Genomic DNA, 70,535 nt, shown 5'->3' on the forward strand with positions numbered 1-70,535 from the left:
ATCTTAACATTGTCTGGAAGTTTCGGCAATCCTTTTGCAGGTGTCCTGACTGTCTTTTTCCATTGCTATCGAGAAAGAAGTGCATCTGACACGGCCCGTTCATCATCTCTTCGGGGGACACAAAAGGTCTCTGGAACCTTGGCCCGGTATTTTGCCTATTGTTTCGGGAGTCATCTCTATTATCGCCTCGCTGTTCGTTGCTCCTCTGGTAATCATCTCTGTTGTTTCCTCCAGTGTTTGCTCGAAAGCCAGCCGAAATTTGCCCAGGAGTATCATAACTCGAGTACTGTCGTGGAAATCGTCGCCTACTTTGATAATTTCGGCCGCGGTCCTCCTCTGGTGATCTATGCCGTTTGTTGTGAACGGCATCTTCTCCATCTGCCCATCTGTTTGCAATCTCCATTAATGCGGATACTGTCTTTGGATTGGTCCTGCCCAAGTCCTCGACAAAATCTCCTCGCCGGATTCCTGCGACAAACGCGTCTATTGCCCTCTCGTCAGATATATTCTCTGCCGAGTTTTTAATGATGTTCCATCTTTGGATATGCTTTCTCATTGGTTCGTCTGGCTTTTGTCGACATGACCTCAACTCCTCTAGCGATGCAGGTTTTTTGCAGGTGGAGCGAAAGTTCTTGACGAAAACATCCTCAAAGCCGTCCTCGGTTGTCGATAGATCCTGGAGGAAGTTTCTTTATCCAGGATCGCGCGGCTCCACTCAGGTGTATCTGAATACTTTGCGTAGATGTTGTTCTGGTCCCCCCTGTGAGCTTCACCGTTTCTAGGTAATCGACTAGCCAATCCTCTGGATCTTGCAGGCCGTCGAACTTCTTGAAACTATCGGGCAATTTGAATCCCGAAGGGACTCGAGTTTTTCGGACTCTCCTTGTGAAGCATGATAAACCGCACATGTCCTCGTCGTTTATTTCTGGAGAATGCCGATGTTCTCTTCTATTTTGCCGTCCTCTGTCCACCCTTGCTTGTGCTGCTGTGTCTCTTGCTCCACTTGTTCCTTCAGGAGCTGCTGCTGCTGTTGCCGCAGGTCGTGGACTATTTTGTCTTGCTGTTCCTTCGGGAGGTGTTGGTGCAAACGCCGTCCCCATGGCTCCAACTCCTGCCATTGCCATGTTGTACAGTGCTTCCCTTGGGTCTCCTGGAGGTGGCCTTGATGCGAGGATAAAGGCCTGTGTTGCCATATACCCAGCTTCTGGTGTCTTGGGGATGATGTTTCCTCTCGTGTCTATCGACATAAAAGACATGTCGAGGTTTTGAACCAAGTACTCTCTTTCTCCTTCGGGTATGTTTTGCAGCCTTGATCTTGCTCCGTTCCGAGCTTCTGCCGTGACTATCTCCCGAAGTTCCAGATTGTCGACTTAACTCCGCTCTTCGCCTGCTTGAAGCGGAGGCTGCCTCCTTTCTTCTATTTAAAGCAGCTGTCTGTTTTTCCAATTCCCTTGCAGCTCGTGCGAGCCTATATTGATATGCTTGCAACTCCGCTGGTGTGGCTATTGTAGCCATTGGTTCTGAGCCATCCATAGCTCTTGCGGCTCTATCCCATGCTGCCTGCGGGAGTTGAACTCTATCGCGAGGCTCAGGTCCGACGTATTTACTGCCTAGACCTTGTCGTAGATTAGAGGGATCGACGTATGGATTTCCCAGATCGTCAAAAGCCTCAGATGTTTCCTCTTGATCACGACTTGGCTCTCCGATGGCATAAATCTGATGGTATTTTGTATTCAGATCTGTGCTATGTTTGGTGACACCATCATAAAGATTGGCGAAGACCTTGCCCACTGTAGTGGATTTGTCGATGAAATCGAAGCTGTCGACGCTGCTCGAGTCATCGCTTATATAGGAGTCCGCGGATGACTCGAAGGACATGTTGCTGAAGATCTTGGCGAGCTTTTCGCTTGCCCTGGTGCTGATGAAGCGTGGCGATGAAGTTTCTTCTTCGGCTGACTCGATTGGCGATGTTGAGTTCGAAAAGTCGGAATCGACCGCCGACAATCCCGACGAAATCGGAATTTCGAGACGATACGCTCCCTCTTTCCCGACGCGAAAGTGGAATCTTCCGAACGTCATCTCCATAAGCTCCTCCAAATATGCATATGCATCCAAACGGGAGGGCGGGTGAGGAACAAAATCAACGAGACCAGTTTCGATCTGTTTACCTCGATCCATTGCGTTGCTTGCAGTTGACGAAGTCGACGATCTTGAACGTGCCATCGAGACCAGATCCTTGACGCCTCTAATTCCCACAGACGGCGCCAATTGACAAGGGATTAACTTGTCAATGCCTACGGATTGTAGACTAGGGTTTAGTTGGAAGTAGAGGGCAAGTAAATCTCGAAGGTTTCAGCGGAAAAGTACTCGACGATTATGAGAACTAGGGTTTGAGAGACAATGATTCGATGCTATCTTTGTCCCTCGACTCCCCCTTATATAGGAGGTGGAGTCGAGGGATTCGTATTGTACAAGTTACAGAGCCCGGGAAGGTTTACAACTCATCCCGCAAGATTACAAACATCATTTCTATTACAATTCTAACTTTCCTTAATATCAACTTGGGCTTCCGAACCTTCATATTCTTCGGGTCGTGGGCCTTCAGTAAACCCAGGGTACTATCTTCGGCAGGCCCATTGGGGATGCCTATGTCAGCGTCGCCTAGGTGTTCCTGCGACGCAATCAAGCCCGCGAGGAAGTCCATGGCCGGTCCTGGTGGCCGGCGAGGCGGTCAAGGCCGCGGCCCTGGGCGCCCCCGTGGCCGGGGCAGGGGCCGCCGTGGTGGAGCAGCTACGGCCCCACGCTCGCCGTCGCCTGCGCCCTCCTCGTCCTCGCGAGGAGGAGCGCCGCTCGAGTTCCTCCTCCGCATCGACGACGACCCACTCGCCATCAAGCGGCTATCGGACAAGTTCGCCGAGTTCGTCGACGGTGTCGAGCCGGCGCACTTGCGGCTACGGGAGGCCAGCCGCAACTCTCGCCGCCGGACCGTGGAGGTCCTGTTCGACGGGCAAGGCAAGATGTACCCGCACACGGGGTGGGACAAGTTCGCCCGTGACCTCGACCTCGAGCCCGGCTGCCGGCTCACCTTCCTCTACGAGGGGACGGCGAGATGATCGTCAAGGTGTTCGACGACACGGCCTCGCCGCGGCACTACCACAGCGACGACTCCGGCTCGACACCGATAGTTAGAACGTTGAGTGTTCTTTCTTTGCGGCGAATCCGGCTACGGGCCGGATGAAGCCAGTAGTCGAGGTTTCTGGATGTTCGCCTCATCGGTAGAACCAACAAGGGCACCATCTCCTCCCGCTGGATTTTCCAGTTTGCGTGATTGGATGCCCTTGAATGTTCTTTCTTGGCAGCGAACATACGAAAATCAACACAACTGACTTCTTTAAAAAAAATTATATTTGTGTCAACCATGGTTCAAACTATGTGTTAGTTTGTGTAAACCATGTTCCAAACTATGTGTTAGTTTGTGTAAAATCATGTTTCAAAATGTTATATTTAAAACTATGTTTAAATGGAGAAGAGGGAAAAAAGGAAAAAAAAAATGCGTCGCCCCTGGAGCAGACCCAAACGCAAACGGACCGCGAACAAAAACGGTCATTTTTTTGTCCGCAGCGCGACGCAAACGGATGCTCGCGGATATTAAAATGGGTCGCGCCGCTGGAGATGGCCTGAGCTCATCATCACAGAGAGAACCGTCGCAGCTTGCCGTGACCTCGCGGGCGGCTCCGGTGGACGGACGGTCGTTTTCGCGTGGCAGACGACGGACGGGAACGGCCAATCCGTGCTGCCTTCCGGCGGAGGACAAAGCTAGCCGCCGGCACACGCATGTGCTGCCCGAGCACGACAGTCGCATTTTGTAGTCCAGGCAGTGACGTTCCAGACCCGACAGAAACACTGCCATTTCCCGGTTGCCTCCAACGCCGGGGCGGGCGGCGGCTGAGTCCGACGGGAAGCTAGATTTGGACGGCCGACGCCGACGCATGTCGCGGCCACGTGGGACGCCGACGCCGCTCCGGCGGTGCCCAGGGTCGTCGCGATCTTGGACACCTCTTTGCCCTACCGTGCCACGACCGTCTTCACGTACGCCTACGTGATTTGTTTAGGCTTAACTTACCGGTCGCCGGAAGCAGCCGTGCTTACTCCAGCACCAGCGATTCCATGGTTAAACTAGTGGTGGCATGGCACGCCATGGTCCAACGCACCAGCTAGTCATAAACTGATGTAGGATAGGCGGGGACACATGACCAAGTTATCGGGTTTCTTTTACCGCGACAGTCGACACCTCACACACGCACATGTCACGGCTCAAATAATTTACTTCTACCTAGGGACAAGTCCACTGCAATGTGTGATTAAAAAAAAAAGTCCACTGCAATGTAACACAGGTATAGAGGTTCATTCCACTAATTTGCACTACTCTCTAACTAATTCCCTAAAACATAAGTATGGAGTAAACTTATACACCTCTCCATAAGGGCTTCTTTGATTTGGGGTGTCTTGTCTAGTTGAATCTTATGTGAGGATGAATTTTTTTATTATATCAAAGGATTTTTTTCATGAGATGTAATCTAATGTTTTGTTCCTATAGGATTCACACTACAAACAAATTTATAGGATTGATTTTCATATAGAATACTAGTATGTTTTTATGAATCAAACAACTAGTATAGGAAAAAAAATCATAGGATCTAAATCCTACATAATTTCTATACAAATCATATGAATCAAAACATCCCTAAACTTAATTCCTTATCCGACCGAGCATCCTTAACTCCTTATATCTCCTTTAATTCATATGACATGAAAAATCATAGGAATAGAAAAAAACATATGATAGAGATGTTATGTATAGTTAAATTTTATGGAAAGACGAGTTCTCTTTGATTTCAACAAAGGACTTTTTTCATGAGGTATGATCTAATGCTTTGTTTCTATAGGATTTACACTACACGATTTATACGGGAATATTTCCTATGAGATATGTTCCTATGAATAAAACAGCTTGTATAGGAAATCTTCCGTAGGATCCAAATCCTACACAACTCTTATACAAATCCTATGAATCAAATGATCCCTTACAATTTGAGGAGTTAAAAGGTGGTCGTTTCTAACCGGTTCTCATATTGAATTCCTTATAAAAAATTACCAGCAGTTCTTTTAATTAGCCTTTGTCACGTACATTCTAACCGAATTGATCAATAGACATACATATAGTTCACCAAATTGAACATTTCAAATTAAAACATGCATAGAATTCATTCAAGTGAGCCACCACATCGATCAAGCTAACCTAAAAAAAAACTACTGCATCGATCGAGTTCATCCAAAAAAAAGGAACACACAATAGCATCTCCGAAAACCATCACATCTACCGCTAGCATCAACTCCGAAGGAACTCAGCCACTTCTGTGCTCGTCACCAACAGGAAAATCATCATCAAAATTATTTGCGCATTGATACGTCTAAAACGTATCTATAATTTTTGACGCTCCATGCTTGTTTTACACCAATTTATATATGTTTTGTCATACTTCGTTGCACTTTTACACATTTTTCGGCACTAACCTATTAAGAAGATGCCATAGTGTCAGTTCCATGTTTTCTGCTGTTTTTGTATTTCAGAAAAGTTTGTACAGGAAATATTCTCGGAATTGGACGAAACAAAAGCCAAAGTCAATATTTTACCGTAACGAAGACGAAGTCCGAACGGGAGACGAATAGGAGCCACACGGGGGCCAAACCACCCCTTGGCGTGGCTAGACCTGGGCCCGCACCAAGGCATGGTGTGGCCCACCCAGGTGGCCACCTACATCGCCCCTCCGCCTATTTATTCACGATCTCGGGAAAAACCTGAATACCCGAGCCTCCATCCACGAAAAGTTTCATCACGGCCACCATCGCAGAACCCATCTCGGGGGGTTCTGAAACTCTTCCCGGCACCCTACCGGAGGGGGGAATCATCGCTGGAGGCATCTACATCACCATGCCCGCCTCTGAAGTGATGCGTGAGTAGTTCATCCTTGGACTATAGGTCCATAGAAGTAGCTAGATGTTTGTCTTCTCCAATTTGTGCCTCATATTTAGATCTTGTGAACTGCCCTACATGATCAAGATCATCCTTATGTAATCCTACATGTTATGTTTGCTGGGATCCGATGAATATTGTATATTATGTCGAGGTCGATTATATATTAATGTCATATGTTATTTGTGATCTTGCATACTCTTCGTTGCTAGTAGATACTCTAGCCAAGTAGATGCTTGTGACTCCAAGAGGGGGTACTTATGCTCGATAGTAGGTTCATGTCTCTAGTAATCTAGGAAGGTGACAGTAACTTCTAAGATTGTAGATGTGTTGTTGCTACTAGGGAGAAAACAACAGTGTTTATCCGAGGGTAATTCTATTGTTTACTGTACACACATTGCTTAATGAGATAATCTGTTGCTTGCAACTTAATACTGAAAGGGGTTCGGACGATAACCGGACGGTGTATTATTAGTCATAGACGCAGTTGGATTACGGTCTATTTATTATGTTGTAATGCCCAATCAAATCTCATAGTAATCATCTTGTCATATATGGTCGATATTATGTCAATTGCCCAGCTGTAATTTATTCACCCAACATGCTATTTATCTTTATGGAGAGACACCTCTAGTGAACTGTGGACCCCGGTCCTTTCTTTTACACTGATACAATCATCATGTTCTGTTTACTTACTGCAATTCATGTTCTCTTTAATTACTGCAAACATCTCTTTCCACTCGATACGTCTAATCCTTTGTGTTCAGCAAACCGGTGAGATTGACAACCTCACTGTAAGTTGTACAAAGTACTTTGGTTGTGTTGTGTGCAAGTTCTACGTTGTTGCTGACGCCGGTAGTGCGTCCTGCCACTAGTCAGCTAGCAACACCTTCAGAAGTCACGCATTTCTCCTACCTGTCGATTAAACCTTGGTTTCGTACTGAGGGAAAACTTGTTGATGTGCTCATCACACCTTCCTCTTGGGGTTTCCCAACCGCTTCCACAATAATGCTCAACAAGATTGTCTGGCGCCATCATCGGAGCACCATCACGCATCCATGTCCACCGCGAGGCACCATCACCACTCTGGCCGGTGGGAGGGTTTTCTTCTTTTGTTAGGTTGTTTTTAGCGTCTTCTTCGAGAAGGTGAGGCAACAACTACATCCTAAAGTCAGAATAAGGTTTTCCCCACCCTATCATCGCTCCGATGGTGCGTTTAGCATCGACGGAGGGCGCGTGGAGTCGTGTGCCCAACGGATCTCCTGAGATCCGATCGGTTTCCGTGTCCGTTGACGTGGTTTCATGTTAGTCTCTTCCTATCTACGGTTTTCATCTTTGGCGACGATTGTTGCTCTGGTGTGCTGGGCCTTTGGGGCCTTACCACGACGACTTCATGTTTGTCTACTACGATAAGCTTTGCCCGGCTCTAGTGATGGAAGGGCGAGGACGGCGCCGCCGCCTTCGACTCACATCAGTGTCTATAGTCATCGCTAGGTGGTCCAACGACCTACTTGTATTTCTTATTACTTTTATGTTTGTTTGTAATGCTATTGATGATTACTAATAGATTGGTGGAATTTTCGCAAAAAAGGGACACAACAATAACCACCACCACCATAATGGGCTAGGATCTCTTGACGAGTGCACTCATAATAGATCCTTGTTGTGGTACCCATCATGTTTGGATGCGTGGACATTAGGGCATGCTCTTTTGGCATTCTTCTTCTATTTTGCCAACTTTTCCTTCCCGAGTGCAAACCTACGCTCCTCCACCCTCCTATTCCTCTATTTGGCCACCAACTTGGACCTCCATTTCTCGTCCTCCAATGTTTTGATCTCATTCCACCTTGCTTGTCTTCCTTGTGTTCGGTCGTCAATGCTTTCTTGGTCTCACTCGTAGAAACTAGCTCATCCTATGGGGCGCCAACACCCCATCTCTTATTCCTCCCAGTTACAATATTTTGCCTTTTTGGGCTCTTGTGGCGCTCCTCATCACACTCATCGTCAGCATCAACGGAGATGCTAGTCAGTGTGTACTCTTCGGTGTGCTCTTGAATGCGCGACGGTAAATGCTAATACATGACCTCTTTGGATGTTGCATGTAGTGTCAAACTATCCGAACTGAAATGCAAGGGAGCAAAATGTTGTTCCTCGGGTGGTGAGCATGGATGCGTAGTGGTAGGCATCGAGATGCAACAGCAGCGCCAAGAGAAGGAGTTGGTGGCACGACTGCACGAGCTTTTGTGCCAATCCACGTTCCCATCTCCGAGCGGTGTGTCATGGTTGTCCTTGTGCTCTGAACTTGCTGCCGACTTGTCTTGCGAACACGGCAGCTCGCAGGTGAAGGCAACAATGTCGAGCAGTGGGGGGGGGGACAACGATGTGGGGATCGCAAAACAGTGCAGGAGCATGAACGACATGATTTTTATAAAGTCCTCGCCGATGGGGCTCGCCAGAGTTGCGAGGGCGCTGGGGGTTCCATTTTCCCAGGCGCCAACGGCCGGCGGAATGTGTTTTGGCGGCGGCGAACGGGATAAAAGGAAGGATAAGTTCTTAAGAGGCGACATCGTGGATGAGTAAAAATAAGAGAGTTGGGTATTGGAGTAACTTACACGAGTAAATATTTGCTTCTACAAAGATTTAAGGGATCGGTTAGGTGCGATTAACCCCTTTTTCATTTGCTCATCTAAGGTTTTTAGGGGATTGGTTAGGGATGTTCTTAGGCAGCATCATCGATTTTTTTTTAAATAAAGGCAATAACTTTGCCTATTTCATTGATTAAGAAGAAGTTCTTAAGGTTGCATATTATTCGAAATAGCCAAGAAGGCTATAAGGCTATGGCACAAAAGCATACTCTCGTGGCATAATAGCACTCAAACGTTTTGCCCCCACGACCATCCAAAGATAGGCGTTCCGCTTAAAGGACACAATAATAATACAGAGCATCGAAGCGTAATTCTTGAATACTCAAGCATTTCGATCATTTCAAATCTCCCAAGCCACGAGCAAAAGCAAAGTAGAGAGTCCTTTCTCTCACCCCCACCACTCCTTGACTGGTGCAAAATTACTCCAAAGGGAGGTTTCCATTTAAAGTAGGCCGAGCCACTCCTTGACGCCCTTCCAAACTCGGATATAATACCGACATTTGAACATGATGGGCGCCGCGGTCTCCGGATCTCGCTTGCAAAGTTGCAAAGGCCACATTTGGCCAATCTCGATGTGTAATATCCGCCGTCCAAACAGGATTTTGAAAGAACATTTCCCGCCCTTTTGGGTTTTGTGTGTTTGATGTCAACACTAGGTATATATTTATGTGTGTTGATGTAGACAGGTACAAGTGTTCGGAATATATTTTTGTTCAGCGAGATGGTCTGCATGTTCTGATGATCTGAAGGGTTTTTATTTCTGGCGGAAGTTCCGGTCCCAGCAGGCGGAACTTCCGCCCTGGTATGTTCTGCAGAAGCCCTATCAGCGCAGTATTGTTTGTTGTTTTTGTTCCCTGGCCGGAAGTTCCGGCGCGAGTGGCCGGAAGTTCCGGTCAGCGGAACTTCCGCCCAACTTCCGGGCAAGTTCCGGAAATGTGGAATTGTGGCTCAGTATAGTCCAGTAAGGTTTTCGGGCAATTCCGGAACTTGGCCGGAACTTGGCCGGAACTTCCGGTCACCGGAAGTTCCGCCCTAGTTCCGCCCAATCTTTTGTTGACCAGGTCATCTGACGAAGAATCTTCCTGGCGGAAGTTCCGGCTCTCCTGGCCGGTACTTCCGGTGCCGGCCGGAACTTCCGGCCATCCTGGCCGGAACTTCCGGTGTTAGTGGATTTCGCCACAACGGTCAGATCTGAGAGCTCCAATCATATAAATAGCTCTCTTCTCCAATGGGACAAGTTGCTCAATCATTGCAAGAAAAATCTGCCAAGCTTCACCACCATTAGAGCCACCTCAAGAACACAATATTTGCAAGATCTCCTTCCTCCCCCAACCAAAGCTCTTGATCTTTGGAGATTCGAAGGAGAAGACACCGATCTACATCCTCACCGAAGCGTTCTTCATTTCCCCTCATTTGTTTGAGGGATCTCATGCTAGTGTTCCTATTTGGTTCCCTAGTTGATTTGTTGTTGATGTGTTGTTGTTGATTGTTGTATTGTTACAGATTTGGGAGCCTCCAATTCGGTTGTGGATGTGTGCCCCAAGAACCTTGTAAAGGCCCGGTTTCCGCCTCGAGGAAATCCCTTAGTGGACGTGGGCTAGGCCTTTGTGGCGTTGCTCACCGGAGATCCGAGTGAAGCCTTCGTGGCTGTTGGTTTGGCTTTCGTAGCAACCACACTCCTCCAAACGTAGACGTACCTTCTTGCAAAGGAAGGGAACTACGGGAATCATCTCCGTGTCATCGCGTGCTCCACTCTCGGTTACCTCTATCCTATTCTATCTCTTATATTGCGTAGCTATATCTTGCCTAGTTGCTTATCTTGTCATATAGGTAAATTCACTTAGTTGCATATCTAGAGAATTTACCTTTGTGTCAAGCCTAAATTGAAAAAGAACTAAAAATTGGTTAGCACCTATTCACCCCCCCCTCTAGGTGCGGCATACGATCCTTTCAATTGGTATCAGAGCCTCGGCTCTTATTTCGGGCTTAACCGCCTAAGAGTATGCCGAACGAGGAGTCCTCGGAAGGGGCCGCCAAGACGGTCTCCATGGAAGACTTCAATTCGTTGAAGTCCTCCATGGAAGCCCAAATGGAAAGCATGAAAAAGATGATTGCCGAGCTTTTGGCTCCGGTCCCTCCCAAGGCCCCCTTTGTAGAGGTAAAGGACACGGGTGCGTTAGAAGAGGGTGATGCTTCGGAATTACCCTCCTCTACCAAACCCGTGGAAGGTGATAACTTAAACACTATTAAATCTCCTAGGACAACTAGTGGAGGTGAGAGCTACAATCGAGTAGCTCCACCTTTCCTATCTCCCGATATACCGGTTCCCCATCCCCATATGAACATTCGGGGCGATCCACCTAAGTTTTCCATTGAGAATTTCGATACTTGGCAATTTGAGTTTCGCTCTCATGTTTGCAGTGCCTCCAATGAACTTTGGAGAATCATCTTGGAAGGCTTCAAGCCATACAACCCCGACAAGTTGACTAGAAGAGAAGCGGTTGATAGTCAACTCAACAACACCGCCTTGCACATGATTCAAACTAGTGTGGCGACAAAGGAATTGCATCGTGTTCGGAACTACACCACCGCCAAGGAAGCTTGGGACGGTTTGTCCGCTAGTTGCATTGGAAGTGAGAGCACGAGGAGGAACAAGTATAATGCTCTTAAGAATAAAGCCGAAGGTTTCATGAGGCTACCGGATGAAGATCATGAAGACATGTATGGAAGACTTCTCACCGTTGCCGATGCCTTCCGGCTTATTGGTGCCACCACATCAATGACTCTTGGATCAAGGAGAAGTACATTGAATGCATGATGCCGTTTGTACCCATTGATGTCAAGACTCTTGTCGGGAGGGAATGCTATTCCTCTCTCACTTCTCAACAAGTGGTGCACGAGATGCAAGCTCTCAAGGTGCTCGAGGAAAACTCTCATGATTCTCGCAACCGAGCTCTTGGGATGACAAAAGGGTCCAACCTTGCCTTGGCGGTCAACTCCGTTGAAGAAGTGTTCCCTCAAGAATCTTATAGGGCATCTTGGAGTATGTCCTATCCGGAAGACTTGGAACACCACTACCATGACCACATGGCATTCCATGCCAACTCCATTTGGGTTGACTCATCCAAGGCCAAGGAAGACAACATCAAGAGAAACAACTCAAGGGGGTCCACAAACTCGGGCCCAAGGACAAGATCTTGTTACAATTGTAATGACAAGCGCCATTTCATTGCCGAGTGCCCCTATGAGAATAGGGAAACTCATGGTGGAAGACTCATTCCCAAGGACAAGAGCAAAGTTTCAAAGGACAAATATTCAAAAGCCCCCAAGAAGAAATTCTACAACAACAAGACCAAGAAGGGCAAGAGGCCCTCAAAAATTGTGCTAGTGACTAGGGAAGAATATTCTTCCGATGAAGTTGGAAGCTCTAGTAGTGAGGAAGATGAAGAAAGCTCAAAGGAATTGGCCGCCATCGTCAACACCAACATTCCCTCTTCATCTCTCTTTGGATCTCCCAATGAGAATCCTCATATCAAGAATGCACATTGCTTCATGGCAAGGTCCTCCTTGGACACATCTATTGCGCTATCAACTCTAGAAGAGTATACCTCCGGAGATGATGATGTTGATGATGAAGAAGATGCAACCTCTAATGGATTGGTCGCTCTTGCCTCCCTCCCCACTAACTCTTCATCACCAAGTGAATCCCCCAATGAGGTCATTCATGTGGAGGAAGAAAGTTGCCTCATGGCTAAATCCTCCGAGGTATCATCCCCTAACCCCTCTATGCCTATCGTTTCAAGTGATCTAGGGGTTGATCTTGCTAGTCTAAAAGTGAAACAAGAAATGCTAGAGTTTGATGATTTCATTCTTAACCTACAAGGTAATACTAAAAAGCATGTTTCAAACCTCATGGTTCGTATGGCTCAACTAAATGGTACTCTTGAGAAAAAATGCCAAATAGAGAGAGAAGATGCTCTTGAACTACATGCTCTTAGAAATGCTCTTGAGGAAAGCCAAGAAACCATAGCTTCTCTTGAAGAGAGATTAGAAAATCTTGGAGATCCTCAAGATAAAATTAACAAGCTCACTAAAGCTAGAGATCTTGCTAGAGCTAAGACTAAAGTGCTTACAAAGGAAAAGGCCAAATTTGGTGTTGATCATGAGAAACTTGTGAGAGATCTAGATGATCTAGACAAGGCACACAAAGCCTTGAAGAGTGAATACTCTCTCCTCTCCAAGTCTTATGAGCAACTTCAAATTAGGCTTGCTTCGTATGACATACCTAGTACCTCTACTCCTCTATGTGATCATGCAAATATTGTTGAGGAAAATGCTAGGTTGAAGGATGAACTTGCTAAGGCCTCCTCTCCCCAAAGTAAACTTTCTTTGGATGATCTTTTGAGTAAGCAAAGATCAAACAATGGGAAGGAGGGCCTTGGTTATAATGCCAAGGCAAAGAAGGCAAACAAGCAAAAGGCCAAGCCCGCACAAGAGAAGAAGAAAGCCGTCACTAATGGTGAAGCCTCCAAGGGCAAAACCATGAATGATGATGATGCGGGAATTGCTAACCCTCACTATATTTTATTTAAAGATTATTATGGTGATGTTTATGCTAAATATGTTGGCCCATATGATGGTTATGTTGCTTGGTCTATTTGGGTCCCAAAGACCCTTGTTGCTAACAAAAGAGGACCCATTGAGAAATGGGTACCTAAATCCAAGAATTGATCTCATGTAGGACTATGCCGTCGGAGGTTCAAAATGGGTACTTGATAGTGGATGTACAAGTCATATGACCGGCGGCAAGAACCTCGTCAAGGAGTTGAGGCCTAACATAAATGATATCACCTTCTCCTTTGGCGATAATTCTACATCCGAGGTATTGGGTTTTGGCAAGGTTGTGGTTGCACACAACATTACTCTTGTGGATGTCATGCTTGTCAAAACCCTTGGTTACAATTTGCTTTCCGTTTCCGCCCTTGGCAAGATGGGTTTCGCCGTCTTTATTGATAATGATATTGTGGTCCTCTTGTGGAGCAAGACTCTAAAAGTCGCTTTCGTTGGGTATCGCGAACACAACTTGTATGTGGTGGACTTTTCGGGGACCACCACGACAAGTGTGATGTGCCTATTCGGAAAGGCGGATGTGGGTTGGTTGTGGCATCGCCGCCTAGCCCATGTCAACATGAGAACTTTGCAAAGTCTTCACAAGGGGAACCATATTGTGGGACTAATGGAAAATGTGTCTTTTGCCAAAGATCGTGTTTGTAGGGCTTGTGTTAAAGGCAAAATGCATGACTCTCCGCATCCAAGCAAGACTATCATCTCTTCCAAGAGGATCTTGGAGCTCCTTCATGTGGATCTCTTTGGTCCCGTTACTCATGCAAGTCTTGGTGCGAAGAAACATTGCTTGGTGATTGTTGATGACTACTCAAGATACACTTGGATCTACTTTCTCAAGACGAAAGATGAGACTCAACAAATATTCATTGACTTTGCTACCGAGGTGCAACGCCAACACAACCTCCTCATTATGGCAATAAGAAGTGACAACGGCTCCGAGTTCAAGAACTATACACTCAATGATTTTCTTAGTGATGAGGGGATTCGACATCAATATTCCGCTGCTTACACCCCTCAACAAAATGGTGTTGCGGAGAGGAAGAACCGGACTCTTATGGATATGGAAAGATCTATGATGGCGGAGTATAAATCCCGCTATAACTTTTGGGCGGAAGCCATCTCCACCGCTTGCCACTCCTCTAACCGGCTCTATCTCCGCAAGGGCTTGAACAAGACTCCATATGAAATACTCACCGGGAACAAGCCTAATATCTCATACTTCAAGGTGTTCGGGTGTAAGTGTTTCTACAAAATCAAAGGAGTTCGTTTGTCTAAATTTGCTCCTAAAGCTTTGGAGGGTATATTTGTTGGTTACGGTGCCGAATCTCACACTTATAGAATCTTTGATGTATCCTCAGGGATTATCATTGAATCTTGTAGTGTGAAGTTCGAAGAAAATGATGGCTCCCAAGTGGGGCAAGTTGATGTTTGTGCTGCAGGTGATGAAATACCTCAAGATGCCATAGTAAGAATGGGTGTGGGATTTTTCCGCCCCATTGAGGGACACGGTGTGGCGTCTCGGGAAGAACTATGCTCTACCACGGTGGAGCCCTCATCTTCTCAACATCAACAAACCCTACCTAGTGAAGCAAATGATGCACCAACCCAAGAACAAGAACAAGACCCTCCCTCTTGTGTGCAAGATCAAGGACAAGATCAAGGTCAAGATCAACCAAGCATTCATAATGACTCCAATGAGGATCCAATCAACTCTTGCCCTTCTCCGAATATTGTTCAAGATCAAGCACACGAGAATGAGCAACCCCAAGCAATTGAGGAAGCTCAAGTTCAAGGTCAAGACGGGGACCCAAATGATCAAGTTGATCAAGTGACACCTCCAAGGCCAAGAAAGACCAAGGAGGAGATCGAGGCCCGTCGTCTAGCAAGAAGAGAAAGGAACCTCGAACTTCGTGGACACACTCATGACAAGGTTCTTGGTGATGTAAGGGCAAAGGTTTCCACAAGAAGGCAATTGGCTAACTTTAGCCATCATCATGCTTATATCTCCTTAGTGGAACCCAAGAAAGTATATGAAGCCCTTGAAGATTCGGATTGGTTGGAAGCTATGCATGAAGAACTCAACAACTTCAAGCGCAACAAAGTATGGACCTTAGTAAAGAAGCCAAAGGAGTGCCGCAATGTTATAGGCACTAAATGGATTTTCAAGAACAAGCAAGATGAGTTTGGAAATGTTGTGAGGAACAAGGCAAGATTGGTGGCTCAAGGGTTCTCTCAAGTTGAGGGAATTGACTTTGGAGAAACCTATGCTCCCGTGGCTCGCCTTGAGTCCATCCGTATCCTACTTGCTTATGCATCGCATCATAACTTTAATTTACAACAAATGGATGTGAAAAGTGCATTTCTTAATGGTCCTTTGCATGAAGAGGTTTATGTTAAGCAACCCCCGGGGTTCGAGGATCTCAACTTTCCTAACCATGTCTACAAGCTTGATAAAGCACTTTATGGTCTCAAACAAGCTCCTAGAGCTTGGTACGAGCACCTTAAGGAATTGTTGGTAGACCGTGGGTTTGATGTTGGTCTAATCGACCCCACTCTTTTTACTAAGAGGGTCAATGGGGAGCTTTTCGTTTGCCAATTATATGTTGATGATATTATATTTGGCTCGACTAACAAAGCTTTCAATGATGAATTATCAAAGCTTATGACCGATAGGTTTGAGATGTCTATGATGGGAGAGATGAAGTTCTTCCTTGGTTTTGAGATCAAGCAATTGAGGGAAGGAACCTTCATCAATCAAGCAAAATATCTCCAAGACATGCTCAAGAGGTTCAAGATGACCGAGATGAAGGGTGTGGCCACTCCTATGGTCACCAAATGTCATCTTGCACTAGATCCCAATGGTAAAGAGGTGGATCAAAAGGTATATCGCTCCATGATTGGATCCTTGCTTTACCTTTGTGCATCTAGACCGGACATAGTGTTGAGTGTTGGTGTGTGTGCAAGGTATCAAGCTTCTCCTAAGGAGAGCCACATGATGGCTCTCAAAAGAATCTTTCGATATTTGGTTGATACCCCAAGATATGGTATTTGGTACCCTAAAGGCTCAAGTTTTATTCTCAATGGCTATACCGATGCGGATTGGGCGGGTGACAAGGATGATAGGAAATCAACTTCGGGGCTTGCCAATTCCTTGGTAGGTCCTTGGTGTGTTGGTCTTCTAAGAAGCAAAATTGTATATCTCTCTCCACCGCCAGAAGCCGAATATGTTGCCGCCGCAAGTGGATGCACTCAATTGTTATGGATGAGGCAAACTTTAAAGGAATACGGTGTCATTTGTGACAAAGTGCCTCTATTATGTGACAATGAAAGTGCCATCAAGATTGCCTATAATCCGGTGCAACATTCAAGAACGAAGCATATTGAGATCCGGAACCATTTCATTAGGGATCATGTTGCCCGTGGTGATATTGAGCTCATATATGTTCCTACCAAAGATCAACTTGCCGATATATTCACGAAGCCTCTTGATGAAGCAAGGTTATCTTATTTGAGGAATGAGCTAAATATCATTGATTCAAGGAGTATAGCTTGACCATCTTGCAAACACACCTTTGTCTCAAAACTTTATTTGGTTTAGATGTGGGCATGGAAATAGGGGGAGTGCGGTTTAAATTATTGAGCTATCCCTCCCCCCATAATGCCAACATTAAGAAATCATTCTCTTTATATCATATGTTGATATGTGAGCTTCAATGATGAGTATTGGTTTGGACCCAAGATATATCTTCGCGGTGCCATACCATAACACTCATATATGGTGGCCTAGGCCACCACACTCTTCTTTGTGAAGAGTTGGAGTTATTTGGATCTTCATTGAGTTTTTTTAACATCTCCTTGTTTATGGGAAATCACTCACTTTTGGCCTTCATTTGCATTATTTGCAAAAATGAGTGCTCATGTACCATCTCACAGTTTGGCGCATCTGTCCTAAGACTATCTCATCTAAGCCATATCCTTTTCCCGCTCCGAGTGCACCATCTTCCTGTCAAAAACTGCTCCTGGCACAGCTAAATCCGTTTCACCGGAAGTTCCGGTCGTTCTGACCGGTACTTCCGGCTGGAATTCTCGCCGGCTCCTGCCGCCGTTGGCGATCAGTTGGAGTGGTTTCTGGGGGACCGGAAGTTCCGGCTCCAACGAGCGGAACTTCCGCCCTTACGAAACCACTACATAACTGGTCGGGAACGGGGAGGCAGTTCCTGCCCCCTCACTTTCCCCCACCCAAGATCTATTCTAGTTCTCTCTCTCCCTGTGGTGGCTGCTCCTCTCTCCGGCCGGATCTCCCTCCTCCGGCGTCCTCCGCCGGATCGGCTCCGTGGATTGGCATCCACTCCCTCTTCTCCTCCATGGCTCCCCCCGGTTTGTGCCCTCTCCCTCTTTATGTGTGGGTAGACCTCACTAGATGAACTATAGGGCATACTCTAGGCAAAGCTATGGTAGAACATCTCTAGATGCCTTTCCTTTACTAGAACTTGCTTAGGATGTTGTTGTGATGCGGATTATCGAGCCATTGCCTCAGATCTGGTGAGAAACTGCCGCTGTATTCGAACAGCCGGAAGTTCCGGCTCCACACGCCGGAACTTCCGCCCGAGCGGAACTTCCGCCGGTTCTCACCGGAACTTCCGGCCTGGCGAATTTCTCTGCTGTTACTCAAAATCTCGTGCGGAGCTCTGGTTTTGGCCTCCTTGCTTGTGTGCACTCATTTATCATCCCTATCTTGTTGATTCCATCCCAGGTTCATCCAAGAAGAGAGGCAAAGGTCATGTGGATGAGATTGAGGAAGAATTTGAGCAAACTAGACCATCCAAGCTCACCGCTCGTCAGCTATCGGGCCAAAGGCAAAAGACACCCGCAGTAAGAGGAAAGAACATCCATGTGTCCGTGAAGAACATGCAATATCTTGAGTACAAGGAGCTCCGTGACGTGAACCCTTACCTTACCCCTTGGAACAATAGGGTTACGGATAAGAGGTTCCACAACAAGACCCAAGAAGAGATTTTCTATGAGGTGTATGTGCCATTCAAGAAGGGGGTAGCCCCTCAACATGCCATTGACACCGGGAAGATGGCCGCTTCCACATACTTTCAAGAAGCCTATGCTATGTGTGGTGAGTTTGGGCTCTATCCCATTATGGAGCTCAACAAGGATTATGATGTCGGATTGATCCAACAATTCTATGCCACCGTACACTTTGATTCGGATGAAGCCAAAACATTCCGGTGGATATCTCATGAAAGGCTACTTGAGTCTAACTTGGCTAAGTTTGGAGGTGCCCTTGGATACCCTCGCTACCCGGGCATAGATGCAAATGGTTGGAGGTGCCATGATAGCTCCTTTGCTCAAACAAGGGAAGTCTTGGAGCCCCTCTACATCAAAGGTTGGGGTATTCCGGGCAAGAGTGCGGATCTTCTCCCTACTTGGGACATTATGCTTAGAGTCTACCGGAAACCATTGGACCAAAGGGTGGCAACCTTGATGAGCTACATCTCTATGAAGTGGATCTAATGGCAAACTCCTTTGCTAAGAGGGGCACCGGTGAGAGGCTTGATGTGATGGACTACATCTATCATGAGATGTGGTCATGTGTGATGGAGAAGAAGCTTCCCGCGTTTGCTCCATACATTATGAAGCTCATTGAGGACACTTGGGTTGATACTTATGAGAGCACCCTCATTCACTCTATTCCCCTCAGTATCACATCCCATGAAGTGAAGGTTTTGAGGACCAAGCGTCACAACTCCCCCATTGAAGATGTTACACCCATGGATGAGAAGCCACCAAGCTGGGCTTCTAAGCTTGCTCGCCGCATGAGACAGATTTTTTGCCTCACCTCTGCAGTCAACCACCGTTAGTATCAGCAGCATGCAGAAGCCAAGAAGTCTCGGGTTCGTCAGAAGAGCATCATGAGGGCTCTTGCGATGGACGTGTCTCCTCCCGGATCCGAGGAGAGCATCACTCCGGAGGCGGAGTGGGTCTCTCAGCATGGCATGCCTCTCCCTCCAGATGGCCTTGAGATCGAGTCTCCTCCGCACACTCCTCCCTACAACGGCGCTACATCGAACCTCCCTCCCGGCTAGGCTAATGCCGACCCTTGGGACGTGTAGTTTCTCCTTTCCCTTTTTGGTGCCTTGGTGCCAAAGGGGGAGAGCGAGAACCTTATTAGGTTGCTCTCCGTTGGGTATTTGCATGGGGGAGTCACAAGCTCGTGTTGGCTTTGATTTTTATTGCTTTTGATTCTATTTATCTTGTGGTGTCGAACTATGTCCTAGTTTATTTGGCTTGTAAACTCTATCTATGTTTGGAACCTTATCTATGTGTATGGTAAACTCCGTATGTGAGTCTTCTATGGTTATCTATGTGTGCATGATCTTTTTATCCATATGCCTATCACCATATTGTATTGTGCATGATCTTCTTGCTAACCCATGGAAGATAGGTGCAAGATATAGGGGGAGCTTCTTTTGTACCTATGCTCATATCTAGGGGGAGCTCCTCTACATCTTGCACATTATTGGTTTACATACTTCATTCCTTGCAAATACTTGTGTTGTCATCAAACACCAAAAAGGGGGAGATTGAAAGAACATTTCCCGCCCTTTTGGGTTTTGTGTGTTTGATGTCAACACTAGGTATATATTTATGTGTGTTGATGTAGACAGGTACAAGTGTTCGGAATATATTTTGGTTCAGCGAGATGGTCTGCCTGTTCTGATGATCTGAAGGGTTTTATTTCTGGCGGAAGTTCCGGTCCCAGCAGGCGGAACTTCCGCCCTGGTATGTTCTGCAGAAGCCCTGTCAGCGCAGTATTGTTTGCTGTTTTTGTTCCCTGGCCGGAAGTTCCGGCGCGAGTGGCCGGAAGTTCCGGTCAGCGGAACTTCCGCCCAACTTCCGGGCAAGTTCCGGAAATGTGGAATTGTGGCTCGGTATAGTCCGAGTAAGGTTTTCGGGCAATTCCGGAACTTGGCGGAACTTGGCCGGAACTTCCGGTCACCGGAAGTTCCGCCTAGTTCCGCCCAATCTTTTGTTGACCAGGTCATCCGACGAAGAATCTTCCGGCGGAAGTTCCGGCTCTCCTGGCCGGTACTTCGGTGCCGCCGGAACTTCGGCCATCCCGGCCGGAACTTCCGGTGTTAGTGGATTTCGCCACAACGGTCAGATCTGAGAGCTCCAATCATATAAATATCTCTCTTCTCCAATGGGACAAGTTGCTCAATCATTGCGAGAAAAATCTGCCAAGCTTCACCACCATTAGAGCCACCTCAAGAACACAAGATTTGCAAGATCTCCTTCCTCCCCCAACCAAAGCTCTTGATCTTTGGAGATTCGAAGGAGAAGACACCGATCTACATCCTCACCGAAGCGTTCTTCATTTCCCCTCATTTGTTTGAGGGATCTCATGCTAGTGTTCCTATTTGGTTCCCTAGTTGATTTGTTGTTGATGTGTTGTTGTTGATTGTTGTATTGTTACAGATTTGGGAGCCTCCAATTCAGTTGTGGATGTGTGCCCCAAGAACCTTGTAAAGGCCCAGTTTCCGCCTCGAGGAAATCCCTTAGTGGACGTGGGCTAGGCCTTTGTGGCGTTGCTCACCGGAGATCTGAGTGAAGCCTTTGTGGCTGTTGGTTTGGCTTTCGTAGCAACCACACTCCTCCAAACGTAGACATACCTTCTTGCAAAGGAAGGGAACTACGGGAATCATCTCCGTGTCATCGCGTGCTCCACTCTCGGTTACCTCTATCCTATTCTATCTCTTATATTGCGTAGTTATATCTTGCCTAGTTGCTTATCTTGTCATATAGGTAAATTCACTTAGTTGCATATCTAGAGAATTTACCTTTGTGTCAAGCCTAAATTGAAAAAGAACTAAAAATTGGTTAGCACCTATTCCCCCCCCCCCCCCCTTAGGTGCGGCATACGATCCTTTCACCTTTCAATCTTGAATGATCAACCAAGCGAAAAACTTGCATTTTGAAGGTGCCCAATTATCCTAAACCGCTGGCTTCATGAAGGAGTTGGTAGGTGCCTCAAATTGTATCAAATAGGCCAAGAAGGAGGAATATCTTCCATCACTTGTGTGCTTGCAACCAATTGTGTCTCCGGAGTGGTTCCATAGATAAATTGCTTGAATCTTGCTCCATAGTACAAATAACTCAGATATGTGGATGATCGAAATGCCTCCTCCCAATGTGCTTCAAAAAAAATGCCTCCTCCCAAGACAAGGTTCCTTATCCAAAATCATCATTTAGAGCCTTATGAACCGAGATGGATCATGAATCAGCCAGTAGAATCTACTAAACGCTATGGCAAAACACTTCCGGCCTACCCACTCCAACTCCCAAAATAGGAACTAACCTGCCCATCGGATCTAATCAAAATCTGCCGGCCCTATCGATGGGCAACACCGCTACCTAATCGGTGAAAGGGACATGCTCCATTTTTGCGCTCCGTTCCAGCCAGTAGATCGACGGAGTGCAGATTTGGTGGTTACAGGGACCCTCCTCCCTCCATGCGCTGAAAGCGAAGAGCTCCAATCAGATCATCGTGCGTGCGTGCGTGATCTTTTGGGAATCGAGGATCGATTCCTTAATTTTCTCTTCTTCCTGAGTCAAGAAAGATCGCTTTGGGGGGAGAGGAATGTGGACTTCGTGCCGTGCCTGCTCTCACCCATTGCAGTATCTGTTTAGTTTCGCTAGCACCAATGCTAAATCTAGCTAGCGCACTCGATCTCTGATACTGCCGTTCAACTATGGCAGCCACTAGATGAAGATGTAGATAGAGACACGCCAACAAATATGGATGGAACCAAAAAGTTGAAAGTGGAAAAGAAAGGTGGTGATGTTAGTTGCAGCTTATGATTTACACAAACCACAAAGCAATTTGACGGCCAGCGGAACCTATATTACAACTTATAAATAACATGAATTACGAATCGATTTAACGGTTCAGATTTTTTCAGTTGCGACCTCACATGCAATTTTAAGAAAAAACTGTTGTAACTGACACTAGCATGAATCACGGTGCAACTCTGTGACTAAGAGTTAACCGAGAATTAAGCTAATTCCCGATCGAGTGAGAATCAGCAAAACCGGAACTATAAATTAGTAACCACCATTTCAGCACAGCGTTTTCCTTTTCCAAAAAGACTATGGACATTTCCTCGGCGTTAGCAAACGCTGTATCTGGGGAAATATATCTCTTTTTGCGAATTGGGGAAATATATTTCCGAAACCACTTCTGTATAGATGGCCCCGTATTGGCATGAATGAGTCGAGGACGAGGTGGCCGCCTATTCATTGTGGCGTGCCAATCCAGTTGCGCCCACACATCACCAAGCGCGTAGCTTTAAGAGTTTAAATAGACACGTCACCATTTAACAACTCATTGCCCTAGACTTCTTCCTTCAGCTCATCACCTCCCAGGACCAAGAGAGCCTTAATCCCCTCCCAGTTCTAGTGTTCTTCCCCGTCAAATCAAATCCCGTATCTCCTAAGATATTCCTCCTAGAAGTGTATCTTTGCTGGGAGAAGCGCCGCATGTGACATCTTCACAAAGGTTGAGGTACGTAGCTCTAATTTTCGTCTGAATTTTTAGCTCGTCACCTGGCAGTTTTTCGTTTTTTTTTTTTGCAACGGAAATCTCGGCGAACCCTTCCATTGCTTCAAGACTGAACTAGAGGCATCAAGTGGCCAAGTTCCATGCATCAGGCGATGCAACACTGCTTTTCCAGCAGCAGCACTAGGCACATGACACTTTTAAGTACTCAGAAAACCCCACTTGACATTATTTCCCACCATATGTGTTATCTTTTCCACAAAGGATTGCCAACTTGGCCTTCCATCCAGCTCAAGTTGCACTCTCCTTTATGTTGCTCACAGAGAACAGGCGTGGGTAAAGGTGCATATGTTCTAGTTCAGATTAGTGTAGTCGCTGAGCAAAACCCAAAAGGTCACCGTAAAGTAGGAACAAAGGTAAGGATCTTTCCGCTGCTTTTGAACTTGTTGTATCAGCGTGTGCTTCTTCTCCGATCTTCAGGCTTTGCTTCACTGCCACTTCGCCTCTTGGTCGTCAATGTCTTCAAACGCTCATTACTGAACTTTGGTTTCACTCCACGAGTTCCTTACGATAAACTTCTTCCTTTGTCACAGTCTTCACAGCCAGGCCACAGCATCCAAGTACGGCACCGGCTTTCCGACAAATCCATTCTTGCAGACCCATCCATGGGTTGTGGGGCATCGAGGGATCCGGGCGTTGGACGCCAGGGGAGGCCAAAAGGCGTTGGTGAGGTGGTCGTCTTCCTCCCGGGGCTCCGGGTTCCGAGGACCGTAGACTTCTCGCAGTCTCTGGGTGATCACCTGGACAAGAGCACGGTGGAGAGGCTGTCAGCTCTAAGAGCAAGGATTGTGGAAATGGCAATGCAGGAATCAGCGACAGCCCTGAAGCCGAGGCGAAAGGCTGCGTCGACACGACACGGTGTGTAGGGGTGTATTCAGCTTGGCTGCTATGTGAAATATGAGAATGTTTTGTTTTGATCTCTAGCCTTTGGTTGGTTTCAGGAGGGTCTAGCACTGCCAATCTTCTCCAGGCTTTGGAAGAGTATCTGCCAGTTCTGCTAGGACTGGTGAAAGAAAGTGATCATCTTATCCTATACTGGTTTTTGTTGTTGCTATGATAGTGTTGATTTATCATGCCTGATGTTGCAGGCAGTGAGCTGAGAAACAGAGTGCGGTTTGTTTGGTCTAACCAAGAAGATGATGCTGAGGTAATTCTGTGGTCCATCCATGTTCAAAGATGAGGCTGGGGTAAAGATTCTCAAAGTTAAATCATGGTCTGATTGCAGGAGACATCCATGGCAGATGCTTGGTACGAGGTGTTGTCTGTGCTGCACCTGATGGCCATGGTGTGCTTCCTGCAGGCCAACTCTCTGCTTCTTCCTAGGTCATACAGTGACGGCTATGGGCCGAGAGTATCTGAAGGTTCGTGATTCAGTACTTACATCTTGGATTATGAATGTTGTTAATTTTCATGATCTATTGCATTGTGATAAGCACTAACAACACAATACACATATATCCGGTGCAGAGAGCAGGCGAGCCACTGTTGATGTTTTCTTGAAAGCAGCTGGGTTCTTGGATTGTGCAGTTAATCAAGTGCTTCTGCACATACCACCCGAGAAAAGGTTTCATACTTGGTGATATCAGTTTATAAATCTCAAAGAGCCCAACTCGCAATGACATCTACTGAGTTTTATTTTTTATGTTAATTTCAGAAGGGCACTCCCAGTAGATCTAGCAGAAGGAAATCTAAAAGCACTTAGCTTGCAAGGACTTGGCCAGGTACTCTTCAATATGTAACAAAACAAACTTTTTTTTTCCTTTTTTGTGAAAATAAGGCCCTCTTTACAAAATAGGTTACTTCATAACCTCCTCCAAAACTGAACTAGCTCAATTCAGTTCTTGGAAAGTTGAGTGACCTATCATCTTCAAATTCTACAGGGAGTTGATATGCAACTTGGATTGGCAATTGATAATCCAAAGGCTACTTTAGCAGTAAAACGGCGTTTAGCTTGCGAGCTGGTCAAATATTGGCAACAGGTACATCTTTTTTCTTTGAGACATATTTTGAAGGGTTTATGAGCATGTGGTCAAATATAATCCAAAGGCTACATCCTTTCAAATTTTTTTTCTTTAAACAGCTATTCCAAAAACTTATTGCACTTGAATCGACAAATTATTGTTCTACAGATTAAGGATAGCATACCAGAGCTTCCTTTGTCAGATGGATGGGCGAAGAAGCACACACTATTTGTAAAGTGGAAGTATGCTGAAGCGAAGGTGTGCAGACCAGCTTAACACTATTTTCTCACCATTCGCAAAAAAAACTATTTTCTCATAATTTCGAAAATGTTAATTATTTTGATTTGAAAATTGCAAATGTGTTCCATGTCTTGAATTGAAACATAAGTATTTGGATGCAACCACCCATATCCAATTTAAATTGAAGTCTGGACCGGATCATACACTCTCTTCGACATGTCGATAGACAGTATGTAGATTTCTTTACTTTTCCTTCTAGAGAGATTTAAACAGGTGATATTTTTCTTTATATATTTTCCAGGCTGCTGCATACTATTTCCATGGGTTGATTCTTGATGAGGGGGACACCGAAAAATCTCACGATATGGCAATATCCTCACTACAAGCATCAGAGGAGTTTCTGAAAGAGAGTGAAAGGGCTTCAGAGGCCTTCCATTCAACTCCTCCGACATCAAGGTCATTCGACAAATTTTAAGCCCTCTTTAGAACTTGATTTACTTGTTGAAAATCTACTAGTACTGTGTCAGTTGGCAATTTCGAGATCTAATATGAAAAAAATGGCATAAGGAGGAAGTAATACCGAAGAGTCTTTGTCATTTGAAAGCTGTTGTAGCCTGGTGTAATAGTCCAAAATCACTTAAAGAATTTTGCTCGAAATTAAAATGAGACTGACCTTTGTGCATGTAACGTTGCAGGATCTCAATCCCTTTTGGAACAACCAAATATCTTTTGGACAGAATACCGAAAGATACATTAAGCAAGCTCCAGAACAACCAGCACCTGTACACCCAAGGAAGGTAATAATTATATGTTCTAGAAGGGCTGTCAATTACTAATCTTCAATGAAGTAAATGCTGATCTTTACACGTTTCTCAAATTCAGAACTTCAAACACTGGAACCAGCCGGATCATCACACCGCCACCTCCATTGCCAGATTTTCCGCTGGCCCTAAATCCCGAGGAATATGAGCTTCCCCAATTAGACCCACTGTGGAAGAAGGAAGTTAACCACTGATGAAGTTTATTACCAAGCTGAGGCAAGCAAGAAGGCTTTCTTCTAAATGGAAGCATCCTCTGCTGCTGACAGAGAACATGAATTCTGCAGCACTTTAGACGACAACAGTGAGAAACGAAATGTAATATGCCGAATGCTTAGAAAGAGAAAACTCTGAGAATTGTCGATCAGTCAAAATGAGTTACCAAGCTAAGTCCAAGGATTTGAAGAACAATGTACATATGGAGCGAATTATGCAAATGCTTTTGTTGAAAGAATTCTGGTCACAAATTTTGCTAGAAATGTATACAGTATAAGCATCCAGTATGTCCTTTCTTGCAGTGCTGCTTACCTAATCACAGGTTGGGTTTCAGTCCATTCTGCAACCTTCTGTTATAACTTTTTGTGCCAAAAATGGGTGAAAGGGAACCTACAACTTGTTTAACTTGAAGAGAAACTATATGTGTATAATGTATTAACTCATACATATTACATGGCGCAAAGAAGAAGAAAAAAGTCTTACGACGGTACATAATGATATTTTGAAACATGGCGTTTCCACAATCAATGCTTCTTATAAAGCAAAACCCCACTAACTGAAATTAATGTTAGCCTATCTCTTCATGCAAGCTGTCCACATGACCACATCACCTATTTTCTTAGCCAAACAATTGTCCATGTCATCTCCAAGTCTATCGCGACATGCAAACTATCCATGTCATCTATATTTTCCATCCAATTGTCCACATCACCAATTTTAGCCATCAAATATTAAACCATCTCATGTCAATTAAATTTACCTCACGATTATTTTGACCAATGGAATCTTGCATATTCCTATATATACCTCCATGTTTCATATATTTTATAACCTTTTGTTTATGTCAATTAAATTTACCTCCCGATTATTTTGACCAATGGAATCTTGCATATTCCTATATATACCTCCATGTTTCATATATTTTATAACCTTTTGTTTATATGATTTCTTACAAGATTACTACTGCAACACGTGGGGTATCCTTCTAGTTGAATTTTAATCTATACTACCAGTGTTTGCTAGCCAAGGATATCCCTTGAAGCACATGCAATATAACAAGTTTCCTTATTTTCAAGAAAGAATTACTAAGCAGGAGCAAGAAATGGTCCTCGGTCTAACTAATGTGTTAACTAATACATATTTAGGAAAACAATTATACGCACATTTTATATCATTAAATTTTACACAATTCATTCCAATCAAGAAGCTGAAAGAATAGAAGGCCAGTCTTACCCAATGCATGGAACAAGCATACACCATTGTAATCACCAGAAAATCAATTTGCAATAATATAGATTACACGAATAATATTTGAGATGGTACATATGAGGATTCGAAGGAATACTAGAATTTGTAGTCCTGTCAATATCTATAAAATCAAAACTTCCAAGGTGAAACACCAATAAAGAATGATGTAAGAGCTTGGACGTGCTGATGTGATGAAAACTGGAGCCAGGAGTGAGATCAAGTGGAAAACTACTGAAGAGAAAACCACCAAAATTGTACAGATATGCGGCACTCATGTATAGTTGTTCAATCCTATCACTTTGGCATGTGAATCACACATCGCAAACACCTGTTTTCTAGCATCAGTTCAAGTGCCTTGTTGATGTCACTGAATGGCATATCATGTGTGACAAGGTCATCAACTTGGATCTCCTGAGAAGTTACACAACAGAATGGTCAATGCATAATTGAGATATATGATTTCCAAACAATTTATCACAAACATCCATCATACAAGTAGCTATTTCGCAAAGTCTCTGTCGACTGAGATTTTTTCAAATCCCAGTCGATTCAGAAAAGTGCACCTTTAGTTTAGTGAAAAGTGCAACTTGCACTATGTTACTAAGTTACACTTTTCTAGATATGTCACTAAACTTAAGTTGCACTTTTTTGAAATGACTGATGCTTAAGAAATCTCAGTTGATTGAGACTTAAACTTCTCTACTAGTCTTATTTTCACTTGCCTCCACCACCACACAACCACACTAAAGAGGGACAGACTAACTACGCCAGTACGAACAATGAAGTTCAGTTGCTTAATTCAATAGCATTAACTCGGTTTATGTAGAAAAGCATCAAAAAGTGTTTTCTTCTGCAACAGTTTCCAAATTACCTTGTTTGCATACTTCTCCACTAACGAAGGTATATCAGATTTGGGTCTCCATCCTCCAAACAAGGACCCCTTCAGTGTTCTTCCAGAAAGAAGTAATCCATAGTGTGCAGAAACTTCTGGCTTTGCTTTGGGTACACCAAGAGTTACAGTCAGTCCCCATCCCTGACAAGACCAAACATGAGAGGAGAAAATGCATCTAAACATAACAGGTAAACGCTTTGGCGCACGGTTACTAGAAATGAAAAGGATGAATAGAAATTACATCAGAACAAGATTGCAATGCAGTTGAGACTACTCCGGTATCACCCACACATTCAAAAGAGTAATCAGCCCCTCCATCAGTAAGCCGTTTTACTACCTGCAAGTATGAAGAAAACGTCATTTATATGTTCATTATAAGGTTGGGATCAATATGTTAAAGCCTCTGCAGAGATGCAGTGGAGACAACCAGTATCACATCCTTTTTTTTTTGTTTCCCTCGATTAAAAATGTATTTATTTATAAGAGCATATTGGCAAAGCATGTAACTGAAAGCTTGCTTACTGAACACGTGCTCTGTTTCGATCTTGTTAGACAAGTGCTGCCTAGAAAAAGAACTTCTATGGTCTTGCTTTATTTTATGATTTTGTGAAAATTTAATAGGTATTTCAGTCTATGATTCAGAACAACAGTCTGTGTAAAAAGAATACCGATTGGTCACGAAAGATGCAGTTAAAATAAATCCTATAAACCATAACTGGTCAGTTCTTCAATTTTCTCAGTCATTTTAATAACAAGTACCTGCTGAACAGGTTCATCCAATTCGCCAGGATTAATAAAATCTGTTACACCAAAAGCTTTCCCTGTGCCACAGACAAACACCAAGTAAGTTCAGAAAAATACTGCTACAGAAGTATGCAATTTATATTTTGTATTGCATTATACCCTTTTCTTGCTTATCAGGATTAGTATCTACTCCAATAATCTTGGAAGCTCCACGTAGCTTAGCCCCTTGAGCTACCTAAAATCAGCAGATATGGGTCTCAGAATTGCAGTTCTTTGTATCTGTTATTTGGACTTACAATAGCAGCTTCTGAAGATACTCACAGAAAGTCCTACAGTTCCAAGACCAAATATAACTACACTTGATCCCTTCGATATATCAGCAACATTCCAAGCTGCACCAAGGCCTAAACAACAGATGAACGGAACAAAGAAACAAGTGAATGGATGATCAGATATCATCAAAGTATGCAGCCATGCAAGGCGGCTGAATCATGTGAAAACCAATTCTTAGCACCAAACGTATAATAATGTAGCTTCAGTAAGGACGTGGGGCCAAAGATTACCTGCAGACACGCCACAGCTCAGCAGGCATATCCTGTCCATGGGCATGGTTGGGCTGACCTTCACCGCGCAGCCTGAGTGGACAACCGTGTACTCGCTGAAGCTCGACACCGCACAGTAGTGGTACACGGGCTTCCCTCCGATGGAGAAGCGGGTCTTCTGGTCGCTGTGCATGACACCCTTCCTCTCCAGGCCGAGCTTCTGGCACATGTTGCTCTTCCCCGATACGCAGTGCTTGCAGCTCATGCACTCACCGATGAAGACGGTGAGCGTGTGGTCTCCCACTTGGAACTCAGTCACGCCTTCCCCAACACTCTCAACCACTCTGCAGATCAAAGGTGTTCAAATGTCAGCATTGCAACTTTTAAGCAAAGTCTTACTAAGCGGCAAGGAGAGAGATTGGGATACGGACCCAGATGCTTCATGCCCGAAGATTCTGGGGAACAGATCAGGCTGTGCCTGTAAGTCAGAAGAGAATATGTATCGGTAAGACAGGAATATGAGGAATTACCAGGCGATGAAGGCATGGTGGCGTTTTACTTGGAATGAAATGGAATACAAATGCAAATGCAAATGCAGGGGACTGGGAATGAAGAAGCTGTCGTTTGTGGTGCCACCGCCAGTGCGTACCGTGTTCTGCCACTGGTTGACGTCGCTGCGGCAGATGGAGGTGGAGACGACCTTGACACGGATCTCCATGGGCCCCGGCGGCGCGACCTCCACGTCCTCCATCACCAGCGCCTGCCCCGGCCCCCATGCCACGGCCGCTGCACGACACCAAACACCGACGAGTCAGGAGAAACCAAGAAACGCACAAATTTGGGCAAGCGAGCAGGGCTCAGGAGGGGACGGATTGGTTACCTCGGCAGGTGATGGCCGCCGGAGGGGAGGAGGACGATGCAGCGGTGGCCATTCGCGGCAAGATTTGGGTAGTGGTTTCTCGCCTGTGCAGATTCTGGTGGAGAGAAGTCAAACAATCTTCGCTCCTTGGTTCAGCTTTAGTTGGGGTTAGGAGAGGGACAGAGGGTTAGGTACGAGTCTTCCTGCCACCTACCACCGTTGCTCCACCCGCCAACACTAACAAGAAGCTTGAGCAACGTAATTGGTATCAGGAAAGAGCGGGCAAAAACAAACGGCTCAAAACTTGTGCACCCCGAAGGTTGCCAGTTGGAGGGCACCAACTCTATTCATGAAGCATTTCCCTTTCAAGATGATCCACTTTACATTCTATGATTTTCTCAAAGCAAATCACCGTAATCCATCCGAGCAACCTCCATAGACATCAACACCAATGGAGAAACACTCACACAGCACCAGGATTTGCCTATCACTAAGCTCTGTTCATAGGACTTTGTACACCACAACAAAGTTAAACAGTCCAGCAAAGAAAGTTCAACACATTTTGTAGCCATATTTGTATCTTTCTGTGCATCCAGAGCAATGCCACTATACAATCATTACATGGGTAATCAAGGGTGACCACTGACCAGCACAATTGCACTGTAATAATGGGTGATATCTGTACAGGTTAGCTGACTAGGTTACCAAGAAGACTGGGCAAAATTGTGAGCTGTTAGTTGCAATGGATACAGAGCTCATAGTCATATCTTTTTCTTGTTTTCATTAGGTCTGACCATCTGTACAGGAGCAGCTGGGATACGGGCCCACCACTCTCTAAGTCGTCTGCGGAACTTCTCCGTGTTCTGCTTCCTTAGCGGCATCTCCCTTGTGTAGACCTCTAGGACTACCATCAGGAGCAGATGCCTGGGAGGCGTCAAGACAACAAGTGCAGCTGCAGCAAGAGATGCCACTGCCACCGTTTGAGTTGTCTGTGCACGGGAAAGAAGATGGAGGTTACCATATGGCAGATTGATCTCTTTGTCAAGTTAATAAAGGTGGGTATGAAATGTTGCATATACATGGATATATATTGGGCTAGAAATGGCTCCTATCAGATGAATCAACTATAGATTATCACCAAGTTGTTGTCACATTGTAAAATAAAATATGTGAAGTGTTAGGCATGTCAAGAAACTGTTTATGATTGGTATGTCAATGTACAGAGAGTTTGCTAGGCTGTTTCTCTTTTTTTTCGAGAAAAAGCTGTGTCTCTTATCCCTATCAAGATAGTCAGAAGCAACAGCAAAGACAAACCTTTGGAACAGCTGCAAACAAGATAGCTCTGAACTTGAGGAGAACAATGTTTACAGCCTGTAGAGTTTCTTCCAACTTGGAAATAGCCTCCTGCAATATCAAGATTTGCTCAACAGGATTTTTACTTGGAGGAGCTCTTACTTCAAGCACTTCCAACAATTTTCCTTCTCCACTGTATTTCTGCCACAGCATAACAGTAGCAGAAAGTACGAAAATAGAGGGCACAGTGTAATTGACGAGCCCACTACACAAAAAAGAACACACATAGTAAGCAAAGTAATATAGGTAAGCATACTTGATAAGAACAGAAATGATCCAACAACCACAACAAAATTACCTTTTAATAATATAGAGGATAAAAGCTAAGAACAGAAATGATTTCACGGGATCTTCCCACTTGGTTAAAGAGTGAATAAGTTTGCCTACTTGAATGAAGGGGAAAAGTAGCTCCTGCAATATAAGGGTAGTCCATCAGAACTCAAGCCGCGGTACTGGTGTACGGCATTGTAATACTAACGAATTTGACTTTATAAGAAATCATAAAAAATTGAAGACATAACATGACCTAATTTCCTCTCAAGTTTTCCACCCTTATACCATTTTATTCTCAAGCAAACATCTGATCATATTTTTGCATACACTCTTGCATGTACATATTCTAACATGTTCAACTGCTATGATTTTTGAATAGGTATCCAAACCAATAATATGAGCATATCCTATCCTAAGAGCATAATATCAATGTCAAGAACTAAAACATTTGCCAGATCCAAACTACATGTTATCTATTGAACCCAAAGAAATGAAAACATGGCTCTACCAAATTTACTAAAGGCCATCTAAGACCTACCAAGGAAAAAATAAATTGATTAATATCAACACACCTGCATCAGGGCAAGATTTGCATCAAGACCTTCCACCTTTACTTGATCAACCGTAGCACGTGCTGCCTCTATTCTTTCAGAATAACAAAATGACTCTTCCAAAGCAGCCTCGAGAGATTTTGTTACGCCAATGCAAGCAGCACAAAAGCTTATCTCCTTTTCAGTTTCATCTTTTCTATTCAGCAGGATAAATCCCATTCTAGAGAGAGCATATAATGCAAATGGTACAGTATGAGTCTTCGACGTTTTCTTAACTGCTGCAGTTGCGAAATGGCTCAACGGAGTGTCCAACAGTTGAAAGTAATTATTATATAGGGCCTCTAATACCATGTCTCCTTTTGGGAGCTTTTCTGCTAAGCTAAAAGTGAGTGTTGTCTTAACATGAGAAGGAGCAACATGAAAAGCTTCTTTCACAGCAGAGTATCTCAAGATGCCCAGGATAGCTTTTGAGAGTGCTTCTGCTTTCTGAATATCTTCAAGATCGAATTTCCTGATGAATTTATTCACCTGCATTACTTCACGAGTAATTGCTAACCAATAGTTTCTTCGCGAGGGTTCTCCTAACTCAGGAAAGTCAAAATATATTGGTTCTGTTCTGCAAATAAGGTGCTGTTAATTAATGTTTAAAGACACATGAAAATACACCTGCAATCCTCACTAAAAATAGGCATTAAGAACCCGTCCCATTTCAATACTTACAGAGTGCTTGATTTGTACATCATAGCCTTATCAAAAAGCCGAACACCCAACGGTCCAGTGAAATCACGATTAATCACTTGATTTGAATCTGTTGCTAAATCATATTTAACAATCTTATCACCATAACCAACTCTGATACTCTGAAAATACAGAGCGTGTGTTGTTAGGATCAGCGTTCCTGCCAAAAATAATGGAAATATTAATTGCTTCCCAAAATAGAGTATGGCTGCAAATTGAGAAGTTAAATGCCAGTAAAGTAATTCACCTGGCCAAGCTGATATTCCAATATGCTGCAATACAGGATGAATAGGCCTATCTCCTTCAACAGCTAATATACACTCCCCAGCATTAAGATGAAAACTTGAAGCAAGTGGTGACTGCATGATTCCTTTGACAGATTTGAATACTCTACAAATTAACACAGAGACGCTCTTAATATCTTTGTTGAGTCTGCTTCATGGTTTTTAAGGCGGTAAGGCGTCCTAAGGCCGGCGCCTTAAAAAACATGATTCTGCTTAACTCAACAAAAAAGAACAGCCAGTGATAAAAATATATTTATGCATTAAGTCCATCAAGACATTTACAAAAGGCAGGGCAAATAAATATGGAATTCAAGAATCTATACAATTGTATTTCTTACCGGTCTAAACTTTTAAGATACTTGTCATATATGAAATAGTGTAATCGGCCACCAGATGAACATGTTAGTGCATCAAACAGATTGTGGACAGTAACCAAGTCAGCTATTATTGGGCACGAAGGTGCTATCCGTGTAAAAGCTCTTAACCCAACTGTCTTCATGTCATTGACCTAAAAATAGCACTAGATCATCATTGTGTCCGCACCTGAAGAAATGTGGTCTTGGCAAGAAAAAATGATGATTTGCAACAACAAAAAAACTAACTTGAACAGCCAAACTTGTGGAATTTGCATAGAAAATTGATCCCTCATCTTCATCTTCAATCTCCACGGCATTCTGCAAAGTTAAACCCTGGCCATCAAGACATAATTAGGAACAATGACGAATATCATAAAGTAAAATACTAGGCTGAAATTTCTCGACAGGAAATATGGGTGTGGGGAGCATTTATTTTTAGTTTGGTTAAAAGGCGACAATTTGATAGGGGAAAAAAAGAAAAATGGTATCTCGTGATCAACTGCAGCAATGAGATGTCTCACATTTTCTAGCAATCCATCCTCAGCACCTGGATGTTCCCATGCAAGCATCATATCAAACATTAGACGACGAAGATTCTTATCAGCCAAATAGTCTGGACGTGTAGTTACTGCATGAAGAGCTTTGTGGCAGCAGTACTCTAATAACTCCCTTGCATATGTATTGGGTTCCTTGTGATTATCTGGGAAATCAGCCTCAAAACTTTGCTGCAAGTTTTCAGTTGCAAGAGCAAGAATCCTGAAATCGCAAAACTGAGGAAACTAAGCACTTCACTTCAGAACTAAGCACTTTGAGAGTAACTGAAGTAGATATTTGTCAGACATGACAGTAATGTTATGAATAAAACCATATAAGGGTGGAAAGCTTGAGAGGAAATAGAGTAATGGTATGACTTTGAAGTTACATAATTCTTCAAAGCACTTGATCAAAAAGTGCCTGCAACATTAACTGATCAACTGTGTCTAACTTACAATGGTTACTTTATCCTTCACATGATAACTGAATATTTAGACATTCACTTGTAGTAATCTTGCACATGCAATGCACGTATCTCGCACTATGTATCACATAAAGTATGTCACCAGGTTAAAAATAGATAGTATAAGTATTGTAGTATAATCTGCGACAAATTCCAGAAATACAGAAGGAGGTTATACACATCATTCTACACCTACGGTTCGAAGAAAAGATATCTTAAATGAAAATTCATTTTTATGGACAATAATCAAGTGCCCCTGAACTGGAATTTGCACAAGAAATAATATTATCGATCTTACGTTATGTAATTCTAATGGGAGGGTACATAAGGCCGTGGGAACAGGATCAAGGTCAATAGAAGCAAAAGCCATGAAGACACTAAGGTTATTTCTGTCCTTATTGGGAATAACATTATTGGTCTTTATCATTAAGACGTACTCCCTCCGTACCACAATATAAGAAGTTTTGGCAAGCCGTTTTAGCTTGCCAAAACGTCTTATATTGTGGGATGGAGGGGGTAATTTGCAAGGGTCCAATTTGAGTTCTGAGCCAATGATAAAACTTAGATGTAATGTAGATCGATTGGATTTGATAAACTCGTACCTTTTATATTCATATATAGATATTTAGCAATCACACGTGGGCATTATCAAATTATTGTGTTTTCTCAAAATACGGATTTGGTTTCTCTGAATTTGGAAGTTACCACTTAGCAGGTTTCCATACCAAGGCTCAATTTTACAATCAATGTGTCATGTATGCATGTCCATAATTAACTAGCTATTATTACCCTCTCCATATACCGAGTGATAACAGTCCATCGCAGAGCCGCCCATATTGCCCTTTTTATATGAGCTAATTTTAGATAGCACCTGAATTTTGATTAAGCTGCTCAGCTCTTTTCCTATGATGGTCCATACATTCCTTTCATAAAACGCTGATGCACAAAAAGTCACTGGTGGCTAAAAAGTATAATTACAGGTATACCCGATGCATGTCAAGAAAGTCACTGGTGTCTGGCAAAGAAAAAGTCAATGATCATACACCAAAACCATGTGAATCCCTTAAACACACAGAACTCATTGGGACACTAACAGACAGACCCATGGAATCGCTATAAATTCAACTTCCAACAATGACAATAATAAAATGGAGCTGCTCTTCCAACTAGCTATTATTACCCCCACCATTTTCCGAGTGTTAAAAGTCAATCACAGAGCCGCCTCATTGTCCTTTTTATATGAGCTAATTTTAGATAGCACCTGAATTTTGATTAGGCTGCTCAGCTCTTTCCCTATGCTGCTTCCTCCATTCCTTTCATAGAACGCCAGATCTTACCAGATATACACAATTTATTTATAAATTAAATGTGCATGCTAGCAAGCAATAAATACAGGTATGCCTGATGCATGTCAAGAAAGTCAATGGTTTCTGGCAAAAAAAAGTCAATGATCATACACCAAAACCATGTGAATCCCTGAAATATACAGAAGTCACTTGGACACTAACAGATAGACCCATGGAATCACTACAAATTCAACCTCCAGCAATGACGAGAATGAAATGGAGCTGCTGTTTCTTTCTTTCTAATTTTTTTATTGATTAAAAAGGGATTCTGCCCTTTTCTAGGGTATCAAGGCAATCAAATTAAGGAACACCTACCAATGATACGTGCCGAGCATTAAGTTGTTTTTAGCTGTCCATTGAACATTCCAAAATATGCCTCAGATGAATCGATCAAACTTGGGGAAAACAATTCGGTGTGGTTTCAGCATGCTTTTGCTGCCCACTTGTGGACAATTCGAGGCTACCAATTACTTCAATCAAGCTTCTACCCCTACACCCCTACTAGTACCGGAACGAGTTTGCGGTTCGGTAGGCCATACCCTGAGCAGCGGGAGACGACGGAGTTGGCGATGGAGGAGAGCTGCGGTATGCCTCCATCGGCTCCGCCGCTGTCGCCGTCGGCCGCCGCGGAGGAGGTGGAGCCGGCGGCGGACTGGCTGGAGAGGCGGGCGAGGAAGGTGCGGATGGGCTTCTCGCGCACCCACGTCTCCACGATCCCCATGTCGGCTGGCCGCCCTCGCTCAAGCTCTCTCTTTTTCCCTTGACCCCTGGGACTTGCCTTGATTGGAGTGGAAGCCTTCTCCTTGATTTGGGCGCTCTTTCCGTCTTCCTTTTCCAACGCGTTGTGCCGGGCAAGGTAGATCCAGGTGTGCCATGTAGGATGAAGGCGCTGACGCGACAGAGGGGCAGGACCGGTGTTAGCGTTGATGACTGGACTTCAGTGACCAGGCCTTGCTGACTGTGCGAGATACGGCTAAACACAGGATTCAACTGAGACCCAGGTTTGCATCATGTTTTCTTCACCCACCATGTTTCTATCTGCTAAAAGTCAAGCCTGATATAGTGATTATACAGTAGAACAGTTCAAATAAAATAGTTGTGCTAACTCCCCCTCGCGTCGCTCCCCCAGGCAACGCCAGGGGCTAACCTAGCGCCGCCGCCGACCCTCCCCGCCCGTGCCTACCCTGCCGCCACCGCCGGCCGCCGGACTCCTCCGCGGCGGTGGCGGCACCCCGCTGCCGAAGGTGGTTGGGGAGGTCCTGTGCGCATGGTGGAGACCGGCTCGTGGGGGCGTTCGCGGTCGGGCATGTGGAAGCCGAGCCGGCGGGCTCGGATGGGGGCTGCGGTGGCGGCCGCTTGCCGGCGCTCGGGCGGCCATGGCTGCTCGGCCGGCGGTGATCGTCCTCGGCGCGGGGCCTTGCGGGGCGGCCTCGGTATGCGTCCCTCGCAGATCGAGATCCGCTCGATTTGGGGCGTGAAGGTCGCCGCCGCTCGCGGAGGCCGGCAGCGGCGGCCCCGGGACGCCGTGGTGGCGTGCGTGGGTCGGGGTGGTGCCCCCGACAGCGCGTGCAGCCGGCAGGGCGGCCGGTCCGCAACTCCGGCGGCCGACCGAGAAGAGGATGCCGGGCGGCGGCCCCGGCTCGCACGGTTGTCTCGTCGACGACTCGTTGCGGTCGCCGCGGCGCTGCGTTGCACGATTGTTGATGGCCGCGGTGGTGGCGGTGAGCCGTGGTTGAGGATGGCGGCGCGGCGGCGTCGCTTGCGGTGGGCGGGGCGCCGCATCCCGATGATCCGGTGCCTCGTGGTCGCGTGGCGAGCCGACCGTAGGGGTCGCCTTGCTGCGCGTGTATGCGCGGAGCGGCGGCTCCGGGAGCTACATGTTTGTGTTGCTATGCCTCTTGCCGCATGGGTGGCGGGGCATGCTTCCGTGGGCGTGGTCGTCGCCCTCTCGCCCGTGGTCTTGCCGCGCAGGCGGCATGGTCTCGTCTTCGTGATGGTCCGGTGGTGGTGGCTCGTCGTGGCCCTCCTGGACGAAAGTCTTGCACCGACCTAGTCGATGCCGACAACGGCGGCGCTTGTGGGCGCCGTTTTCCTCCTTGGGGGCGTTGTTGTGGAGTCCCGACACCCTACTACCCTCACTCCGGGGTGAAAACTCAAATCCTGCTCGGATTGGACGACGGCGGCGTCTTTTGACGTCGTCTCCTCCTTGGAGGCGTCGTTTTTTGGAGTGTTGGGTGCCTTTCCCTCTTGGGTTTGTGCTTCTGGTTGGGTCGGCGTCTTCGGGTGTTGTCGGTGTGCGAGTGCCGCTGGCTTGTTTCTTGCGGCATGCCTCACCCTACGAAGCTTGAAAGGCCTAGCCGTTCCTTTCGGCTTTGACTTCCTTTCCGGGGCCGTAGACCGGGCGGTCGTGGTGCTCGCCGTTGCCGTCGTGCTGGTGTCGTCCGGTGGCGCTCCAGACCTAGTTCAGCTAGGTAGTGAGGCCTTGTGTTGGGTTTTTGCCAGTTTTCCTTGAAAAACTGTGCCGTTGGTTTTCCTTGTCTGGTTTCCCTATAAACCGGACTGTGTTTGTATCGGTTTTCGGCCAGTTTTCCTTATAAACTGGCCAATTTCTCTCTTCTTAATGAAAAGGCAGAGCTCCTGCCGGTTGCTCCAAAAAAAAAAAGATATAGTGATTATACTAGATTTTTGCGTCATGACACCAAGCAAAGCAAGGACACCGTCAAGTCGTCCATATAAGCATTATTATGACCAGCTTCTGGACAATCGGTACACTGAAATATGCTCTTATCTTAGCTCATAAGAAACGTGACACGGCAGGAATCAGACCGATGTTCAATAGCGTAAAACTAAAAAACTTTACAGTTCTCTTCTGGCTCACAAAATGCTAAACAAGGGGCACTTAGATCATTAACCCTGTAGCCTCTTCTTACAAAGCTTCACAAGTTGCTCCAGGCTCACGAAATGATGGTAAACAGGGGGGGCTTCGTGTTAGCTTCAAGCCGAAACGAGTCAAATTTACAGATTTCTCCAGAAGTTTCTGATCCCAGAAGCAAACGATTGCAGGCTCCCTAGAAGGCCTGTCTTGGCTGATCTCTGCTGCTCCACCACGGGGTTCTCTTCTCTGCGCAACAGAAAAGAGACACAAATATGACCAGGACATCCAGCATTTAGATTCACAAAAAGTACTGAAAACAGCCAGCATGTTTTGTATCAAGCAAATTGTGATCAATACTGCAATCCAGTAACACATTCCATTTATAGCCAAGCAATTCACAAAGGGGACAGTTTATGATATACAAAGATAGTCCAAAGAGGGGAGGATTCAATAAATTGTGAAACTTTGCCCTGCCATAACGTGATATGTTTCCAATCCCAATAAAAAAAGTAAACCTATCCAATGGTATTTGACATCCAGATACAATATAGGGGCCCAAGCTTTTCAGTCAAATGACTTTGTCCAACTATAAACTAACCACACATAGCAGGTAACTGGAAATAAGAATTTGTTGATTTCAGCGGTGTGTCTGTCTTGGTTGTTTCCTGGCGGTATTGTGCTGGGAGGGACCCACGGATCCACACACCTGAATCCTAGGTTGGTCATTATCAATTGGGGTTTCTGGGTAAAATTATCAAATCGCAAGTTCTCGATGCTTGATAACATGAAGTACTTTCTCAGTGACAAGAATCCCATAGTATTTAGCAAAGACATGGTATAAATTGGTGGAATCTCAGCTCACTGCCTGACAGGCAAAACCAGACCATATGCTGGAAACTACATTTACTGGCTATCACCAAGGCTAAATGATGCCACCAGTCCTCTCCTCCCCCATAGCCCAGCATTTGATCATACCGACTTACCGAGAATACAAAATGATGCAAAGCATATTTATCATAATAATGTATGAGAAAGGACTTGCTGATGCATTTAATATAATCATTGCTACCAACATAAGCATTTAGCCATTTAGCATGTAAGAGATAATACCTGTCAGGTACATTTCCCTTGATCACCTTGTCACTTTCTGTTTGATCTGATACAGTTGGCTCACTTAGATTCTGGAAATTTTCAACGTTGTTCACATGCAACTTGTTAACTTCAGTTTCCCCTTGACAATTCTCAGAATCTGATTGAGTCTCTACTTCTGAAGGAATGGGAGCTTCAGTCTGCAAATGCATGATAATTTTCAGGAAACTAGCTACAGAATATTGTCAACATACAAAATAACGGTCACTGTTGGAATAATGTTTCTAGTTGGACCATTGAAACCTTAAAGTGAAAGGAAACACCATGAGAAATAGGCGAAGAAGTGTACATTTTCCATGATTATAGTGCCAGTAGAAGAATCTTTCAGGGAGAGGAGTCTGTCATCTTCATCCTGTTTCCCATTGAAGTCTTGAGGGTTGTTTCTACTCTCCTCGTGCCTCGATTGGTCAGCACATTCAGCCGTCTCAAGCTGGGCTGTCTTAGAGTCATCCAACTGTAACTTTACCTGATTACAATTCAAACCCAAAGATATTGAAGCTTCAGTTTGCATATGCATGATAATTTGAAGGAAAAATGGCTACAAATTCTCGTCTGCATACAGAATAATGATATTGGGAGAGTAGTCGGGGTGAATATTACAACCTTTATGCTGACAATTTCTGCTTGTTCTGATACAGTCAGGCCATTGGCATCTGCAATATGCAAATCTTGCTTGGCAACTTCTGTTTGTCCATTGTAACGAGATGAGTCTTGTGATTCTTGAGATCTCTGTGGTTCATTCTGTGGGACATAACATTAGGCATATGAAAAATAAAGAAACCCAAGACACTATTACATGTTTTGAGTTGCCCCACTGAAACATCAAGCTGAAATAAAGCACCCAAAGGAATAGTTTGAAAATAAAGGTGAAGCAAGGAGTGTGAGTATACCATTATCACAGTCCCGGTGGCAGAATCTTTCTGTGAGGAGAGTGTCTCATCTTCATCCTGTTTTCCATTGATGCTCTGAGGGTTGAATGAACTGTTTCCACTCTCCTCCTCCAGCATTGACTGCTCAGCACTTTCAGATGTCTCATGAAACCGGGCTACCTTAGACATATCAAATGGAAACTTTGTCTGATTGTACTTCACTTCCGAGAGCACGTCCCTCACCGTGTAATGAGACCCACCAACATGCTGCCGAATCATTTGAATGGTCGGGAATTTACCATCATTTGATGCCTGATAACTGCACTAGACAGAAGCACCCAATGTAAGACTCATGAGCGCCACTGGATCAGAGACAAGCAGAAGCTATTCCATCCATATCAGCTACGTGCAATCGACACCTTTGATCGGACATTTTATACATACAGCGCAATAGTTCCACTAAGCTTATCCTACCAGTTTCTAGTTTTCAGAATCCAACCAGGGGACACAGCACAAAAATGCCCAATCCTTGACCCAAAATCAGCTAAAATATCCTAAATAAAACAAGCGAATGGTACTGAGATAAGATAAGGCCACGTACATCTCGACGAACTCCTCTATCCTGGCTTTCCTCTCTTTCTTGGGTACAGTATCCCTCTTCCGGCCCTTGGGTGGCTCCTGAGAAGACAGCGGCGCCGCGTGCGCCTTCCCTCGCCATGTCCGGTAGCAGGGCCTTGCGACCGCCCCAGATACGCCCGAAATCACTGCAGAGAAGAGGGATAGTCGGAAACAAACATCAGCCTCGAACACGGTCACGCGCCGCCGGGACGAGGCGCATTCGCCCCATTTGAGGCTCGCTTTCTTACCCCTTCTGGAGGCGGCGGCGGAGGAGAGGCGCGCGAGCGCCTGCATCGGGGAGGGCGGTGGCGGGTTGAGGAAGAAGCCGGTCTTAGGGTTTCATGGTGGGGGCTGATTCGAGGAGGAGGGCGAGGTTTTAGCTTGATGGGGAAGGCGATGGAAGGAAGGCGACGGCGAGCGACGGCTGCGGCTGGGTTAGGGGCAGGGGCCCGCCGCTACGGGCCGGCTGAGAATATTTGGCACGAGCAATCAGGCCCGGCCCAGGTAAACAAACCAGTCAATCGGATTTCTTTTTCTCGAACACCTTGCTATGATTTCTTGTTTTCTTGTGGTGGGATGGTGTCACACACGGTATCTGATCCACTTTTTGTTTGAACCGTATGATCCACATTATTGTACTCCCTCCTCGGTTTCGTAATTCTTGTTGTGGTGTTAATCCATATTTGAATTAAAATCAAGATTAAAAAAATATGAAATGGAGGGAGCAGTTTTCTAATATATCTCATTTGAGAGGGATGGCACTCCAGTTTGAGAGGCGTCTGAATCAAATGTGCTTTTATTGTGCATTTGGTGAGCTCTTCCACTAAGTATATTTCAAATTTACAACTTTATACTACTAGTACAAATGCCCGTGCATTGCCACGGATCCTCAAATTTTATTTCTCAATGCACATATATAAATGATACATATTTTCGTATAGAAAACACATTCCGTCTAGCAAATAACTTCAATGAAATTATCTTTGTTCGAATTATGGTTCAACTATAATCACCAACTCACTGTATGCACGTGTGTTCATAAAAAACAATGCGAAAACTGAAATGGTAATGTACTTCATGCACTTATAAGGTGATGTATTTCATGCAATTAAATTGTGTTTATACTAAAATGGTAATGTACTTCATGCACTATCTCCACTACTTATAAAAGCGCGAAGTTAGCAGGAAAAATACATCTTCACCGTCCACGCGCGATAATCACACGGCCCACATCCATTTGTTCTCCCCACCCTTGTATTAACTTCCCTCCCAGCACACCTGCCATATCTCCACTAAATCAATCTCGCCTACTTGATTCACGACACCAAATACATAGAGCACACTCCGGAGTCATAAGAGAAATCAATAGCACTTGCCATTCACGTCCTAAAACCACCAACCTGATTTCCATCTCACGCACGACGTCGGAGCAGGACAACCTCGCCAACCGAGCAAGACCACCACTCACTACTGCAGAAGTGCTTATAGCAGCCAAGTGTTTAGTGACCGGAAAAATTATGCCTGTCACTAGTACAAGCACCAGTGATAGGCTCGTCTAAGCCTGGTACAAAATACTAGTGACATGCTCATAGAAAAGCCTGTCACTAATGAGTTATGGTGGAGGCCGGCTAAAAAGATAAATATGTTAGAGCATCTCCAATATGCGCGATATATAGGCCACGCGCTATATAAACCGCCGTTTTGCAGCACCGGAGCGCAAAATCATTTCTCCAGTAGGCGCTGCATACGGCGCTGTAAATTTTTTTGGGCGCCGGCCGGTTTGCCCTATCCCAAGCGCTAAACTTTGGGCTCCGGCTACAGCGTGCGGCATCGCTCGACGCGCGTGAAGAAACACCGCGCTGAAACTTCTCCCCGCGCGTCGTCGCCCCACCGCCCAATCCTCGCCTACGCGCGGGCGCCGACGCAATTCCGGCGATGGACGCGCCCTCTGGCACCCCACCGACCCCTCCCTACTCCATTCCACCCGCCGCCGCCGCCTCCGTCGCGCCGTCGCCCCATGCGCCAAACCCGAGCGGTGGTGCCGACGCCGGCAACACAACTGCCGCTGCCCGAGCTCTCTTCGTCCCGCCGCGCCCAATGCTGCACACAAGCGCCACCGCCGTTGCCTCCGTCCGGCGACCCATCCGGCGCACATATGGTGTATGAGGAAATGCCGGAGAGGTAAAGAACACTTCTCTTCATCCAAATTTTAGTTTAGATTCATACATAGCCGGAGAATGATGAATTTCATTGCAATGTAGAGTCGATGATGAGTCTTTCATGGAGGCAATGAATGTTGGATCTTCGTTTATGCATGATGACACCAAATAGGCATGGGAGGAATATGAGGATATCGATGAGGAAGGAGAAGGGTTGATTGAACCGCGCCCTCCCGATCGGTCGGCAAACTACACCATAGCGGATGACAAGTTGCTTTCCAAGACATAGTTGACAATTGGAATGGATCCAACAACCGGTACCAATCAAACAAGAGACACATATTGGATGAGGATGAAGGAGTACTTCGACACCAACAACACAAGTGGGAACGAGTGAAGCATGAGTTCTCTTCGGTCTCGTTGGTCGGGCATCAACACTGATTGCCAAAAGTGGGCGGGTGTGCAAGCCAATGTTGATGTCATTAACCCAAGTGGCACAAATGAGAATGACAGGGTAAGCAATTCTACTACTATGTTGACCATATAGCTCATATGAGATGGATACGCTCATAGTTCATTTGGCTCATCTATTCTCTTTTGCTTGCTTTGTAGAACTCTATTGCTCAAGGATTGTTTAGAGATGTGGGAAAGAAAAACAAGAAAGGCAACAAGATTCTTGGTAAGCCATTCACCTTGCAGAAGTGCTAGGGAATGAAGAAAAGTGGAAGACCCGCGGGAAATTGGATGCGGCAACCATGGCCACAAATGCAACCGATGAAGCAACAATCATCGATGATGATGATTCAAGTGACGAAGGTAAGAAGAGAAGCCTCACTCCTCACTCGGTGAACAATGGAAGGAGGAATGTGCTTGGTAGGAAGACCGCCAAAGATATGAAGGGAAAGAAGGCCGGAGATGATGACATTGCCATTGCTATGAAAAGGATTGAAAATGCAAGGTTGCAAGCAAATGAAGATAGGAAGGTGGAAAGAAACTTTGAGAAAGATACTATGGATGCTATGGAGGCTCGGAGAGCCGCTTTGGAGGAGAGGCTAGCCGCCAACGAGGAGAGAAAGTTGGCTTTGGAGGAGAAGAGGCAAGCCAACGAGGAGCATCTACGCCTAGTGGAGGAGGAGAGGAAACTTTTCTTGATGGATACTTCCCACATGGATGAGAGGCAAAAGGAGTACATCAACCTTGTTCGCGATGAATTGTTGGCCAAGAAGAGATTGTTGGTAGCCAACATGAACACACCCACGGCCGGCATGTTTGGAGGAGGCATGTTTGGAGGAGGCATGCCCATGTTTGGAGGAAGCATGGGAGGCATGGACGGTATGGGAGGCATGCCCGCCATGGGAGGCATGGCCGGCATGGGAGGCTTTGGAGGCATGGCCGGCATGGGAGGACCAAGCTATGGAGGAGTCTTCGGAAAATGAAATTAATTTTTTTAATACCGAAATTCATACCAGTGACGGGCATGATAATGGAGTAGTCACTAGAGAACCCAACATGGTTGCGACATTCCATCATGCTAGTGACATGCATTTTTTCTGCCAGTCACTAGTTCACCTACTAGTGACAGGCATTCTTCCCATCACTAGTGACAGACACTACCAGTGACACCATATTCCTGTCACTAATGAGCAAATTGCGCCTGTCACTAGTAAAGGTTTCTGTGGTAGTGACTACGCGGTGACCACGCTCACAATATAGGAGGACCACGCCTACGACGGCGACGAGCAGGACGACCTCACCCGGCACCAACAAGCCATTCGAACTGGACGGCATATCCAGGACAGGGACGCCCCAGGTGAGGTGCCATGATCATGTCTAATCCACGGTATCCACCACGGGGCGTCCTGCTACATCGTTGCCACAAAACGAGAATTCGGGTTAGACCGCAATATAAGATAAATTGAAAATTTGAACTCCTAATTTACATATCCATATCTAAATTACAAATTCGCTATTCAATTAAACCTATACAGGGAGATCTTGGAGATATTTATCCTGTACGCACTTCTCTTGGAGATATTACGAATAGAAATACTCAATTATCCAGTTTAACGCAAGATGCCTTTCAAAAAGTCGGTGCCCAAATGATGTCGTCTCCAAAAAATGCTATCCAAATTATTCAGACTCCAATGGATGCTTCTCAAATATCTTATTTTGGGCGGAATTTGCTTCCATATTTCCAAGATGGAATGGACAGCCTCGGTAAACATTCTTACTTGGTTTCCATACTGTTCTATGATTAGTATTTCATATAAACTGTTCCATGATTAGTATTTCAAATACTTGCTATCTTGCATGTCAACTGTCCAATCTAACACATAGTACTTTAACGGTTCATACTATTCACAATTTATGTACCACTGCTGACTTCTAAAGATTGCACTGGCCCTGACAATACATGACACACACATGTTGGTGTAGAATGACAGTCCATCCCTCCGCCCCCGCTGTACTGACCCTGCCATCCAAATGGATAGTTCTTCCACTCCCAGTGCATGCAATCTATGTTGCCAATCATTCCTGGAAACCCTCTAGACTCGTTGATAGACAACAGCCACCTTGTATCCTCAACAGTTGGCTCCCTATAGTAATGTTGTCCCATGGTTCAAAAAAGCGTTCCTAGGCATACGCTTAAGCGTAGATTAGAGCTAAGCGGAGCCTTTCCGCTCAGCTTTCGGCCTGAGCGAGAGAAAAAGCGAGGAGGAGCTATGGAGGCGGGATCTCAGGCAGAAGGAAGAGGGTTAGGGTTAGGAATCCCGTACTCATCCCAATTCCACTCCCGTGTCGAGGCGTGGAAGAAAGAGGCGACACCATTGGAGCTCCTCCGCGCTGCTGGTCAAGCTCCTCGTCCACGCAGCCCTCTAGATCTTCCTCAAGGTCACCTAGGCAGGGTCCCATTCCTCCAGCAGCTTGTTCCATCGTCCCCTTCTAGTCCAGATCGAGGGGATCAAAGTGAGAGAGGCGGGCGTGCGTGGAGGCTACGACCTAGGACCTGGGAGGCTGGGATGCAGGAGGGGATCGATTTATTTGCAGTCCGTGAGGTTATTGGGCCTTTTGGAGGTGATCAATGTATTTGGCTACGACCTGAGAAGTAAGAGGCATCTTGTCGGGCCTTTTGTTGGACCAGAAACAACACACAACTATGTGAGGTTATTCAATATTTCCTATTTTAGGCCTACATATGCATGTTTTGCCCTGCACGCTTAAGCTCGCTTAAGCAGTAGTTCCTTTAGGCAGAGCCTCACCACTCGTTTAGCTCTCAGCGCTTTTTTGAACCTTGTGCTTTCCGAACACGGCAATCACGGCTCGGCAAAACAGGTACATGGACTCAAAGGCATGTGCTCTCACCATTCGAAGATACTCATCGAATATGTCAGCAGCTATTCCATATGATAGCATGTGAATAGTGGCGGAGCATTTTTGGTAGGAGGTGAAGCCTAGCGCACCTGTTGCATCGGGCCTGCATTGGAAGTACGGGTCGTAGTTTCGGCGCCCCGAGAATGACCAAGAACAGCCTCCCTTGACATCCCGTACCGCGCCGAACATTTTTTTCTTGAACACCGAATCGGTGAGGTGGAAGTAGTCCTTGTGGAGCCGGAGCTGCCCTTACACTATGTTGCGCGGCAGGTTTTTTGAGCGGCCCTTGATAGAGCCCCGGTGCACCGGCCCCTCATTTGAAGTGAACTCGTGGATCATGGAGGCTGCAGTAGTTGCCAATGTCTGCGTCGACTAATCGGACTTCTCGTCGGAAGAGGAGTCAACGACCTCGGCGTGGAACTTCTGCAGCATCTGCCACATATCCATCTGCGTGGGTACGAACTGTGGATCAATGGCTGCGCACAATAGGCCGGGCACAATAGGCCGGGCACAATAGTGCCAAAAACAGGAGAAGAAACCTACCAGCGCAATTGATCGAATAGGTTGTGGGCGGCACGGAAGGGCGGCGCAACCGGCAACGTTTGGCCCCAAAACAGCCGGCAGGTTCGCGCCGGAGCCAATCCCGAGTACGATCCTGCTCTCCCGCGCGGCGACAACCGAGCCGGACTGCGAGTACTGCGGCGCTGCGGCGGGACGGCGGTGGCTGGGGTTGGGGTGGTGGCGTCGCACTAGGGCAGCAAAGAAGGTGAAAAGAAGCAAATCGAGGCGGTTGATTTCGATGTCCCTGACTTGTGGGACCGGGTAGAAAAAGGAGGACGCTTGACGCGACCGCGCAGCGTCCGCGGAGACGCAATCTTAACGCATATTTGGGTCAGGTTTGCGTTACCGCGGTGGCCCGGTCACTTTGCGTCACCCCGCTGAAGGAGGATCCAGACGACGGCCGCTGGAGATGCCCTTAGTCTACGCAGAAGCCCATTCAGGACAAATGGAATTGACAAGGGATAGTACAGACAACCAGAATCAGATCCTGTCGTTTCGTTTCTGGCTTTCTGCTGCATCTATGTTCGATGCGTGCTTGCCAGCCGCCACCGAGGACTCCAATCTGGCAGACCAAAATCCAAGTTCAGTTGAGAATTGAAAAGGGCGCAATTACCAAACCCATAGTTGGTTTCGTTGTTTCATTCTTCCCTCGATATGGTTAGTTTGTCTGCTGCCACTAGCCGGCCAGCGGCCGTTGAGGAGACGCCGATGCAACCCTCAGGTTTGTCCTTCCACCACCCTGCTTCTAGTCTTCTTTGATTTCTTCATTAGTTGATTGTTTCCACTATATTGCATGATTGCGTATATCGTGGTTTCGACTATGGAGATTGTGTATTTTAGAAACCAACAATGATAACTGAACCTATTTATATATTATATATCTCGACTGCGCTAGTAAGAGTATCAGTTTTTTACTAAAGAATGTAACAATTAAATAGAAGTATATATAATTTTGTTGACTCTATAATAAAATGCGTAAACTTCGACCCCCCCCCCCATACTCGAATCGCTCCGTCCCCGGCCGATACAATGCCCCCACAGCATCTGAAGTGACTGCGATATGGGTTGAAGAGAACGACCTGATGAACTACTTCGATGGGAGTGTTGTCATGCATGGAAAATAAGGTGATCCCCTCTATATCAGAGCTTACTATGGGTGCTATGATCTCTTGGCATATCCATTATTTTTCCCGTGTGGAGAGACCGGCTGGAATCGCAAGATGCCATATCTTGAGCCCCCTTGGGATTTAGTGGACAATTCTGATTTAACAACAGGCGTGTATAATGCCCCGATATTTACTTATTATTATTTACATTTATGAACTAATATTCTTCTGTGCATCTATCACATTATAATTACAAGATACCATTATTTCATTTCCAGTTGGTACGTCTACACAACCTAAAGTCCAAGCCGGTGATTTACTTGGAAGAGATGAAGACCAAGAAGGAGATTTTCCTGGGCAAGATAGATGAAGACCATTATAGTGATTTACCTGGACGAGGTAAATCATAGACCTTTTCATAGGCATACTGTTCCACCAATTATCACAAAGGGTACCTCCGTGTCTCCTGTGTCTCCTGTACAAAGTGCCCAATGACATCAGATAATCTCAACTTCCGGGGGTCATATATACCGGGAAGACAGGACAACAAACGAATGAACATCCTTTTATAATGTAAGTTTTTTTCTTTTCCTTTTTTATTAAAGGAGATTGAGGATGCCCGTGCTGAAAACTTTCATCATGATTATTTTGCATGCCTTCCATTAGCGACTCAATGTTCTTCTCTAACATATATGCATACTTCCATCTTTTTGCATGATAACCCACTTTATTTGAAACAACATGGTTACCCATAAAAAAATTTAAACATGAAAACAACTTAACGTGTTGAAAGTGTTACCCATATCAGCATGTTCCTACTTAACAACCTACTCATAATTTTTTGTATCACCCTGATACGTCTCAAACGTATCTATAATTTCTTATGTTTCATGCTAGTTTTATGATAATACCTACATGTTTTATTCATACTTTATATCATTTTGATGCATTTTCCGGTACTAACCTATTAACAAGATGTCGAAGCGCCAGTTCCTGTTTTCTGCTGTTTTTGGTTTCGGAAATCTTACACATGAAATATTCTCGGAATTGGACGAAACAAAAGGCCACGTTCCTATTTTTCCAGGGGCTTCACGGAGTCCGAAGGAGAGACGAAGGGGGGCCGCGAGGAGCCCACACCATAGGGGGCGCGGGCCACCCCTTGGCCGTGCCGCCAGGTGGGGACCCCACCTCGGGACTCCACCGACATCACCCCTTCGCCTATATATGCTCCCAGATGTGAAAACTGTCGAGGGTACTCCTCGCCAATGCCCTCCGGTAGGGGCTTAGGGTTGACGGAATCCTGTAGGCTGACACGAGACATCGGTTCACAGACAAGCGGGGAGAGCGATTTACCCAGGTTCGGGGCCCTCGATGAGGTAAAACCCTTACGCCCCGCCCGTCTCGTTCTTTAATTATGATGACAATGGATTACAATGGGGTACCGAATACTTCGGCTGAGATCTAGTCGAGATTGCTATTGCTAGGGTTACCTAGCTTTAATTTTTCTCTGGCTAAGATTGCTAAGATTGTTCGTGTCCCTCGGCAGCCCCTCTCCTGGCCTTTATATAGGAGGCCAGGTCTCAAGGGTTCTAACCGAGTACGACTAGGTTTACAGTAGTTTAGATCCAATCTTTCCTTGTTTGTTCGCTTCCTTGTCTTGCTCGTCAAAGAATCTTCTAGTGCGCCGACCTAGTGGCCCATCTCGCCTTCAGGTATCTTCATGGGCCTCCAATTTGTCAATACCAGATAGGGCACATACTGGTTACCCGAAGGGTAATGCCCACGTCGTAGCCCCCGAGTGTCTAGCCGAAGATAATTCGGGTAGAGACTAATGCATGTTTTTTCCCGACATTCTTCTCCTTCATTGCTCTTGTTCATCTTGATTATGCTTCATCTTCTTTTTATCGGGTGCGCGTCGGCGCTCCCGATGGGAGTAGCCCCCGAGTCTAGGTACGGACGCTTGCAATCCGTGCGTAGACTCAAGTTGTACTACTCGAATACTTTCCTCTCGCCAAGTTTTTCACAAGTCTTCATAGGTCATCCAATACATTTTCTTTTCGCAAAGGATAATGAGTAACGTGCCCAACTTTTGTTGGCTAACCGCCGGTGGCAAAACAACGTTACTCTACACAGAATCAAGTCCCCGGGCATGATCCTGGAGTGCAAAAAACTTTCAACGGGTGTGCACCACGTCCTCCCGATGGGAGTAATTAACGAAGTGTGCAAAAAACTTTCAAACTTTTATTCCTTCGACTGCTTATTCTGTCGAATCTTCTTTTTATCGGGTGCGTGTCCAGGTTCGGATGCTTGCAATCCGTGCGTGGACTCAAGTCCTTCATCCGATGATTTTATATTTCCTTCGGGTGCCTCTAGTTTTTTTTTGTATATGACGTCATAGTTTTGGGCCGATTGACGGGATTTGACTTGACGTGTAACTGCTGTGGGCCAATTGATAGGACTTGACCTGACGGGCCCACCCTAGCTCTGCGCAGGCAGTTTTTAGGTCTTGATCAGTGCACGCGCGGCGATCGAGGCGTCACCTCATTTTTCGCGCGACGTGGGAATAATGGGCCGCCGGTTCCACTCCTTCTTCCAGCGCCATGTGTACAGTCAGATCTGCTCCTCTCCCCACGATGCTTTGTGGAGTTATGGCCACGTCTGTGCTCAAATTCTTTCGAGATAAATAGGGAGCCTCCTTTCTTTTTACCTTTTACCCCGTTCACTGCTCATCTTCTCCTTCAAGCCTCCTCGCTCCTCTCGCCTTTTCATCGAAGCTTCGTTCACCATGGGCAAAAAGAAGAGTGGCAAGCACATCGGAGGCGGCCAAAGTTAGCCGCAACTGGAGCGCTTCTGCCATTACCAACCGCGACATCAACAAACTTCGCGCCCTCGGCTTCATCTCCGCATCTGAGGATGACATTCGTCTCCCAGGTCAGGTTTCTCGCCCAAGCCCCCCAAAGGGCTTCACCGTCATGTTTGTCGCTTTTCTGTTTCGTGGCCTATCTCTTCCGGCACACGAGTTTCTTCGTTCCCTCCTTTTCTTCTATGGGATTCAGCTCTGGCAGCTGACCCCAAATTCCATCCTCCACCTTTCCATTTTTATCATTGTCTGTGAAGCCTTCCTCGGCATTGAGCCCCACTGGGGTCTTTGGAGGAGGATCTTCTATGTGAAGCGTCATAATGATAGCAACGGCCCCCCTTCGTCGGCGGCGTTGGCTTCGTTGTCGAGAAGGAGGTCGACTACTTCGACTATCCGATGAAGGAATCCGTCCAGTGGCTAGCGCAACAAGTGGTTCTACCTTCGGGACCCTATCGTTCCTGGGCGGCGTTCAAATCTCCCTCCTTTTGACGATGTCTTGGTGGCTCACAAGAAGAAGTCTTGGAACAACGCCCTTTCTCCCGAAGAAAAGGCGACAGCCGACGAGCTTTTCAAGCAAATTGTCACTTTGAAGAATTCAGGAGGCATGACGATGCGCGGTACTGAAGTAGTTTCAGTTTTCCTACAACGTCGAGTGCAGCCGCTGATGTCTCGCCCTCACCAGCTGTGGCTTTTCACTGGCAAAAACGACAAGTCGAGGGTCAACTCTGCCGACCTGTCGGCAAATGAGCTCCATAACGAAGTTCGTCGCCTGACATGCCTCAGCACCAAGGACACCATTGTCTTGACATCGGCGCGCCCTCCTTATGATTTCAAGCATCTTCCGTCCGAGGTAACCTTATCGTTCTTCATTTACTGTCATTACTTTTTTTTTGTGCCTTACATGTTTTCTATCCTTCCGCAGGTTCCCGCTGTCGCCCAATGTTATCCTCCCTCACCCGAGAGCGGTGTGGTATTAGAGGACGACGATGACGATTCTGAGGGAACCGAGGATGCTCAGCATGCCCTTGAGGACAGCGATGTCCAAGAGGAGGAAACTGCTGAAGATGACGCCTTCCTCAAGAGCAGTACGTCGCAAGCGTGTACATGATGATCTTATCGCTTCGGCGGAATCAAGTTCTTCAGGAGGAGATAATGATGCCGACGAAGCCGCTTCGCCTCCTCCTCGCTAAGAAGGGTTCAACAAGTTTCTTCGTGGACGAAGATGATCTGGACCTGTGAGCATTTATACTCTTTGTTACTTTTATTTCTTGTCACCTTGTATGCTAACTGCTCGCCGTACTTGAACAGCTCTGCCGATGATGATGACGATGTTCCTCTCGCAAAGAGGGCTAAACTGGCCTCTGAAAGAGTAGCATCGGCTAAGGAATCGAACCCTTCTCCTGCCAAGTCGACACCTCCATCCCGAACGGGTGTAGAGAAGGTCCCATTATCGAGAGTTATTCCTTCTGATGATGCTCCCACCCCGCCGGCTGGCCGTGATCACGTAAGTACTTAATCTGTCTGGCTTTGCTGAATCTCCATCACCTGACTCCTCTTGTTTTTTCCTGGCTGCAGCCGATTTACGCTACAGTCGATGCTGTGGCGGATTTTGCTGAACAATTTACTCGCCTAGAGGCCGAAAATGCCCAACTTCGGAAGGCCGTCAAGTCTTCGGCTGATCAAGCGATCGAAGCCGACAGGATCGCTGCCGATGCCAAGAGTGAGAACGCCTTGTTGAAGGAGGAGGTAACGAGGCTGAAGCGTCAGATGAAAGATGATCAAGATGCCAGGCGTGCAGCGGCGGCTGCAATTGATAAGAAGGAAGGTGTCCTCCGCGAATCCGTCAAGGATTTACTGGGTAGAAAATCCTTATGGTGTTCCGCTCCTTTCTTGATGCTTTCTCCATTGATTATTGATACATCTCTTTTTCAGAGGCCGCCAATTTAACTGTCAGTCGACGTCATCAGCTTCGGGAGGATTCTACGGCCGACGCCTTGTCACTTGCTGCTGAGTCAAATGTCCAGATCCTCAGATTGCTGCGAAGTCCAAGGGAGCACTCGTCGAAGTTATACTCGATGATCTTCCCTAAGGCGAAGCTGGACAAGACTCTCGACGAGATGGTTGAAGCCTTCCTTGTCGATCCCTCCGAACCTGTAGAGGTACTGAAACGTCGCAGCCGCTTGATTGGTGTGGTTCTTACTTTCCAGCTGCTTATGGGCCACGGGATGGGGTCGGAATTGGAAGAGTTCTCTAAGGCGCTGCCTGTTGATGATGAAAATCATCTAGTCAACCTTGAGCCTTTCAAGAGATCGGCAATAACTTGCGCTAACCGGCTTCTGAAGTTGGTGGGTGAAGCACAAGCCGAGCCTGCTCCTGAGTCAGCCCCTGGTTCAACGTCGGCTAATCCTTGAACTGTTATTTGATTTGTTGTACATAATATTTTCGTAACACTTTTTAAATTCGGCTCTGTTGCCAAACATCCTTTTGCCTGTATGATGTGCACTCAATGCTCCCGATGGGAGTTTCTTTTTTATATTAATGCTTGGTCTGAAGTGAGGACGTGCTGCAGATTCCCTCATCTTCTTCCCGTGCCGAGCTCTTTCCGAATCCTTCGGGTAATGATGAATCAGGCCTTGTTCGTCAGTTACGTGACCAGGTGTCTAGTCTAAATAAAGACATTACTTCCCTTCGTGCGATGGCTGCCTTGGTGAAGAAGAAGGGAGAAATAGCGACTGCCATTGAACAATACGCTCTTGATGGTCTTCATGTTGCTACCGAAAGTTTGAACTGTGAGTGTTAGCCTGCCTTCTGATTCTAGGTATAGCTTGAATGTTCTAACATCCGTTCCTTTTCCAGTCGTGGCTTCGGATGCAGCTGAAGAGGACAGAAAGATTCATGAAGAGGTTGAGGCGATGACCGACGTTGCGCACCCAACACATGGTTTATGGCTGCATCGTCCGAAGGCCGTCATCATGGCGAAGTTCAAGTACCGGGTGATGAAGGCACACTATTATTTTGACAAATACTATGCCCTTCTTACGATGGTTTGGCACACCTTGTTTCCTCTGGATCAGGCACCCGAAACTTTGTCTGGCTTGTTCACCCGATTCAAATCTCCAGAAAGGATTCGGCTGCTCGGTGCGGAAAGAGCTTCTAGCTGGTGCTGAGCTTGCTTTTGCTTCAATATTGGCATGCCATCCATCTTTAGATTTAAGAGCCGTGGCAAACACTGAAAGGGATTTAGGCCAGTACTATGATGTTGTTAGAGGTCCTGCTCACACCATTGTTTCTCGGATGGAGTCATGTCTCGAAAAGGAACTGAAGGCCCATTGGGACCGGGGATCCCGATTATGAACGTAATAGCCTTGTATTTCGCATAAGACTGTTTGCTGCGTACGCTGCACGCTTATGTTTGTTTGATTGATACTTTATTGTCGAGTGCGGCTGAGTGATCAGTTCAACCTGCTTACTCGACGACTTCGTTGTATTTTATGCAATGTTATTGCGAAGTCGATATGTAATTTATGCGAAAGTTCGGCTTCGTCACACGGTGCACCTGTTTGAGCCTTATTTTAATGTAACCATCGACTGCAGCACTCGCGTATTTTTCGAGGCTTGGATTGGTTGTTTTTGTATGTCATTAATCTTAGCTCTCGCTGAGAGTATTTAATTAATGTCATCGTGTAAACACGTTTTTTCTGGGCCAACGCTCCCGATGGGAGTTAGAGCCGATGGAGCGGTTCCGAACGTTTCGTTCGGGTGCCAAAGCCTGAAGCAAGAAAAAGGGTAACAGAAATCTGATTAGATCTTTATTCATAATGCAAAGCAACCTTGTAGGCCGTTGAATGACAAAAAGAACAATCGTATCCTATGTATAAAACCGTCGCAATTGCGCGATGTTCCATGGATTCTCGACGTCTTTTCCTGATTCTGGATTTTTGAGCCGATAGGCTCCTCCTGGTATCACTTCAGTGACGATGTATGGTCCTTCCCATGGGGATTCTAGCTTCAAGGGTCTTTTTTGCTTCAACCGAAGTACCATATCTCCAACACTGAAACTTCGACTGCGTATTCGTCGGTTGTGATAATTTCTCAGTGCTTGCTGGTAGACCGTTGTTCTTGCCAAGGCGATATCTCGTGCTTCGTCAAGGAGGTCGACAGCATCTTGTAACGCGATATTGGAGGAGGACTCTGTGTACGCTGTTACTCGAGGCGCTTCAAATCGGACGTCGGCTGGCAGGACTGCTTCGGCTCCGTACACCAAGAAGAACGGAGTGTATTGAGTCGACCTGTTGGGGGTGGTACGCAAACTCCATAGCACATATGGTAATTCTTCATTTTATCTCCCTGTGGTGATATCAGCACCACTCCTGCCCCTGCTCCTATACTTCGTTTTGACCCATCAAAGTACATTACCCATGACCCCGACATGTCGGGTGTTGCTGGTGTCTGTGATTGGATCCAATCTGCCACAAAATCTGGGAGGATTTGGGATTTTACCGCCGTTCGGTTGACGTAAGTTATGTCGTGTGGCGCTAACTCGATGGCCCATTGAGACACTCGACCTGTGGCTTCGGATTGGTCATTATGCTCTTCGGGGGTGCTTCGCTCACAACTTTGATCGGGTGCTCCGTGAAGTAGTGCCTCGACTTGCGAGCCGACCTCCATACTGCATATGCCAACTTCTGGTGATGAGGATACCTCTGTCTTGCGGGGGTAAGTACTTCACCGAGGTAGTAAACGGGCCTCCGCACACCATGAACTCTCCTCGCTTCTTCTCGCTCGACAACCAAAACACTACTGAAGACTTGAGCTGTAGCGGCTATGTACATCAGCAGTGTCTCCTTTTCGCGCGGAGTCACGAGCACCGGAGAGGTCGATAGGATTTTCTTCAGGTTGTCAAAGGAGTCTTGTGCTTCCTTTGTCCACTCGAACTTTTCCGACTTTTTCATCGGGTTGTAGAAGGGCAAAGCTTTCTCTCCTAGCTTCGCGATGAACCTCGCTAAGCGTCGCTAATCGGCTCGCTAGCTGCCGCACTTGGTGCGAGGTTCTTTGGCGGCTCCATGTCGAGAATAGCTTTGATCTTCAAGGGATTGGCCTCGATTCCTCTCGGCTGATATGAAGTACCCGAGTACTTGCCCTCCTGGCACTCCAAAGAAACACTTCTTGGGATTTAGCTTAATTTTGTATCTGTCCAGATTGTCAAAGGTCTCTCGCAAGTCATCGATGAGTGTGGCTGCGTGCTTTGTTTTCACCACGATATCGTCGATGTAGACTTCAATGTTTCTTCCAATCTGCTCCGCGAGGCAGGCTTGCATGCAGCGTTGATAAGTAGCTCCTGCATTGTTTAACCCGAAGGTCATGACGTTGTAACAGAAAACGCCATGCGGAGTGATGAACGCGGTTAGCTCCTGGTCCTCCTTCTTCAGTTTGATCTGGTTGTACCCGGAGTACGCATCGAGGAAAGAGAGACGATCGCACCCGGCTGTAGAATCGACTATCTGATCTATTCGAGGCAATGGGAAATGATCTTTCGGGCAGTGTTTGTTAAGGCTAGTGTAATCGATGCACATGCGAAGGGCGGTTGTGTCCTTTTTCGGCACCATGACTGGATTAGCCACCCATTCGGATTCCTTAAGCTCTCGGATGAATCCCGCCTTGCGGAGCCGATTAACTTCTTCACCGATTGCTCTTCTTTTGGGTTCAGAGAATCGTCGCATCGACTGCTGTACTGGCTTGGCTGTCGGGTCAACATTTAGGGCGTGCTCAGCGAGTTCCCTGGGGATACCTGGCATGTCGGATGGCTCCCATGCAAATATCTCCCAGCGCTCACGGAGGAACTCGATGAGTGCGCTTTCCTATGCGACATCCAGGTCAGCCGAGGTGTTGACCGTTTTCTTCGGATCAGTAGGGTGCACCTGCAGTTTCTTGGTTTCCTTTGCAGTATCGAACTCATCAGATCTTGCGTTTCGATTGTCGATTGTCGGCTGGTGGCTGTGTGTGATCTGTAATGGCGTCGATCGCGTTGAGTTCTTCCTTGGCTCCAAATTTCGAGGCGATCTTCTGAAATTCCCTGTCGCAGTTGTCTGACCGAGCGAAGCTGCCGTGAACGGTTATTGGGGTCCCGTTGTTGCCTGGCATCTTTAGCTTCAAGTATGCATAATGAGGCACGGCCATGAATTTGGCAAACGCAGGTCTGCCGAGGATGGCGTGCTACCGAGATTCCCAGTCGACTACCTCGAACTCAATCCTTTCTTTCCTGAAATTACTGGGCGTGCCGAAGACTACGTCCAATGATGTTTTACCCAGCGAGTAGGCGGGTCGAGTCGGTATAATGCCGTGGAACCCTGTGTCGGATTCTATTAGCATGTCGACTGTTAAACCCATTGCCCTCATTGTGCTGGCGAATAACAGGTTCAAGCCGCTTCCACCGTCCATAAATACTTTGCCCATATTGTATCCTCCAATCTGTGCTTCCAGAACGAGGGTCGCGTGACCGGGCCTTGGGACGGCCTTCGGGTGATCCGCCCTGCTGAAGGTGATGCTCGATCCGACCAATCGATAAAATCCGGCGTATCAACCATGGCAACTTCCGCGTATTTTACTTCTCGGGAGAACTTTTTGATTTCTCTTTTCGAAAAGCTGGTTTTGTGGATCATGTTGATCTGTCCACGCAGTGCTGGGAATGCCTCGACTGGTTCATATTCGTTTTTTCCATTGGCTCGTATGGTTCTGGTACATATGGCTCTGGCTGATGACCATAGGACCTCGCCTTCTCTTCCATTATGCGAACTCTTGATGTGGCTTCAGCTCTAAGATCGTCGCGAAGCTGCCGAATCTCAAGGAAGTGTCGGCGGTTCCTTATCGGATGGCTGGACTTCTCCCGACCATCCTTAGGATCGAAATAAGAGTGGAGATAACACGGTGCTTCAAGCTGCTCGTAGCGCGAGAGGTGTGGAGAACGGGTGCGTCCTCTGATTGATGACATGTCATAGCATCGAGAGTGGGCTGCTGTTTGGCCTTCCTCTTCACGGTGCGAACTCCTTCGTCTCTTTCTTTTTCCAGCCGCGGCGTCGAGATTTTCCCGGTTGCTCTCTCGTATGCTTCTGGGCGAAGCCTTTAGGGTTGCTGCCGAAGGGACACCTTCCTGAGGCTCAGCCTTTGAGTGGGACGCGCCGGCCCCGGGGAGGCGGAGAAAACCTCCGGAGTCGACGACGAAGTGGACGCCACCGAAAACAGCTTCCGTGCTGCGAGACGTTGCCATAAAGTTCGGGTGAAGCTCTTCGCGGTGCAGCACAAATTCGAAGGATCCGCAGCGGATCGGGTCTCTTGACTTTGCTGGCGTCGGTGACTCGAGTAAGAACGCCGCGGACGTAACTGGTGCTGCCGATGACCTGCCTTGTGCCGACAGGGTTCCCACAGACGGCGCCAATTGTCGAGGGTACTCCTCACCAATGCCCTCCGGTAGGGGCTTAGGGTTGACGGAATCCTGTAGGCTGACACGAGACATCGGTTCACAGACAAGCGGGGAGAGCGATTTACCCAGGTTCGGGGCCCTCGATGAGGTAAAACCCTTACGTCATGCATGTCTGTTCTTTAATTATGATGACAATGGATTACAATGGGGTGCCGAATACTTCGGCTGAGATCTAGTCGAGATTGCTATTGCTAGGGTTACCTAGCTTTAAGTTTTCTCTGGCTAAGATTGCTAAGATTGTTCGTGTCCCTCGGCAGCCCCTCTCCTGGCCTTTATATAGGAGGCCAGGTCTCAAGGGTCCTAACCGAGTACGACTAGGTTTGACGTAGTTTAGATCCAATCTTTCCTTGTTTGTTCGCTTCCTTGTCTTGCTCGTCAAGGAATCTTCTAGTGCGCCGACCTAGTGGCCCATCTCGCCTCCAGGTATCTTCATGGGCCTCCAATTTGTCAATACCAGATAGGGCAATACTGGTTACCCGAAGGGTAATGCCCACGTCAAAAACCCTAAAACAATCGACGATATTCCACGAAGAGTTCCGTAGCCGCCGCCATCGCGAAAACAAGTTTCGGGGGACAGAAGTCTCTGTTCCGGCACGCCGCCGGGACGGGGAGTTGCCCCCGGAGTCATCTCCATCGATACCACCACCATCTTCATCGCCGTTGCTGTCTCCCATGATGAGGAGGGAGTAGTTCTCCCCCAAGGCTAAGGGCTCTACCGGTAGCTATGTGGTTCATCTCTCTCTCCCATGTGATCTTTATGTGATAATGAGATTTGTATCACTATTAATCTATGTGCTACTCTAGTGATGTTATTAAAGTAGTCTATTCCTCCTCCATGATGTAAAGTTGACAGTGTGTGCATCATGTAGTACTTGACGTAGGTTATGATTGTAATCTCTTGTAGATTATGAAGTTAACTATTACTATGATAGTATTGATGTGATCTATTCCCCCTTTCATAGCTATTGGTGACAGTGTGTATGCTATGTTAGTACTCGGTCTAAATTGCAGTGGTCTATTATGCACTCTAGAGGTTACTTTAATATGAACTCCGGACGTTGTGGAGCTTGTTTACTCCGGCTTGAGGTGTGCTTTTATTGCCCTACACAATGAATGGTGTTTGTTATCCAACAAGAGAGTGTTTGAAAGTAGCACAAGTGAAGAGAAGTTATTTTTTTATGTGATCATTGTTGAGAGTGTCCACTAGTGAAAGTATGATACCTAGGCCTTGTTTCTAAACATTGAAACGCCGTTTCCAACAAGTTCTGTTACATGTTTGCTTGCTGCCATTTTTATTTCAGATTGCAATTACTACTTACAATCATCCATATTACTTGTATTTCACTATCTCTTCATCGAACTAGTGCACATATACATCTGACAAGTGTATTAGGTGTGTTGGGGACACAAGAGACTTCTTGTATCTTAATTGCAGGGTTGCTTGAGAGGGATATCTTTGACCTCTACCTCCCCGAGTTCGATAAACCTTGGGTGATTCACTTAAGGGAAACTTGCTGCTGTTCTACAAACCTCTGCTCTTGGAGGCCCAACACTGTCTACAGGAATAGAAGCGTGTGTAGACATCACACCCCACACCTTACTTTCTCACGAGATTAAAACTACACAAAAGAGATATTTTGAAGTATTTGGAGGCATAGCACACATATCATACTTGGAATATAAAGTGCCACATAGGTATGTATGGTGGGTGTTTGTTTTGAGGTGTTTGGAGACAAGTCTTAGCTTGTTTTGAGAAATTTGGGCTAGCAAAAAGATCTAAAAGCACGACATATTGTCCATAGTGCCAATAATTTATTATCAAACAAGGCTCCTTAGTATAAGGCTCCTTAGTATAAAACATCCATGTATATGAGAAAAAGGTAGCATAAATAGGGCACTAGCAAATAATCATTCATTAAAGTGAACTAGCAACACTAAGCATAACTTTGAATTTCAGCTTTTTTGCTTTCATTCGCTTTTCTTTTCATAGCATAAAACTCATTTCAATCAAGACATTCAATCATGGGATAGTTTGTTTCAGTATCTGTCCTAAGCATGCAAAATATCTATCATGGTGGTCTCATTTATTTCCAAGCAAAACTAGACATAACACTAGACAAACATGCTTCAAATTTTTGCGATCATTCTATGTTGCTAAAAAAATTAGAGATTTGCAAACCGAGAGTTTAATAGGTCTAGTGGGGTGCCTTGGGCATCCCCAAGATTACGGTTTTGACCATTCTTGGGTAGCTCTTGGTGTGGTGTTCCTCCATTCCCTGTCAAAAAACTTCAACACAAAACTTCTCATTTCTTTTCTATGGGTGATATTAGTGGTACAGGAATATGATAGTGGATGCCATATGTATCAAAGACAAAAAAAATTATGGTCCAGCGGAGGTGCGGAACTAGATCTTCTGGATCCAGATCCCGGCAGCGCTCCCGCGTACCGGGTGGAGGGGACACCCTCCGTGCGCAGCTCTTCGAGGAACCGCGTGCGGGAGAGAGAACAAGAGAGAGAGGGAGGAGGCGCCCAAAGGGGCTCCCCTTTTCCTAAAGATAATTGCCCTTTTCTATTTCTCATTGTGTGTTGTCCTCCCTCCATATGCCCCACTATATATAGGGGGAAAGGGAGGGGTGGAGTCTCATAGCTAGGCAATGTGGGACTAAGAAAGGAGGGGAAGGGAGGAGGTGGCCGGATGGGACCTAGAGGACCCATGTGCCCCCTTCCTCCAACCCTAGCCTCCCCCATATACCCATGGGGGTGGCCGACCACTTAATGGGCTCCCCTCCAGGAGGGGACCATTAAGGTGGGCTGCACCTTTTTAATTAATCTATACCTAATAATAAAGGAGCTAATGTTCTCGTGGTATCGTCCATTTGATTTCTGGTTTGTCCATCGTCTGTGCCAATCGATCGCTACTTTATGCCTGCCGCTCAAACGCTAGGTGTGGGCCGGCGTAGTCAAAGCCATCATCGATAATGCATCGTGTCCAACTCGAACGGCTATTCCATATCCAGGTCCAACGTCCAAGGGCAACCGAGTATACGAAAGCAACTCCAGGTCGATCACGACACCCCGTGGTTCCATATATAAGCAACCAAAACCACAACCACAACGGGTGAAAACAAGTAGAAGGGATAAGATATCTACCAGGACGATTTTCAACATTGGATGAAGAAGACCACCAGCCGCCAAGGCGGCTACACCGTCGTTGCCGCCCACTCCAAGACCATCTGTGTTAGAAATATATTTGGTATAGCTATATGAGGTACTCTAGGATTTGTAATCTCTACCTATTATATCTTTAGGAGTGCTATCTTAGCCTCCAAATTTTGTACCCTATATATACTCGTCCCGAGAGGCTCAATACAACATCTACCATATTCCACCAATCTCTCTCCCTTTCTATTGTTCTACATGGTATCGGAGCGGCACGCTCCTTGACTTAGCCGCCACATAAGCTTCCGCGCTGCCCCCGGGGAGGTCGATCTCCATGATCTACTCCGGGGGCCGCGCAACCCGTATGAGGCTCCGCCAATTGGTTGATCGGCTGCACTCACATATTTTTTTTCCGATATGTAGATCGGTTTTATTTTTATCCGCCGGTCGCTCGACCGACGATTTCTTTTTTGGTTTTACCGATCATAGATCGGATTGAGTCGCCCACCGCCGTCGTTATCACAAACCTCTACTCGACAATGGCACCGACCTATACCGGCTATCTTCATCAATCGCACGAGACAACTGTACGCGCCACACACTTGGCGCCCCTACGTGCATCACAACAGGTTGTTCTTGTCCGCGCGGTCTCCGTCGTCGGTTCATCTTTGCCGCCATCGCCTGGGACATCATCGACAACGTCGCCATCGCCTTTGACCTGCGCGTCGTCCAGTCATGGCGCGTACAACATCGCCATCAGTCTGATCAACCGATAGCGCGCACGTTTCCGCCAAGCACGTCCTCGAGCACGCGCCTACCACCGATCGAACTATGGGTTGCCACTGTGTCGCCCCTTCGTGCCGTTGCGCCGCCGCCTTTGGTCCACGCTACCGGCCACCGCCACACCTTCCAAGGCGTGTACGTAGTTGGTGGCCTCCCATCGCTGCACTGACTCGCGCCCTACAGCACCGCACCCTCGGACGGCGACATCGCTACACACGGTCACCTTCGCCATCCCTCGCGCACCGACGTTCCAGGCTACTACCGCGCCGCCCCATCGACGCGGGTCGCCACCATCAGCGCAAGGTCTACGTCATGCCGTCGGGTTCTTCCTCACCTACTTCGAGTACCGCCGCCGTACCTCCACAAGTAACCTACATGACCACTTCAAGCCTCGCCGACCACCTCTGCAGTCTAGGCGTCTAGCATGGCCACTCATGGCCACCGCTGGTTGATAACCCACAAGTATAGGGGATCGCGGCAGTCTTCGCGGGTAGTAAAACCCAATTTATTGATTCGACACAAGGGGAGGTAAAGAATACTTATAAGCCTTAACAACTGAGTTGTCAATTCAGCTGCACCTGGAAAAACACTAGCAACAGGGGTGATGTGAAAGTAGCAGTGATATGAGAACAATAGTAACAGTAACACAGCAGCAGTAGCAGTAATATGAGAGCAATGGCACCAGAAGATAGTTGATACTACTTCCAGTGACATGTAGAACGAGTATATGATGATTAAAGATGGACCGGGGTTCCCAGCTATCTACACTAGTGGCAACTCTCCAATAACAAGTGTTGGGTGAACAAATTACAATCGGGCAATTGATAGGATTGAAATAGCATTAAGACAGAATATCAAGATCATTAATCATGTAGGCATGTTTTCCATACATAGTCATACGTGCTCGCAATGAGAAACTTGTACAACATCTTTTGTCCTACCAGCCGGTGGCAGCCGGGCCTCAAGGGAAACTACTGGATATTAAGGTACTCCTTTTAATAGAGCACAGGAGCAAAGCATTAACACTTGGTGAAAACATGTGATCCTCACATCACTACCATCCCCTCCGGTTGTCCCGATTCTTGTCACTTTGGGGCCTTTGGTTCCGGACAGTGACATGTGCATACAACTTGTAGATACAATCTAAGCAATAAGTATAGAGCTTAAATCTAAGATCATGCCACTCGGGCCCTAGTGACAAGCATTAAGCATAACAAGATTGCAGCAACAATAACTTCATAAACTTTGTAGATAGACAATCATAACGTAACAATCCATCGGATCCCGACAAACACAACACCGATTACATCAGATGAATCTCAATCATGTAAGGCAGCTCATGAGATCATTGTATTGAAGTACATGGGGAGAGAATACCAACTAGCTACAGCTAGAACCCGTAGTCCATGGGGGAACTACTCACGGAGCATGATGGAGGCGATGGCGTTGATGGAGATGGCTTCCGGGGCACTTCCCCGTCCCGGCAGAGTGCCGGAACGGAGACTTCGTCCCCCGAATTGGAGTTTCGCGATGGTGGCGGCGCCCCGGAGTCTTTCCGGAGTTTCGTCAAGTGGTATCGCGTTTTTAGGTCGAAAGGGGTTTTATAGGCGAAGAGGCGGCACGGGAGGGGCGACAGGTGGCCCCACCCTAGGCCGGCGCGGCCGGGGTCCGGCCCGCGCGGCCCTATGGTGTGGGCCCCCGGCTCTCCTCCGACTCTTCTTCGGTGTTCGGAGCCTTCCGGGAAAAATAGGAGATTTGGCGTTGATTTCGTCCAATTCCGAGAATATTGCCCGAACAGCCTTTCTCGGAACCAAAAACAGCGAGAAAACGAGAACCGGCACTGTGGCATCTCGTTAATAGGTTAGTTCCGGAAAACGTATGAAATCATCATAAAGTGCAAGCAAAACATGTAAGTATTGTCATAAAACAAGCATGGAACATCATAAATTATGGATACGTTGGAGACGTATCAGCATCCCCAAGCTTAGTTCACGCTCGTCCCGAGCAGGTAAACGATAAAAAGAATAATTTCTGTAGTGACATGCTACTTACATAACCTTGATCATACTATTACAAAGCATATGAAATGAATGAAGTGACTCAAGGCAATGATCTATAGTTGCTAACAAATAGATAACATATAGCAAAACTTTTCATGAAGAGTACTTTCAAGACAAGCATCAAAAGTCTTGCACAAGAGTTAACTCATAAAGCAATAAGTTCAAAGTAAAGGCATCGAAGCAACACAAAGGAAGATATAAGTTTCAGCGGTTGCTTTCAACTTGTAACATGCATATCTCATGGATAATTGTCAACACAAAGTAATATGATGAATGCAAATATGTAAGTATGTAAGAATCAATGCACAGTTGACACAAGTGTTTGCTTCTAAGATGGAAGGAAGTAGGTAAACTGACTCAACATAAAGTAAAAGAATGGCCCTTCAAAGAGGGAAGTAGTGATTAAATCATGTGCTAGAGCTTTTTAAGTTTTGAAATCATATAGTGAGCATAAAAGTAAAGTTTTGAGAGGTGTTTGTTGTTGTCAATGAATGATAGTGGGCACTCTAACTACCTCATCAACCAGACTTTCAAGAGCGGCTCCCATGAAGGACGTTATCTCTACCAGCAAGGTAGATCATCCCTCTTCTCTTTTTTTTACACATGTATTTTAGTTTTATTATTTATGGATGACACTCCTCCCAACCTTTTGATTACACAAGCCATGGCTAACCGAATCCTCGGGTGCCTTCCAACATTCACATACCATGAAGGAGTGTCTATTTGCAAAATTAAGTTGCTTACTGATAGATCAGGGCAAAACACGTGAAGCGAATTATTAATGCAAGTTAATTAATTGGGGCTGGGAACCCCGTTGCCGGCTCTTTTTGCAAAATTATTGGATAAGCGGATGAGGCCACTAGTTCATTGGCGAGAGTCTGTCAAGAGTAAATGACAAGGTTGAAAGATAAAACACCACATACTTCCTCATGAGCTATAAAACATTAACACAAATTAAGAAGCATTTTGAAGGTTTAAAGGTAGCACATGAAGTATTTACTTGGAATGGCAGGAAATACCACATAGTAGGTAGATATGGTGGACACAAATGGCATAGGTTTTGGCTCAAGGTTTTGGATGCACGAGAAGCATTTCCTCTCAGTACAAGGTTTTGGCTAGCAAGGTTGTTTGAAGCAAACACAAGTATGAACCGGTACAGCAAAACATACATAAGAACATATTGCAAGCATTTTAATACTCTACACTGTCTTCCTTGTTGCTCAAACACTTTTACCAGAAAATATCTAGACCTTAAGAGAGACCAATCATGCAAACCAATTTCAACAAGCTCTACGGTAGTTCTCCACTAATAGGTTTAAACTACATGAAAAAACTTAATAATGATCTACTTGAGAGCTCAAAACAATTGCCAAGTGTCAAATTATCCAAGACATGATGAGGCATTTTCTGTTTCCAACCAAATATAAATAAGTGCAATAGCTTCCAACTTTTATCATTGAACATTAAAAGTAAAACGGAGAACACAAGTGTTCATATGAAAAAGCGGAGCGTGTCTCTCTCCCAAACAAGGATTTCTAGGATCCGAATTTATTCAAACACAAACAAAAATAAAAACATACAGACGCTCCAAGTAAAGCACATAAGATGTGACCGAATAAAAATATAGTTTCAATAGAAGAAACCTGATAAGTTGATGAAGAAGGGGATGCCTTGGGCATCCCCAAGCTTAGACGCTTGAGTCTTCTTGAAATATGCAGGGATGAACCACGGGGGCATCCTCAAGCTTAGACTTTTCACTCTTCTCGATCATATATCATCCTCCTCTCTTGACCCTTGAAAACTTCCTTCACACCAAACTTCTCATAAACTTCATTAGAGGGGTTAGTACTCAAAAAAATTTGAATCCACCTTGGTCCTGTAGTGGAACATTGTAAGAACTCAATAAAACATTAGCTACAGCTCTCCACGTCTAGAAAACCTCGCTTAAAGTCCACAAGAGACAATGCAAAAAACAGAGACAGAATCTGCCAAAACAGAACAGCCAGTAAAGACGAATTTTAATAAAATACTTCCGTTGCTCATATCAGAAAACTCAAAACTAACGAAAGTTGCGTACATATCTGAGGAACACGCACGTAAATTGGAATATTTTTCTGAGTTACCTACAGAGAAAACAGCCCAGATTCGTGACAGATAGAAATCTGTTTCTGCGCAGAAATCCAAATCTAGTATCAACCTTCGATTAGAGGCTTCACTTGGCACAACAATACACAAAACTAAGATAAGGAGAGGTTGCTACAGTAGTAAACAACTTCCAAGACACAAATATAAAACAAAGCATTGTAGCAAAATAACACATGGGTTATCTCCCAAGAAGTTCTTTCTTTACAGCCATTAAGATGGGCTCAGCAGTTTTAATGATGCACTCGCAAGAAATAGTATTCGAAGCAAAAGAGAGCATCAAGAGGCAAATCCAAAACACATTTAAGTCTAACATGCTTCCTATGCAAAGGAATCTTGTACACAAATAAATTCATGAAGAACAAAGTGACAAGCATAAGAAGATAAAACAAGTGTAGCTTCAAAATTTTAAGCATATAGAGAGGTGTTTTAGTACCATGCAAATTTCTACCACCATATTTTCCTCTCTCATAATAATTTTCAGTAGCTTCATGAATAAACTCAACAATATAACTATCACATGCAGCATACTTTTCATGATTTCCAAACACATAATTTTTATCAAGTTCAAGAATAGTGGAATTAAAACTTTCAAACTTACTTTTATTAATAATATAACAAGGTAGGTGATCAATCTCAATAGATATGGGACTCATAGAATAAGTCAAGAACTCTCCAATCCCATTTTCATTAGTAGTACAATTAATATTATCAAGTAACATAGGACCATCATCAAGAGCTTTATCATAAACATTTGCTACGCAAAATTCTTTAGTACCATGCATTTCGACATCGAGGCACAAACAAAGCATTATCATAAGATTTATCAAAGTAGCATGGATTATCATATATAACAGTAGCATAATTATTCTCACAAGTTTTACTCATAGGGAATATTTCAAGAGAATCCACAGGAACATAACATTCAACCTCTTTCGGTAAGCATGGAGGACAATCAAATAGTGCAAGAGATAAAGAGTTACTCTCATTAGAAGGTTGGCATGGGTAGCTAATCCATTCTTCCTCCTTTTGTTCGTCGCTCTCCTCTTCTTTTTCATCCAATGAGCTTTCAGGTTCATCAATTTCCTCCTCTTTTTTCATCCAATGAGCTTTCAGGTTCATCAATTTCTTCTTCCACAGGTTCCTGCAAATTGTGAGTGCATTCTTGTGCATTAATGTGTCTCTCTTTATAATCAAGGATATAAGGATTCCTACTGTAGCATTCTATGCAAGAATTAAGGATAGTAGAGACATAATCTTTAAGGTCCTTACAAATAGCACAAGTTTCATAATTCTCAACCATGAAGGATTCTATCTCGGAGGCTCCCATAAATAAGACAAATTGTTCTACCTCTTCGAACCCATAATGAATATAGCAATTCCGATTATAGTTCGTAATTAAAAATTCCTCACTAAAGCCACATTGAAATTTAAGATGTTTAGTATCCTGTTGAGAGCAACAGTTTATATCATGGTGTCTAAGCAAGATTCTAGCCATTGTATTCAATTTTTCTATCATAGCACTCATTATTTTACCAGTTCTTGATTCTCTATAATTATTATAACATTCTATAAGCTCCAAGTAGGTTGTAGGTTCTCCCATAACAGCAATTTTTAATTTTTTGATTTTTCAAATTTTTATGGACTTTTGGGTATATGAGGAAAGTAAAACAAAACTGAAATAAACTAGACAAAAGTAAACTAAGCAAACTAATACTAGACAGAAATAAACTAAGCACAAATAAACTAGACAAAAGTAAACTAAGCAAAACAAAATAAATAAAACAGAGAGAGATGTAGAGTGTACTCCCCAGGTGAACTTATGAGTAGAGCTATGCCTCCCCGGCAACGGCGCCAGAAAATAGTCTTGATAACCCACAAGTATAGGGGATCGCGGCAGTCTTCGCGGGTAGTAAAACCCAATTTATTGATTCGACACAAGGGGAGGTAAAGAATACTTATCTTTACTATTAAATACGAGTTGGTCGTTTGACACTCAACGCGTTTGATGATCGTCATGGAAAGCATCCAGTGCGTTCAATCTGATCTCACGGCCAATACACGTCCCACACTTTTTTCACTCCCCCCGCGTGTGATTTATGGAAGGAATCAATCAAAGCGATTCTCAATCAATACAAATTAAATATAGAATGTTTTATTTCCGGTATGTGTCTTTACTTACCCTGGTATAGAATCAACGCAATTTCTAACTTGTGGCTGACCACAATGTTCTCGCCTCCCGCCGGTCGAAGCGTGCCGCTACTGCTCCTACCGGAGGCGGCCTAGGCGCTCGCCGCTACCATCCATCAAAATCTCAAGGGGAGAAGACGTGGCGGAGATCGGCAAGGGGACACTTCGCTGCGATTTAACGGCTATTCCTTGCGATTCCCGACGATTCACAGCTGCTACTGCAAAAAGGTAATGCTCCATGCCCTTTTGTCGTTGGAGTAGGATGGATTTGTACTAGGAGAGCCATGTGATTTTGCGCGGTCGCAGTCGTTTGGTACTACGGATCTGATACACTTTGTTCGGTGTGTTATGCTTTGCAGCGAAACTCGTGTAAATTCGGTGGGGATTGTAGATGATCTGGTGTGGAGCACACAGCTGACTGCTTGGACAGATTATTTTCGCTGTAATCCTCGGGCAGAGATGTAATACACGAACGAATTTTTGCTTCATGTGTAGCTCATTGATTCCATTTGTCATTGCTCTAATACTCGATTTTGGTCTATTGTTGTGCATATGTAGCCCAACATAATTGGTTGATTTTGTGTTTCCTGCAGTTCTAGATGTACATTAGCTTGTACATACATAGAAGTATATTAGCTCCTGGAGTAGAAGTATATTAGTTCATCTGCATTTTTAGATGCACATTAGCTTGTACATAGAAGTATATTAGCTTCTGGACTAGAAGTATATTAGTTCATCATAGAAGTATATCTTTCTGATGTTTTTCCCATTAATTTTTGTGCATTAATCATTCCGAAGACACT

At 45.7% G+C, this 70,535-nt stretch overlaps 4 protein-coding genes across 6 annotated transcripts; 1 reads left to right on the forward strand and 3 right to left on the reverse strand.

The window, feature by feature from the left end:
- The first annotated feature begins 22,657 nt into the window (after positions 1 to 22,657).
- Positions 22,658 to 26,448, forward strand: LOC124692518. Of its 2 annotated transcripts, XM_047225915.1 has the most exons (13): positions 22,658 to 22,879; positions 23,197 to 23,289; positions 23,467 to 23,791; positions 23,875 to 23,949; positions 24,022 to 24,080; positions 24,159 to 24,294; positions 24,401 to 24,497; positions 24,588 to 24,654; positions 24,814 to 24,912; positions 25,063 to 25,152; positions 25,436 to 25,590; positions 25,830 to 25,931; positions 26,017 to 26,448. In XM_047225915.1, exons 3-13 carry the CDS (start codon positions 23,539 to 23,541, stop codon positions 26,147 to 26,149), a joined length of 1,266 nt encoding a protein of 421 aa, XP_047081871.1. In that variant the 5' UTR covers positions 22,658 to 22,879; positions 23,197 to 23,289; positions 23,467 to 23,538; the 3' UTR covers positions 26,150 to 26,448. The 2 variants fall into 2 exon arrangements, with proteins under 2 accessions (XP_047081871.1, XP_047081872.1); XM_047225916.1 differs by lacking the exon at positions 23,197 to 23,289.
- A 961-nt stretch (positions 26,449 to 27,409) lies between these two features.
- On the reverse strand, positions 27,410 to 30,601 carry LOC124687589 (alcohol dehydrogenase-like 6). The gene is made up of 10 exons (XM_047221366.1): positions 30,475 to 30,601; positions 30,244 to 30,380; positions 30,026 to 30,072; positions 29,616 to 29,938; positions 29,374 to 29,456; positions 29,212 to 29,287; positions 29,068 to 29,129; positions 28,550 to 28,645; positions 28,288 to 28,449; positions 27,410 to 27,827 (listed from the first exon to the last, which is right to left on the reverse strand). The coding sequence occupies exons 1-10, from the start codon at positions 30,524 to 30,526 to the stop codon at positions 27,711 to 27,713; spliced, it is 1,155 nt and encodes a 384-aa protein (XP_047077322.1). The 5' UTR covers positions 30,527 to 30,601; the 3' UTR covers positions 27,410 to 27,710.
- Positions 30,602 to 31,102: 501 nt separating this feature from the next.
- Positions 31,103 to 37,199, reverse strand: LOC124692519. 2 transcript variants are annotated; one of them, XM_047225918.1, is made up of 10 exons: positions 36,891 to 37,199; positions 34,530 to 34,764; positions 34,255 to 34,326; positions 33,991 to 34,160; positions 33,616 to 33,758; positions 33,351 to 33,528; positions 32,652 to 33,246; positions 32,105 to 32,217; positions 31,768 to 32,011; positions 31,103 to 31,442 (listed from the first exon to the last, which is right to left on the reverse strand). In XM_047225918.1, exons 1-10 carry the CDS (start codon positions 37,070 to 37,072, stop codon positions 31,215 to 31,217), a joined length of 2,160 nt encoding a protein of 719 aa, XP_047081874.1. In that variant the 5' UTR covers positions 37,073 to 37,199; the 3' UTR covers positions 31,103 to 31,214. The 2 variants fall into 2 exon arrangements, with proteins under 2 accessions (XP_047081874.1, XP_047081873.1); XM_047225917.1 differs by having other exon boundaries at positions 34,255 to 34,341.
- A 1,871-nt stretch (positions 37,200 to 39,070) lies between these two features.
- LOC124687590 lies at positions 39,071 to 42,244 on the reverse strand. Its single transcript, XM_047221367.1, has 7 exons — positions 42,111 to 42,244; positions 41,846 to 42,008; positions 41,266 to 41,563; positions 40,979 to 41,116; positions 40,665 to 40,841; positions 40,337 to 40,515; positions 39,071 to 39,472 (listed from the first exon to the last, which is right to left on the reverse strand). The coding sequence occupies exons 1-7, from the start codon at positions 42,154 to 42,156 to the stop codon at positions 39,367 to 39,369; spliced, it is 1,107 nt and encodes a 368-aa protein (XP_047077323.1). The 5' UTR covers positions 42,157 to 42,244; the 3' UTR covers positions 39,071 to 39,366.
- Between the last annotated feature and the right edge of the window lie 28,291 nt (positions 42,245 to 70,535).

Source organism: Lolium rigidum, chromosome 2 (genome assembly GCF_022539505.1).
Source record: "Lolium rigidum isolate FL_2022 chromosome 2, APGP_CSIRO_Lrig_0.1, whole genome shotgun sequence".
NCBI lineage: Eukaryota > Viridiplantae > Streptophyta > Magnoliopsida > Poales > Poaceae > Lolium > Lolium rigidum.

What these genes read in the sequence shown, in the direction of transcription:
- LOC124692518 (XM_047225915.1), top strand. Translation starts at nt 23,539, where the DNA reads ATGGGTTGTGGGGCATCGAGGGATCCGGGCGTTGGACGCCAGGGGAGG. An exon ending in GGCTGCGTCGACACGACACG is followed by an intron (nt 23,792 to 23,874) that starts GTGTGTAGGGGT and finishes GGTTGGTTTCAG; the next exon opens with GAGGGTCTAGCACTGCCAAT. An exon ending in CACATACCACCCGAGAAAAG is followed by an intron (nt 24,498 to 24,587) that starts GTTTCATACTTG and finishes TGTTAATTTCAG; the next exon opens with AAGGGCACTCCCAGTAGATC.
- LOC124687589 (XM_047221366.1), bottom strand. Translation starts at nt 30,526, where the DNA reads ATGGCCACCGCTGCATCGTCCTCCTCCCCTCCGGCGGCCATCACCTGC. An exon ending in TCAACCAGTGGCAGAACACG is followed by an intron (nt 30,073 to 30,243) that starts GTACGCACTGGC and finishes TCTGACTTACAG; the next exon opens with GCACAGCCTGATCTGTTCCC. An exon ending in TTGGAACTGTAGGACTTTCT is followed by an intron (nt 29,288 to 29,373) that starts GTGAGTATCTTC and finishes TGCTGATTTTAG; the next exon opens with GTAGCTCAAGGGGCTAAGCT.
- LOC124692519 (XM_047225917.1), bottom strand. Translation starts at nt 37,072, where the DNA reads ATGGGGATCGTGGAGACGTGGGTGCGCGAGAAGCCCATCCGCACCTTC. An exon ending in GTCGTCTCCCGCTGCTCAGG is followed by an intron (nt 34,765 to 36,890) that starts GTATGGCCTACC and finishes TTGCGATTTCAG; the next exon opens with GATTCTTGCTCTTGCAACTG. An exon ending in AGGATGGATTGCTAGAAAAT is followed by an intron (nt 34,342 to 34,529) that starts GTGAGACATCTC and finishes CTTGATGGCCAG; the next exon opens with GGTTTAACTTTGCAGAATGC.
- LOC124687590 (XM_047221367.1), bottom strand. Translation starts at nt 42,156, where the DNA reads ATGCAGGCGCTCGCGCGCCTCTCCTCCGCCGCCGCCTCCAGAAGGG. An exon ending in ATAGAGGAGTTCGTCGAGAT is followed by an intron (nt 41,564 to 41,845) that starts GTACGTGGCCTT and finishes TGTCTAGTGCAG; the next exon opens with TTATCAGGCATCAAATGATG. An exon ending in GCACTATAATCATGGAAAAT is followed by an intron (nt 40,516 to 40,664) that starts GTACACTTCTTC and finishes ATGCATTTGCAG; the next exon opens with ACTGAAGCTCCCATTCCTTC.